Here is a 72,089-nt window from a genome sequence, read left to right as displayed (position 1 = left end):
TCGTGCGAAGCATGTAGCCACGCCCCTAGTACATATCACTACTGCAAAATGGCATAAAGATCACGGTCCAAAAATTAAGAAGATCTCAATTTTTGTAAAAGCGTAATAAAATATCATAGACTATAGTTTTAATCTCAGTTACACACAAAAATTGAGATGAAAAGATTTTTTAATCTCAGTAATTTAAAAAGTGAGATTGTAACTTAAAAAATATACCTCATTTTTAAAAAACTGAGATTGTTTATAAAAGAATATATCTCGTTTTATAAAAACTGAGATAAAAAGAACTTTTAATCTCAGTCATTAAAAACTGAGACTGTAAGAAAACAAAAAAAAAAATCTCATTCCCGTTCGTCAAAATAAAAGCGGGCGAGTCTCATGACCCCATTCTCATTTGTGTCAACCAACTAATTGAAGACGACTTCTGCGTCGAAGAAGCGGCCACTGTGCGATTTCCTCTCTCTATCTCTCTCTCTCGATCACCAGGTATTTCATCTCCCCTCTCTCTCTCTCGATCGATAGTTATACACACGCACATGCACACAGGGACATCGTTCAATTTCTACGGGTTCATTGTAAACCCTAATTGTGTATAGAAAAATGTATTGCTTGGTTTCTCTCTCTCTTCTCTCGATTCGTCACTTTTTCGATCTAAGGTTTAGGGTGAAGATTCGGCTCTTGTTGTACGTTAATTTCTCATGTGCCTTTCTCTCTGTATGGATATGTAGGGTTTTGGGGTTTGACACTAGGTTTGGATAATTTTGTGTCGCTTTATGAACCCTGAACTTCGAATTCATTGTGAGAGAAACAAGAGGTCTTGTATGTTTGGAAACTTTCTTCTAAAGCATTCAATTTGTCATGAATTTCAGCCTCACCATTCACTTTCCATAGACAAGGAGATATATGTGTTGTATAGTCATTAACATATTTATGAGGAAATAAGCCACAGCCAGGGGTACTATTGATGCAATTGGATTGATCACCGACTATGTTTCAGGTTTGTGGATCAAAAAGCTCTGTTTTATAATTGGCTTTTGGTGTGATATACTGTTAGAAGAAGATTTACAAGTATTGTAGGCTTATATTGTATAAACTACTGGATTGGCCTCCTAGATTTTCTGGTTCAGTTAGTTTATGGAGACATGGTTTGGTGTAAAAGTGGTTCTTTGGTGGTTATTGTCTGGTGGTTTTTGTAATGGATGGATGTTTAGCTAAGGATTTTGTTTAGATGAATAATGTCTGCATTTAGTACGAGACTTTTGCCTTGCCCTCTAAGTGTTTGTTTAAATAACTCACCCAAAACTTTGTATTGCTATCCAGAGATCCTCTGCTTGTTACCTGGAAAGCTTGGAAAATGTGATTAACAGTTTCGGAATGGTCTATATGGAGCTCTAACTTGTGATGGTAGTTTCTCTTGTTTGGTGAGTATTGAACTCTATTTGAGCTCTTAATGTTTTTCTAATTATGTTTTTTTTTGGTTTGTTAGCACGTTTTCTTTTCTTATATGTAATAGTAATTCCCTAGTCTTTTATGATAGTCTAGATCGTCGACGGGCCTGGAGTGTAAAGAAAATTTCTTGGTAAATGCAGAAGAATGAAAGTTCTTAAGTTTTCTTGAAAGTTCTTGAGAGCTACCACCAAACCACTTCCAAAAAATCACTCCTAGATATTTAAAGTAGTCTAGTTTAGTTAGCAAAGTTGTTTCTAGGAAGAGAAAATCCATCTCTCTTCCTTTCGAAGCAAACCGGAGCCGTTACGCCACTGATTCGCAAAACCGACGACCTATTCTCAAAACCGACCTACAGCCAAGAAGAACGGTAGATTCTCCCTATCTACTACTCCTAAGTATATGTAGAGTCCCATATATGCTATCTCTAAGTATATGTAGAATCTCTGGTTCCCTTAACTCTACGTATAGAACCGTATGTTAGAAAGTAGAATGTCTTTACTCTTTATAAACATGTGTTGTTTTGAACTTTCCACAAAGAGGAAAGAATGGATTTTTTTTGAAAGATAGAAACTTATCGCTTGTTTAGAAGTATTCGTATTATGATCTTTAAAATGGTTATGAGCCTGCTTACATGAATTGCTTGTATTACTTGTGGTATAATATTAAGTTGGATGATCTTGCTAGTTAGTTTCAAGATTTCAATGGATGATTTATGATTGTGAAAAGTCCTACTGCGGAGTCAATGCATGAAAACGAGACACGGAAAACGAGAAAGTAAAAACATGACACCTAGGGTGTGGTTAAAGAAAATGTGTGTTTTGACTTGGATAAAATATTTTTGAAACTACATAAAGGCCGGACTTAGTAGCCATTATGTGGGTGTGTTTTTTGAAAACCCAATGGGAACCCGGAGTGGCGGAACCATTGTGGGATACTCGGCAACCCGGAGCGGCGGAATTGAGGGTTTTGAATTGTGGATTGGTTATCCGTGGAGAGGAGCCAATGCCAAATTCAATGATTTTGTGTGCCAATGGGAACCCGGAGCGGCGGAACCATGGTGAGGATCCTCGGGAACCCGAAGCGGTGAAACCGGGGTATGGCTTGGTTACCCGTGGAAAGGAGCCAATGCAAATTTTGCGTGCCAATGGGAACCCGGAGCGGCGGAACCATTGTGCGGATACTCGGGAACCCAGAGCGACAGAATCGAGATTGGGTGTGTAAAGACGATTTTGAAAATGATGATTTGGAAATTGAAAAATGGAAAATGGTGACACGGTCCACGATGAGTCGCGTAGGAGAAACTCAGAAAATCATGGACACAAACGATAGTTGATTAGCGAATGTGGATGTGTCATTGTGAACTGTTTTGTTAAATATGCATGTATTATGTGGAAATCGTTAGTATTACGATCTACTGCTTGTAAGTTAAGGGTTAGTGGGTATGGATTATTCTATTGATCTCTCGTAGCTCATGGTGTTACCTTTGGTGACCCTGCCATATTATACTGGTGACGACGCTGGTACAATGTGTCAGACCTTGTAGATGATCAAGATGAACAGTGCACCTTGGAGGCTTTTGGAGCTGAGGAGCTAGCTAGGATGAAGGAGCAGGTGGAGCTGTAGTTAGGAACCCTAGAACCCCCTTCATTTGTGTAAATACTGAACTCTTGTGGGAGTTTAGACGTAATAACGAGCCAGACTCCATTTGGTTTTATCAATAAAATGTTTATTTAATGTACCCAAAATTGGGGGCGTTACAACATCGGTCATTCGCTTTTATACTTTTGGTATTTTCCTCTAACTTCTAATGCTTTCTTTATGGTCAAAGCCACCTAAGTCACATAGATGTTCTAATATGTGATAAAATTGGGTCGTTATACGCAAGGTAGGGCTTAGGATCTCTCGAAGTCTTCACATTATAGCAGTTCCAACTCTTTTGAGAGCTTTCAAATGATTGGTAAGTCTTATTAACCCTCATACTTGGAGAACTTGCCGAAAACTAGCTTTTGAATTTTTGCTAGTCTACCTGTAAATTTGTTAGCTAAAACTACTTTGATCTCTGAGTTTTAGTGCATATCTTTTTCGTGGTATATAGGTACATTTTTGTAATGCAAATAAGAGTGACTTTCAGCAACAGATTTTACCGTAGCAGACATTAGCTCGTACCAGCTACTTGAATTCGAAGATGAGGTGACCATCACAAACTGAAGATTTCTTATACTGGTGGAGGACAAAATGAAGGTCTATTACAGGTTTTGGACTTCATGCCACAATTTCAGTTTTATCCCTTGAAAAAAGCATTCGTTATGATAGTACCTTAAGGCCGTCTGGATCATATTTGTTGAGAGTGGAAAAAGGGGATAGATATATTGTTTGCCGATACATTTTCTTTTCCCTCTACAGATTCTAACATATCTGGGCAAGGGTGCAGGAAACAAACCCTGCATTTGTATAAAGAACTTCCATACATATCTTTTCCCTACACATCTAACCAAAAAATGCCTTTTAATTAATGTGCAAGTGAGATTGCATATGATTTTAGAAGTTGGATGTTACCAAACCTGTTATCTATTTTAAACTAAGCATCATAGATTCTTTCATATTTTGACTTGTTATATGTTGATAACTTTCTTTTAGTCCTCGTCGGAACAGAGACTTCGAAGTTCATTGAATAAATTGAGATCTAACCAAAAGTTCATTGAAGTTCTAACCAAAAGTTCATGGTTTTGATGAGTTTTAATCACGGTTCTACGCCGTGGTTAAAAGATATGGACTTTTGGTTACACCTTGATAGACCACGGTTTTGAAACCAAGGTTAAAAGTGAAAGATCACACCAAAAAATTGAGATCTTTAACACTTTTTCTAGTGCTTACATGAAGAAACTTCTTCAACTTGTCTTATGTGATTTCTTTCTTGAGATCATGTTGGTTTATTGTGCCAATCGTTTGCCGTTGTTCCAATTTCCCATTTAAAGATTGGAGTACACCATTTTAGGCTTTCCTTCTAGAACATAAACAAAACAAACAGACTCATAATTCATGCATGCATATATCCTCGAATTATGCTTTTGCTTTTGCATTAAAAACTTCAGCATGTTAACATAAATTCTATAATCTGCTTATTGAGGTTTCTTTTTGGTAAAAAAAAACATAAAAAGTCCTCATCACTTGTAAAACAACGGGCGTGACTTATCGTGCGAAGCACTTAGCCACGCCCCTTGTACATATACACAAAGGAAAAGGTTAAAAAATTGTCCATGAACTTGAAATCGCGAATTTGATCTTTACGGTTGGATTTTGAAGACAAAGATCTGGACTGTAATTTGGGTGGAAAGATTCTCCAAGGTTCCAAACTCTTCGTCTATGGGTGTAGAGAAGTGTTTATTGTTTATACCCGAAGAGCATTACGTTTTTCCATCCCCCAAACACGGACTAAACACTTCAGAAATTGGATTTGGTCTTGCACGCAAACGACGACGTCTAATTGGATTTGGGTTTTATTTTTTGACCTAAATGAATTATTAAAGTCAAAGTCAACAATTGGTTTGATATTTCACCTATAATATACGATCTAACTTATTAGTTTCCCGAGCCATACTTTATTTTTTTGCTGGAATCAGAGCCATATATGGTCTTATTAAGTTTTTAATCGCTGAACAATGAGGTTGTTTCGTTTAAAAAAAAAAAAAAAACTAATGAGGATGTTTTTCAAACTTTTATGAATTATTAGTTTGACTCGATGAGAGAAATTGTAAAAGTAAAAAAATTTATAACTTTTAGATTCGTAGAAACAGCAAAGTGTATTTTAAAATGACTAGTGCTAGCCCGTGCCTACGGCACTACGCATTCCAATTAGAAGGGGATGGCAGTTGTGTGATTTAGGTGAAAACTATGGGCACTTAACCGAGAAGTGAAATGATGCACTACAGCTTTTGGATCAAATGAATTTAAACCGTTCCAATAACTTGTCTCCACACACTTCTGTTTTATAATAGAGATGTGCGTAACTAACAGTATAGACGTTGGGAGCTTGAGCCTTGGGGCTATCAAAAACTCGAAAAAGAAAAATTCATACAATCGGCGCACCACGTCATTGTTCAAACCATTCAGAGTTAATGGACTCCCATACCCATAAGTTAAGAAGGGCTTCCATAATTAAGTTGCGATGGATGCAATGCAGTACTGGATTAGCTACACCCCATAGGCCTCAAATACCACATCCACACACACACTCTCTCTCTCTTCTCTGACCGATTGGACAAAATTGTCAAGGAAGATGAGGTAAAATTCAGTGCAATTAATTACTGTAATAAACTTTGTTTGCAAGGGAATTCATTAATTGAAATCTGAATATATAGCTGCCTTTTTGCACCGGATAACGTGGCGCACGCAACGGTCGGATCCAAATTAAGTTTTTCTTGAAAAAAATCACGGCGCATGTGCATGTCCAGTTCAGTGTGTCCATATTTACAGCTCGCATATTTAGTTAGAGAGAGAGTGGACTTCCACTTTCTTCTTTAGATATATGGTTATTAGAGTATCTATTCTATTAATAATAATTTCCTTGACACATGGAAGTGCGGGCAAGTCATAGAAAGAGCAATAGAAAACGTGAATGGAAGTTGCTACTAATACAATTAAAAAATACTCACCAAAATAAACTACAATTATTATTCTTGAATTCAGAAAAGGTCAGTCTCCGATATTTGGCAACAAAAATCAATCCCGCCATAGTTCCCCCGGATGACGGAATTAACTCTCTCTCTCTCTCTCTCTCTCTCTCTCTCTCTCTTCCCAATCTCCTTCTGCAAATTAGGTTTGCTCCCAATCCACAGTTTTGTGAGTGAAAATGGTACTGACTTAGATGGTATCAAGTTAAGAATATACACTACTGTTTCTAATGCATATCCCCAAAATGAAATTGATAAATTTGAATAACTCACCATTGATCTTACCATATCCGTAAGAGTTATATTCATTCTCTCTGCTAAACCATTTTGTTATGGCAAACCTAGAGCTGACAATTGGGATGTCATCCCTTCAACTGACAAGTAGTCCCTAAACTCTCTCAAGAGATATTTGTCACCACGATCAAATCGCAATGTCTTGAGACATTTACCTAGACATTTTTCCGTTTCCACCTTATACTCCTTGAATTTCTCAAAGCATTCGAACTTACAGCGCATCAAATAAATATATCCATATCTTGAGTAATCGTCAATAAAAGTGACGAAGTACTTAAAACCCTCTCTAGCTTGGACATTCATAGGGCCACACAAATCAGAATGAACCAATTTCAACGGCTCATTAGTTCTATATCCTTTTGCTAAAAAAGGCCTCTTGATCATCTTACCTTCCAAATAGGGTTCATAGACTGGAAGTTCCTTAACTTCTAATGAACCTAAAAGTTCATCTCTAACCAGTCTTGAAATCCTATTCAGATTAATATGACCAAGGTGTAAGTGCCAAAGATACGTTTGGTTCAATTTAGAAGACTCATTTCTCTTACATGACAAATTATTAGTGTTATTCAATTCATACAGTTGCACTGTAAGAAATATAGAATTAATAATATAGAGATCATTCACCAATAAGCCAGAATAGATAAAACGTTTATTTAAGAGCAAAGTCCACTTTGACCCCTTGTAGTTATCGCCATGTGCAGATACCCCCCTCATGGTTTAAAAGTAAGCACATAACCTACATGTGGTTTCAAAAATGGGGTTTTTCACTTACACCGTTAACGGAAAAAATGAAATGTCAAAAAAGCCCTTGTATATATAGCTATACACACTAGGGTTCCACCTTACATAAAATTTGAACAACTCATAGAGAGTGAGAGAAAAAGAGAGGCGACTTAGGGTTTCCCCTCCTCCATCAGTCGATCGACGAAGAAGGGGACAAGGTTGAGATTTATGCTTCACTCCGGTAGAAAGGTAAAAGCTAGGATTTTCTCCATCTCAATCTTCGAGTATTCACGTTTTGTTTGGAAAACCCCTTTTACATAAAGTATTCCTTTTTGAATATGCGATACCTTTCAAAACCCGTTGTTTTCACTTTTGAATTCGTTAAATCTGTGCTTTTCGAACATGGATACTTTATAGCATTTTTAAAATGTTAGTTGTTAGGGTTTTTATTTGTTTATTTGTTCTGTATTTGAAAAATCTGTGCTTCTTGAACATGGAGTCTCTATGGCATTTGAAAATGTTTGTTGTTAGGTTTTTTTTGTTTATTTGTTCCACATTTTTTGTGTTTCCCACATCTGAGTACATAATGACCTTCTTTTTTTTTCCTGCTTCTTTGTCTTCATTATTCACAGAATGGCAGACACATAAATTAATTTGCAAATACACCATGGGGGCCACTTTGAATGGGAGCCACATGTATCCTACAAGTGTGGAAAGGTTAGTTTTGTTCCCATTGACCCTGATATGCTATCATTTTGAGTTAAGGGACATTTATAATGAGTTGTCAAACGTTGACTTGTATTTTAGATTGCCTGGGTTCACTTTGGCTAAAGGCTTGACTAAACTTAATGATGATAAGGATGTGACAAAAATGAAAGAGACCTATGAGGGTCTGACTATAATGGTTATTTATGGACAAAAGAAAACAGAACCATTGTCTGCACTTGAGATAACTAAACTTGACATAAACTTGTCTGATATAGAGATAATCTTTGAAATTGGTGAGGGTGATGAGGAGGTCCAAAATGGGGAGGTAGTGCAAATTGGGGATGAGGAGGTGCAAAATGACAGTGATTCTGAAGATTTTGACTATGTAATGGAGTGTGAACCTACTTTAGACAGTGATTCTAATTTTGAATGTGATGATGCCAGCTGGTTGTATAAAGGCTTAAAGGGCCCAGATGATGATATATTTGACATTAACTCACATAACAGAGTTAATGAACAACCTAGGTCCAATGTACAAAAAGTAGATGAGGAGGTAAACTAGTACTTTGAACTTGAAAATGATGATGAATTGAGAAGTCTAAAAGGGTTTGATGATGAGAAATCAAATGAACAAGTGGAGTTCAATGAGAAAATACATATGAAGAACCTTGAACTAATTTGTGGCATGAAATTTCTTAATGCACAGACATTTAGGAAATATTTGAAGGAATGGAATGTGGTACATGGTTGTGACATTGAGTTTGACAAGAATAAGTCAAGTAGGATAACTGCCAAGTGTAAACTAGGTTGTACATGGAGGATTCATGCCTCTAAGGTTGGGAAAGAAGCTACCTTCGCAATTAAAACTATTAAGGGTACACATGAGTGTGGAAGGCAGTACAGTAACAAACAAGCAAACTCTGGTATTTAGGAAAGAAAATTATGGATGAGGTCAAGGACAACCCATGAATTGATATTCCTTCTTTGCAAAAGAAGATTAGGAGGAATAAAATGATATATGCTAGCAAATTTCAAGTATACAGAGCCAAGAGGAATGCTTGGAATCTGATTACAGGGGATATGCAAGAACAATACTTGAGGATATGGGACTATGCAGGGACTGTTAGAAAGCAAAATCCAGGCAGTCACATCATCATCAAAACAGATCTAGATTGTACTGAGCCCACATTTCAAAGGATGTATTATAGGCTTTCTTCAATGAAAGATGGATTTTTAGCTGGTTGTAGGCCCACCATAGGTCTAGATGGCTGTCATTTGAAAGCGATTTATGGAGGGCAAGTGCTAACTGCTATTTGGAGGGATGGGAATGAGAACTTGTTCCCAATTGCTATGGCCTTAATTGATATTGAGAGCAAGGATTCCTGGATGTGGTTCATGAGGATATTGGTAGAGGATATTGGAGATGGTCCTTGGACATTCATATTAGATAGGCAAAAGGGGTTGGTTGAGACATTTGAGGAACTCTTGCCTACAGCTGATCATTGATATTGCCTCAGACATATGTACAGCAACTTCAAGTTCCAGTTTCCTGGGACTCTGATGAAGGAATTATTTTGGAGGGCTACTTCTACATATAATGTGAATGCCTTCCATTACTAGATGAAGAAGATAGAGGAGGCAGACCCTAAACTCACACCCAACTAGAAGACAGCTGCAGATTGGTTAAGGAAAACAAATGCCAGGTTGTGGGCTAGATCTCATTTCTCCACAAACTCTAAATGTGATGTGCTGGTGAACAATTTTACTGAATCAGTCAACTCCTACATCCTCCAAGCTAGAGATTTGCCTATCATATCTATGTTTGAGTGGATTAGGAAGAAGTTGATGGAAAGGATACAAGTGAAGAAAGCTAGGATGGAAAAGTACACTGGTCAGATATGTCCAAACATTGTGGATAAGTTGGAAAATATCAAAGTTGAGAGTAGGGTTTGTGTGGCTAGGTGGTGTGGTGAGAGAGAGTTTGAGGTGGATCATTTTGATAGGTGTTACATAGTTCATCTAGGCAACAAAAGTTGTAGTTGCAGAAAGTGGACATGACTAGTATTCCTTGTTGCCATGGTGTTACAGCTATCCAGAAGGACCGTAGTAAGATTGAAGACTATGTGCACCCATATTATACTAGAGACGGATACTTGGCAGCATATTCTTACATGATTCATCCAGTCCTGATATTTATGAGTATGTGCAAACTGGTTTACAACCACTTAATCCACCACTTGTAAAGAAATTGGGGGGTAGACCTAAAAAAGCAAGGAGGAAGCAAGTAGATGAGCCCAGGAAGAAAGGAGATGAGCAGATAGCATCTAGGAAAAATTTGAATGTGACATGGGGTAAGTGATTGCAAGTTGGATACAACAAAAGGACATGCAAGAACAGGCTCCACCCCAAATCCAAGATGATGAAGGTCACTTTATGCTTTATTTTTTTGCTTTATGCTTTACTTTTTTGCCTTTATCTCCTACAAGGACTTGTGCCTTCTGAATTTGTCTAGCAAAGGTCAGGACATGCTAGTGTTGGAGCATCTTCTTCCCAACCAACCCCAAGACAAGCTACACCTGCAGCATCTTCTGGTCAAAGACCATTGACTCAGGTGAGGGCTATTTATTCACTCACATGCACCTTGTCATTTAGTTGCATATGTACAATGAATGCACCATAACAACCATCTGTAATTGCAGCCACCTAAGCTACCCACATATGGAGGAAAGGGAAAGGGTGTTGCTGCATCTGTAAGCGGCAGTGGACAAAGACGGGGTGTTGGAGTGGGCTACAAATGGGAGGGGACAAGGAAGAGGTGTTGGAGTGGCTGGAAGTGGAAGGGGACAAGGAAAAGGTGTTGGCATGGCTGTTGGAATGGCAACATATGCAAGTGGGAGGGGACAAGGAAGAGGTGTTGGAGTGGCTACAGGTGGGAGGGGAAGAGGAAAGGGTGCTATGGCTTCACTGAGTCAGGTGCTTGAGAATATCAAAGCAAGGAAGAGGGGCCAAGTTGAATGATGTGTTACTGTGTTGACAAAGACTTAGGACTCTATGTATTTAATAAGACTTAAAACTTCAACTTTATGTATTTAACTATTGGTACTTGAGCACAACTTTAGGTTGAATTGTTGGCCAATCACGTTTTGTGTCGTATTTTGTTTTGGCCAAAGTCAAGTTGAATGGTTGGCCAGCCACTTTTTGTGTTGCCAAAGTCAGTATTTTGTTGTGGCAACTTGGAGTATTATCTGCAGTGCATCGCTTGGGATATGTATTTGACTATTTTGGGGTATGTATTGACTGTTTTGGGATATGGAAAATGTATTGACTGTTTTGTGGCTTGTGTTTGTTTTGGAATATAGAATGTTATATGCATGGCATGCTGCTGATATGGACTATTACATGGATGGCATCTCTTGGGATATGTATTCTTGTGTTTGTTTTGGAATATTTGCTAATGATCAGGACAAGGATGACTTGTGTTTGTTTTGGAATATGCAATGCCAAAATACTTGTTTTCATATTCATTTAGGCACCAAAATGCATTGAAATTCATTTCTTCAAACTACAAAAGGGTGCAAACTCATTACAGACCAAACATATCACCAAACTCCTACCACTACAAATCACTACAAGAAAAATTGCATTGGGTGACGAATGAATATCGTCACAAATTGCTTGTTTTTCGTCACAAATAATATAGGTGACGAAAAAAAATTTGTCGACTAAAGGTTGTCGAGGATTCCTACCTGGTGACGAAATCTATTTTTTGTCACCTATAGTGTCTTTTGATGACGAAATATTTCGTCATCAAAAAGTGAATAATTGGTGACGAAATTTTTTTCCTCACTTATTGTGTTTTTTGACGACGAAGTTTTTTGTCATAAATTATTCCTTTTGGCAACGAAAAAATTCGTCACTGATAAGTCTCATCGGTGACGAAAATTTTCGTTGCAAAAGACATTTTCATATGGGAAAAAAATCCTTCTTTCTTGCTCTTGCTTGGTTTCGAACCCGAGTCTCTTGAGATTTTCGCGCAAGCTCTAACCAACTGCACCACACACACTTTTCAGTAAATATTTGAAATATCTAATATATAACATATATGTTTAACATAAAAATATATTTCAAATGTAATTTTGAACTTTTAAACATTAAAATTAGTAATTTTGATAAACATGAAAGTTGTAGGCAATTGAGTTATTGTTCAAACCCAATTTGAATTATCTCAATCGGAGTTTTTAGTAAAGAGTTATGTTCGAAATACATTTAGTGACAAAGCGCAATTCATAAATTTCGTCATGAAAGGTACCCATTTGATGACAAAATATATTTTTCGTCACTAAAAGCGTTAAAATGGTGACGAAATTATTTTTCGTCACCAAAGTTAAGCATTTGGTGACAAAATAAATATTTCATTACTAAATTGGACTCATTTAGCGACGAAATTTTTTTTTTGTCACCAAATGATTATCTTTGGCGACAAAAAATAATTTCGTCACCTTTTTTTAAGCTTTTAGTGACGAAAAATGTATTTCGTCTCCAAATGGGTACTTTTGGTGATGAAAATATTTTTTTCGTCGCTAAACAGGCATATTTAATGACAAAATTATTTCGTCACGGAAGTTGTCAAAACGGTGACGAATTTACTTTTTCGTCGCCAAATATACTCATTTAGTGACAAAATTAAATTTCGTCACCACTTTTTCGTCACCAATTTTCATTTTTCTTGTAGTGAATGGTGCTAATACAGAGGGGGAAAAAGCACCAAACTGATGCCAACCGTTCACTTGATCATAAGCACCAAAATGGTGCAAAACAAAGCGAACACTGTGACCCAGAAGCTCCACTTCATCATCAGCATCATGCCATCCATGTTAGCTTCAAGCTTCATCAATCGAAGCATGACCTGATCTTCTTCAAACCCAGAATGCACAACCCTAGGACTCTTCTCAACAAACCCAGAAGCTATAGACATAGGCCTCTCTTCAACAAACCTAAAAGCCACAACCCTAGGACTCTCTTCAACGGTTTGCTCTCATCCCAGAAATTTGATCCAAATTGGTTTACACCAAGCCTAGAACTAGTAGCCATGGGGCCATTTCTCACAAACCCAGTAAAGTTTTCCTTTTGATGCCTTCTCTGAGTCAACAATCTTCAAGTCCGCTTTGCGACCACAATTGCACCAACAATAAGCATACCTAACATCCATGGAGTCCCCACCACTTTTGCTGCTATGAGATGAACTTGCCATTATGGCAAAATCGTGATGGAGAGGAAGACAAGAGGGAGAGAGAGAGAGAGAGAGAGAGAGAGAGAGAGAGAGGTTGGGGGGGGATAGAATTAGGTCTGTGGGTGAAGAAGAGAGAGTGTGAGTTTTGTTAAACATTTGAGGGCAAAATGGTCATAAATATGTGCCTCACACGCTTATCAGTAGCGTGGTTCACACTTGGCGTCAAAATGGACAGAAAAGGGTCTATTTGCTCATTTTTTGAAACCATAGGCAGGTTATGTGCTCACTTTTAAACTATGAGGGGGGTATCCGCACATGACGATAACCACAGTGAGTCAAAATGGACTTTGATCTTTATTTAACTTAACGCTTAATCTACCATGAGCCCAAAGGGCTGATTATAAATGGTCCATTACCTTTTTAAATTTTGTACTTCGTTTGATTGCATGTGGCAGGTAAGTGGTCTACCTTTAAATGACGGAAATAACCCTCTCCTGCCTTTAAATAACAAAACTAGCATTGGGCCACACTTTCCCCACAAAAGTACGTAACTTTCCCTTCTTCCTTTTTTTACTTTAATTCCTTTTCTATTTTATTTCAGACGGTGAACTTTGCCTTTTTTTTTTCTTTTTAATAACTCAAGTGTCCACGTCGCTTTACGCGCACCTCGAATGATTCTGGGAACTCAATCCCACAGTTTTCGTATGGAAATTCGGGGGGCTGTGGTGCCTCAAAACTATGTCGTTTTGGGGCTGCAACGGGTAGGAGTTTGGGAGAAAGCTGAGAAAAAAAATTAAATGCTCTAATTTTCAATATATTTGAACCAGTGCGAAGATTTTATTTTTTTAATCATTTTATCCTAAACGGTCATAGTTAATTTTTGACTGTAGGACTCTCGTTAATTAGCTCTAAGAAAGTCGTAGAATTAAATATCTCTTAGGGCTAATAAACGAGAGCCCTAGAGCCAAAAATTAATTATGATCTTTTAGGATAAAATGATCAGAGAAATAAGATCTTCACATCAGTTCAAACAGATTGATAATTGGAGCACTTAATTTGTTGAGAAAATTCTAAAGTTAGCCTAAAAGGCTGATTATAGTGTGCTACACACGTGGATTTTCGACTATTTTGGGGCTAGTTCATATGGAGCAATCTATTCCGATTTTTATTGGGCTTCCCGCAAGTGAACGCTAGAATCGGAATCTCAAAATTAGTTGAGATGCACGTAAACTAGTTTGGACATATAATCTAAGTTATTAAAAAAAAGACAAAAAGTAGCTGGAATTTTTTTTCATCAGAAACTAGCCGTGAATTTGTAAGAGCAAAAAATAGAGATGAGTTGCTAAGGGCAAATAAGGTATTTAGACAAAATACTAAAGGAGTACATCTAACAAAGTAAAAAGTAGAAAACTCAAGTGCGGTTCTGGAAGAAACAACAATGTGACACGTAGATTTAAATTATAAAATAATAGATAGTGGTATTTTCATTGTCCGCCCACAGGGCTGACTATAGAAGAACCCTTAACTTAATAACCACTGAGTCACTAAAATAAATCAAATATCCATCATTAATCAACTTAGAAACTGAAACAAAATTTTTTGTAATAGAGGGAACATAAAAACAATCTCTTAAATTAAACTCCTATTACTATCAAAATTTAAAAAAACATTTCCTACTGCAACTGCTGTCACTCTTATAGCATTTTCCATATGTAGATAAATCTCTCCATCATTGAATCTTCTGGTTTCCTGGAATCTCTGCAATGAATTGCAAATATATTTATTGGCTCCCATATCTACACACCAGGTACTGATAGATAACACCGCTAAACATGATTCAATAACTAGTGAAAAAGATTTATCTTGTTTGTTCACTTTGTTGAGAAAAACTGGATAATCCTTCTTCTAGTGTCCTTTCTGCTTATAGTGAAAACATTTGCCCGAAGGCTTTTTCACTCCATCTGAGGCGCATGAATTGCCTCCATAACCTTTTTCATAGACTTGTTCTTCTTCTTCTTGCCCTTTGGCTTAGAAGTAGAAGCATTCTCTACCACTAACACAGATGGTGGTTTCTTTACAACCAAAAGTCCCTCAGCTGCTTGGAGTTCCTTAAGAAGTTTTGCCAAACATAAATGTATTTTGTTCATAGAATAGTTTAGACGAAATTACTTAAAACTGTCAGACTAGCTATAGTGAGTTAAGAACGAAATTGATCGAGGTTTCCCCATCGATTTGAACTCTAAGGATCTCTAGTTCATTTAGAAGAGCTATAATCTTCATAACATGATCCCTTATCGGGGTCCCTTCAACATGGGTGATACTCACCAATTCTTTCATTGCAACTAGCCTTGCTACATGATTCTAATCCCTAAACATTTCTCTGAGGTTCAGCATCATATCGTAAGTAGTTTTCATAAACTGATGCTGATGTTGCAATATATTTGACATAGAAGCCAGAATATAACACTGCACCATCTCATTAGCCTTAATCCAATCTTTATAAGGCTTTACTTCTTGCTCTGTGGCATTCTCATCAAGTATAGGAGGGCACACCGTGGATAGTACATATTTGTGACCATCGCCAGTTTTTTTTTTTTGCTAAGCATGGCTCTCAACAGTTAACACAATATCCAAGTTCCTTTTCCAGTCAAAATAATTTGCTCCAGTAAGTTTGTTTTCTTTGAAAACAATAGCAAGTGGATTGAAAGAACCCATTTTTTAATTTGAGAATCAAATAACATAACAACAAGTATGAAGGGCAATAGAAACTTTGAATTTTATTTTAATATTAGTTCCCTCAACCACATATTAAAAGATAAAAAATTGGCAACCCTACATATCGTGAAGAGCATGCCTCGATGGGAAATTCTCTACTCTTCATCATTCGTGTAGATAGGCACAATCTTTTAATTTTACTACATATACACTAAACCGTGCCAAGCAAAATTAAATAGCCAATATAACTTCAGTCCTATAAATAATAGTAGTGACTTAGATGGAGAGGATACAACTATTATTTACAGCTAAGTTCAATTAGTTTATTTACAACTTGTAACGACCCTGATTTTCGGTAAATAAAAATTTCGTTAAATATTTGAATTTTATTTTAATTACTTGGTATTATTTTTAAAAATTCCTTTTTAATTTCTAATAATCCGTCATAATTAGAATTAAGTCCTTAAAACTTTTATTTCTTGGCTAGAAGTCCTACATGGCAAGTAGAGTTAGTTTCCAACCGATTAATTGGAGGAACCGAACTACCAAATTACCTAGTTACAATCTCCTAACCCTAGATGGACCTTTTTGACCATCTTTGAGCCTTTTGAACCCCTCCCAACCCTAATTGAACCCTTAGGCCATTAGAGGTAATCATTATACCCCATGACTAGTCATGCAAGCCCATACCTATCTTCTTTATTTCTTTACCCATTGGTTAATAATTGTTAGGAAAATTTTTATCCCTTGGATAATAGCAATTAGACTTGCCAATGAATATATAGTTTTGACAAGACAAGTCATTAGAACCCTTCAATCATTTTGCTTCCAAAAAAAGCAAACTAGCCTTGTCATGTATGTCAACCCAAGACTTATAGCCTTAACCTCTCTTCATTACTTTTTCCTTAGCCTTAGTAAGTCTACTTGGTACTTTAGTGTACTTATGTATATACTTAGGCATATATATACATAGTGCAAAAGAGAGAGAGAGAGAGAGAAAGAGAGAGGGCCGAAAAGAGAGAGAAAGAGAGAGGGAGAGATAGAGAGAGGGCTGAATGGGAGAGAGGGGAGGAGTGAAGTGTGTGCTTTTGTTTTGGGCACTTTTACAAGCTACCTATTGTACCAACTTCACACTCAACCTAAGTACTATTTGACAACCCATTACTAGACTTTCTTTTGTTCTTCTTGCAAGCAACTCTCGTAGGACAAGACTAGACTAAAAACCCTTTATGATTACCTAAGTTATGGCCTAAAATGGAAAAGACAAGTCATGGAAGGCTTGGCATGCTTGAAATGACAAGACAATGGAGCAAAATCCATGGTATAAAGAGAGGGAGAGGGAGCCGGCCATGAGGGAGAGGGAGAGGCCAATGCTCAGCTATAAATAGCACCCCATCTTTGCCATTCAACTCACACCTTCACCCATTCAACTTCTCTCTCTAGAATCCTTACAATTGTTCTTTGTTCTTCTTGTTTTTTAGTTGTTCTTGAGTTCTTCTTGTGTTCTTCAAGAAACTCATCCTAGGCCGCAACCAAACTGCCACTCAACCACCTTTTCGATCCATAAAGTTTAAGTAGTTTAGTCAAGATCTAGTTTCGAGAGAAACCTTTCTCTTTCGAAACTACCGTAAGCTCACCGTAGGAAGTTACTCCGTCCGACATACTTACTTTTTCCATAGCCGTACCTACCGCCAAGAAGAATGGTAGATTTCTCCGTCATCATTATCTCTAAGTATATGTAGCATGTCTTTACTCTCTAGTTCAAAGTATAATGTAGAATATCCCTAACTACTCTCTCTAAGTATATATAAAGTTTGTTTAATTGCTTATAATGTTTGAAATGCATGAAAGATAGCTAGTAAATTTATTTTGCTAATGGTGGCATGAACATGTTGAACAAATGACTTTTACTTCAATAAACATATGTTGTTTTGAACTTCCCACAAAGGAGGAAAGAACGGATTTTTGAAATATTAACTTGATCGGGAGTATACGTATTTTGAACTTAAGATGGTTATGAGCATATATCCATAATTGTTAGAATTACTTGTCTGTTGTGTGCTAAAGCATAAGTGATTTTCACTCCAAAGGCGTCCGTACATGTGGCATTATGCTTTAAGTTATGGTTTGAGCATGATGATTAATATAGAGTTGGATGATCTTACTAGTTTAGTTTCAAGATTACAATGAATGATTTATGATTACGTATGTGAAAAGTCCTACCGCGGAGTCGTTGCATAAAAATGAGACATATAAATCGAGAAAGTAGAAACATGGCACCTCGGGTGTGTGGTTAATGATGAGATGTGTTTTGAAAAAAGAAATATTTTGAAATCACAAATGAGGCCGGACGTGGTAGCCCATTGTGTGGTGTGTATGTGTGTGTGCATGTGCCAATGGAAACCCGGAGCGACCGAACAATTGTGCGGATACCCGGAAACCCGGAGCGGTAGAACCGAGGTAGAGTGTGTGGCTTGGTTACCACGGAGAGGTGCCAATGCCAATTGTGTGCCAATGGAAACCCGAAACGGCGGAACCATTGTGCGGATACTCGGAAACCCGGAGCGGCGGAACCGAGGTTGGGTGTGTAAAAACGATTTTGGAAATGGTGATTTAGAAAATGAAAAGTGGAAAATGGAGACACGGTTTACGAGATATCACGTAGGAGAAACTCAGAAATTACGGACACCAACGTTAGTTGAATAGTGAATGTGGATATGTCATTGTTAATTGTTTTGTTAAATACGCATGTACTATGTGGATCTCACTGATTCTATGACCTATTATGTGTAAGTTATTGGTTAGCGGGTATGGGATTGTTCTGCTGAGCTTTCATAGCTCATGATGTTACCTTTGTGACCCTAACATATTATACTGGTGGCGACGCTGGTATAATGTGTCAGACTTTGTAGATGAATAGGGAGAACTCTACACCTTGGTGACTTTCGGAGCCGAGGAGCTGGCTAGGATGGAGGAGCAGGCGGAGCAGTAGATAGGAACCCTAGTTTCCCCTCCTTTAGTTGAATAAAAGTACTCTTGTGAGAATTATGATGTAATATTGAGCCAGACTCTATTTAGATTTTCCATGAAAATGTCTATTTAACGTATCCTAAATTCGGGGCGTTACACAACTATTGTTCCATTATGAATTACCTCAGATGAAAAAAGTAATTCACACAACAATTATTATAGATCTATCCATTTAAGGAAGTTTGTGCCGATGAAGCCACAACTAATTTTGCCCGATGGGGGGAAGATTCTAAAACCATCACACAAAATTAATTACATCATCTACGTACTAGTAATGGAGACCGTGAGATTTATAAAAAATAAACTACCTCTCCCACTTAGTTATTTAAAAATTTTGTGATGGTTATCAAAATTTTTGAGTTTGCAAAATGGCTATTTAGGTCAAGGCCAAATATCACTGTGTTGTCGGAATATGGTAAAACTATCACATATGCAAACACTCATAGTAACATACATAAACATAAATAAGGAAACATAATAAAATATGCATCCCAATTATTATGGTCAATCTCATTGTTTTCAAAAATAGTCAAGTTTGCAGCCGTTTCTTGCCCACCAAGTCTGAGGTTCATGCTGGCACATGGGGTCGAAGGTTAATAGCCGCCAGAGCTGTTTCTTCATTAAAAAACGCATCTGCTCCATCAAAAAATAGATTTCCAACCTCCAAACAGCAACTTTGGCAACCATACAGAAACTGTGATTTTATACGGTAATCCTATGCCTCTATTACAGAGTTCACATAATCTGGATCTAAAGCACATACTACATGACTTGTAATCTTACAATAGTTTTATATACCTATTACTGATACAGCTGATGAACAAAGATTACACAAAAAATTTGTGCATCCCATATACCAGAGTTCATATACTACTTTTAATATTACAACCATAAAAAATAATCGTGGCACCCAAATATAAAAGCAGTAACCACATATACAAAAATGTGGGATCCAATCACACAAATATACATCTATGACCATAATAGTGGGATAAGATTTTTCGCAAAACAAACATTAGTAAAATTGAACCCTGCAAAATAGTGATTACCACAGTTTCATACTATACGATCTACGGACAACATGCCTATATTATCCATGCGTATGATCACAGACTACTCTGATGCCACTGTTGGGAAACCAAATCCCCAAGACTCAGTGATGATATGCACAGATTATACAACGAAAAAAATGCAGAAACCCTACAAGGCGGAACTAGGGTTTTACTACAACTCTCGCGTCACATACGAACGCTGGTTGAACTTGTTACAGCACACCTTGCTATATGTAACGAATTCTTCTGTTGTATTCCTTGCACGTTTGACCACAAATTGAGTGTGGACTCCTTCATGATCTGCTCTCTCTAGGTCTCTCTTTATTTCGTGAATAATAGAAAACGAGTGTATCTAACCTAAAGAGCATAATGTGTATATATAAAGCTATAATGGGGACCTAAGGAGTAATAAGTCTGATCTTCTAGTGTAAATAAGAAAACTTAATCCCACCAAGATTCTATTTTTTATTTCACTAATTATATAATTCACTCCACTACAAAATTATAATTGCACTTTCGTCCTTATCTCAATTAAATTACAAGTTCTACGATATTAAATACTTAAATATCTTCTCATATTAAGATTACAAATACCCATTGATTAAAATAAATTGATGACAATTGCATCCAAAGTTTTCTTGAAAAAAATAACGGCGCATGTGTCCAATTCAGTGTGTCCATATTTACAGCTCGTATATATTTAGTTACAAGAGAGAGTGGACTTCCACTTTCTTTTATATATATATATATATATATATATATATATATATATATATATATATATATATTCAGAGGGCTTCTATTGCGGACGTCCTTACAATTCTAAGATGCGGACTTTTTATGCTAGCCGTTGGATCTCATCCAACGGCTGTGATAAAAGGGGAGACACGCGGGTAAAATAAGGGGGTGGGTCGGGTAAAAGTTCCCTCGCGGATCCACTCCGGGTCAAAACAACACCCCACGACTTCCACTGTACGCGTCATTTGAAACAAACGAGAGAGAGAGAGAGGAGAGAGAGAGAGAGAGAGAGAGAAGCTGATGAATGAAGAAGAAGATGGACGATCGAAGAAGAGGAAGAAGGTCTCTCTCTCTCTCTCTCGATTAACCGATCTCTGTGTTTTCTGCGAGTTAGGGCTTGATCCAGATTTAGGGCTCGAACTAACGAACAGAGGTCACTCTCGATTTTCCCCTAACCCACTCGACTACAGAAGATTAGGGCTCAATTTTTCCCTAACCAACATACATGTTTTGAAAATCTTCATTCTTAGGGCTCGATTACGGCTCGATTTGAAGGTCTCTCTCTCTCTCTTCGAATCTTTTTTTTTTTTCAAGTTAGGGGTTTTCGAGAGAATAGGTATTGGAGAAGTATGTTTACAAAAAAAAAAACTAGTTTCGAATACTTGCTGCGTTTTTCGAGAAAATGGGTATTTTACAGTTCAATGCGACAAACCCTAGTTTCTTCGTTCATCGAACACATGCCAAATTACAAAAAAAATACAGATTTCAACCCAAAAATATAGATTTTGTAATCTGTGGTTCGATTTTTTTTTTTTGTTGGTAATCTCCGGTTGGATTCAGAAATTAGGTGCTAATCATTTTCTGGTTCTTTTTTCTCTTTACTGTTTCCATGGACAAGGCATGCGTGTTTTTTTTCAGTTGTACTGAACAAAATTTATGGAGTTGCTATGGAGGAATTCAAATCTTTTCTGAAGAGTGGTTCTATCCTCTTTTTTGAATCCTCTGCTGGACACATGCTCACAGGTAGGGTTGTCGATTGGCATTCATGATACTTTCGGTCATTTTCTGAATCTTTTCCATTAACAACTCGTAATTGGCTTCATATGCAGCGGGGTCTGATATGCGGACAAGATGTGTACTTGCAGAATTATTTCTCTCTGGGGAGCTACTTACACTCATTGAGGATTTCCTTATAAACAGAAGAATTCTGGTGTATAGTGATGTTTCTTCTCATTCATTAACCCTTCGTGGTTCAATAGTTGACACTTTTCTGCACCAAAAAGAAGTGCAGCTGTCATATGAAACGGCTCTAACGCATCAACTACTGGCAGGGAGCATTTTATTAGCAGCATTATGTGCAACGATTGACTGTTTTGGGTTCTTATGTAGGAGATGTATTGGTGCCTTTCACATGGATTTGATGTATTGTGCTTGTACTCTGGTTTATTTTTTTCTATTGTTGAAAGTTGGTGGAAATTTTGTAAAGAAGGTACAATCTGGAATTTGGAAAACAATGGAGTAGAATCTGGTTTATTTTGTATTTCTTGAACGTTAGTGAATTGTGTGGTTGAATGTCCAGGATTACTAATTAATCTGGAAATCTGGCTTAATGGTCGTAATCTGGATTGGTACGTGGTTTAATCTGGCAACTATATTGAGTGTTCTTGGGAAGGCCAAACAATAGGCCTTAGCTGGGTAACACTGTCCATGTTTACAATGCACTGATGGGTGTTTATGCTAGGACCGGTTGGTTCACTAATTAATCTGGTAAATTAGTTGTAGCCGACAAGGGAAAATCTGGAAAATAGGGGATAAGGTGTTATCTAGAAAACAGGGGAAATAGAAATAGGTTTTTAGCACTCTGAATCTGCACTTTGAAACTTTCTAATGGCGTATTTTTTTGCCAAAACCATGGCCAACATAATAGAAGCTAGTTTCATCAACTTATAACAACAAACGGAAATACGAAACAAATTTTGCAAACCCAAAACGCTAGAATCCGCTCTGTTGCTTTTTTTTTTTGAGGAAATGGATACTTGATTATATATATAAGAACCGCTAACGCATTACAGACTTAGCAAGATTATGGGTAATTCTTACAACATTCCTAGGAACGTTAGTGATTGCCACATAATCAAATTCCTGCACCAAATCTAGAATATCCCTAATTACAGGTTTAACAAAAACATCAGCATGCTCCATACTCTGCAAAGCCTAAACTAGCATTAAGCAGTCCGTTAGCACTTCCAATTTGCTGAATCCTTTCCCATGAGCCCAGCGCAAAGCATCAAGAAAAGCCACAGCTTCCACCATCGATATCGTCCAAACACTACAAGGTAAGGTATTTGAGAAGAATTAGCAAATGTTCACATGGTTGAGATGATTCACATGGTTGATATGGTAATTGTGAGACTACGTCGATATCTTCCAAACACTGCATTCTAAAAACCAAGAGACAAAACACACTCAAATTCAGAAAAACCTCAAAAACCCCCATTCAGCAATCACTCAAGACTATGTATAGGTTGAAATCGAACAAGAGATTACAAAAATCTATATTTTTGGGTTAATATCTGTATTTTTTTTTTTTGAAATCTACATGTGTTCGATGAACGAAGAAACTAGGGTTTGTCACACTGAACTGTAAAATACCCATTTTCTCAAAAAATGCAGCAAGTATTCGAAACTAAAAAGTAAAAAACGCAGCAAGTATTCGAATCTAGGGCTTTTTTTTTGTTTGTTTGTTTGTAAACATACTGCTCCAATACCTATTCTCTCGAAAACCCCCAACTTGAAAAAAAAAAAAAAAAACAGATTCAAAGAGAGAGAGAGAGAGACCCCTTCAAATCGAGCCCCAATCTTCTGTAATCGAGCCCTAAGAATGAAGATTATCAAAACATGTATGTTGGTTAGGGGGAAATTGAGCCCTAATCTTCTGTAGTCGAGTGGGTTAGGGGAAATCGAGAGAGAGAGAGAGAGAGACCTCTGTTCGTTGGTTCGAGACCTAAATCTGGTTCGAAGCCCTAACTCACAGAAAACACAGAGATCGGTTAATCGAGAGAGAGAGAGAGAGAGAGAGAAAGAGAGAGAGAGACCTTCTTCCTCTTTTTCGTTCGTCCATCTTCTTCTTCTTCGTTCATTATTTTGTTCACTCTTCTTCATCTTCGTGGCTGCAGCTTCTCTCTCTCTCTCTCTCTCTCTCTCTCTCTTGTTTGTTTCAAATGACGCGTACAGTGGAAGTCGTGGGGTGGTGTTTTGACCCGGAGTGGATCCGCGAGGGAGCTTTTACCCGACCCACCCCCTTATTTTACCCGCGTGTCTCCCCTTTTATCACAGCCGTTGGATGAGATCCAACGGCTAGCATAAAAAGTCGGCATCTTAGAATTGTAAGGACGTCCGCAATAGAAGCTCTCTGTATATATATTTGTACATATATATATATATATATATGTATAAATCGGGACGGTTCAAGGGATATCCAAAAAAACACCTAAAAAAGCACCCCAAATCTCAATCTCATAGTTTCCGATCAAATTTTTATGATCCGAACCGTTCAATGTGTGCAGAATGTGATTTTAATGATGTACGTGAGAAATTAGCAAAAAAATAACCAGCAAATGCTTGATTTGAACAGTTTTTATTTGAACCGTTCAATAAAAAATTGTTTGAAATTGTTCGGATCAAGCCCTTCCCGGTCATTTTTTTTGCTGATTTCACGCAAGTATTCTTAAAATCACGTTCTAATCACATTGAGCGGCTCGGATCATCAAAATTTAATCGGGAACTATGAGGTGTTTTTTTAGGTATTTTTTTGGGTGACTCCGGAACTGTCCCATATGTGTGTGTGTGTGTGTGGTTATTAAAGCATCCATAGTGGAATAATCAAAAGTGGATAGTCAAAAGTTGCTAGATCATCTTTTGGTTATCCATTTAAGAGGTTGCTAAGATTAGCAATGTAGAGGTCTATAATGATACAATCAAAATTGAATAACCAAAACTTACTACATCACTTTTTTAACTTATAAAAATCTAGAAATTGTGACATAGAAAATAATTTTTTTTTAAATAGTTTTCAAACTTTGATTAAAAAAAATAATTTTTCGGAAAAAGTTAAAAAAAAATTAGTTTTTGAATAGAAAAAGTTTTTTCTTTCAAAAGAACAATTTTTGAAAACATGTTTTAGTAAAAAAAAAATTGTTTTGAAATAAAACTATTTAAAAAAAGTTGGGAAAAACAATTTTAATAAAAAAACACATAAAAAACTGTTTTTAAAATTATTTTTGTTATAAACATGTTGAAAATTGAAGAAAGAATGTTTTTATGTAATAATGGTATACTTGATTGAGAAAATGTAAAGACAATTAAATTTGATTATTGGCAAAAGGTTGGTAGTTTTGATTATCCAAAGGCTAAAATTTAATGAGTTGCTAAGACGTTTATAAGTTTGGTTATTCCAATGTGAGATCTTTTTGAGTAAATGTTGCTAACCTTATAAACATTTGGGAAATGACATTGGCACTCTAAAAATTTGATACAGGCACTCTAAAATCAATGTAATTCTAAAGCCATTTTCTTTTACTTTTTGAGTGTTTGCATCAATTTTTGGAATGCCAATATCATTTTCCAAACCTTTTTGTTTTGATTATACCACTGTGAATGCTCTTAGGGACAGTATCGATCTATTCTATTAATAATTTCCTTGACACATGGGAGTGCGGGCAAGTCATAGAAAGAGCAATTAGATCGAAAACGTGAATGGAAGTTACTAGCTACTAATACAATTATATACTTACCAAAATAAACTACAATTATTATTCTTGAATCCAGAAAAGGTCAGTCCTCGATATTTGGCAACAAAAATCAATCCCCCCAAAGTTCCCTCATATGACGGAATTCTCTCTCTCTCATCCCAATCTCCTTCCTCTTCTCATGGATCATCAACCCTCTCATCAATCCCCCATAACACAAAAGCCACACATTCTCTCTCTCCCAAACTTGATCACCAAGAGAGAACTAATCGGTGCTCTCTGTTTTCTCTCCCTTCTCATGGTCACCGTCACCTTCTTCACAACCACAAGCCCATTCCTGCCACGGTCTCTTCTTGGTATTGGTTTTCTACGACAAGATTTTCCCAAAAGCCAAAATCCTACGTCAGGAGTTTGTGATTACTCAACTGGTAAATGGGTTCCAGACGAAAATTGCCCGCTCGGGGCTTACTCCGAGGATTGCCCGTTTCTTGATCCTGGTTTTAGATGCCGGAGAAACGGGCGTAGGGACGGGGATTACTTGAAATGGCGGTGGCAGCCGGAGGGCTGTAATCTTCCTAGGTATGGTTTTCAGGGTTGAGATTCCATGTCCGCTACGTACCCTGCATATACTTATTCATGCATGCCATTATTGTCATATACTGTTAACTAGATTGTGCTGCGCAAACCCTATTTATTTATTAATTTATTTTGCGTAGTTCGGAAATTCATAAACTTCACCAACAGAGTTGGCACACATCCTAAACAGACAGAAGCGAAACATAACAACACAAGGACAAGGCTATCCAAGCCAACAAAACTTAGGCTTGATGTCTACCAGCTCCTAAAATATCCTCTCGAATGAGAGGCCTTGTAGCTGCAGGATTATCATAGGTTATCACTAAATTATCATCTTTTTCTGTTCCAATGCGGGATAAGGTATCAGCACTTTGAACAAAACCAATTTATTTGTATTTGTGCTTAATATGCTTTATGTTGTGTCATGCCGTTCCATATTTAACATATATCAGGGCACAGTCAATTAGCTTGGCATAATATGTGTCGTGTTTTTCCATGCGCAATTTGGCCATTAAAGTAAAAAAGAAATGCTTGTACTTCAATGGACCTCGTTTAATTTACTTGTACTTCTTCTAACAATTTGTACTTTGACTTTGTGCCTTTACGAAATATTCATATTGAATGATGCACATGTTGTAAAAAAACTGGTAAATGAACCACTTGACCACTCTCTTAGACAATTGCTGATTAGGGAGTGCCAAGATGGACCCTTAAAAAAAAAATGGATTATCACCAACTAAGATTTAATGGATTGTTAACAAGTAGATGTTACGGTTGAATAGTTAAACTTCGCGTTTGAATAACATCTACACATACATACCAACAATATAAACTGCATGATACAGTTTATGCCACGCTCATGTTGTATTGGTTCCAGTTAGACTTGATTGACGCCTCTATCTACTAGTCCTTCATCCGATATAGAAAATTTAGGCAAGTTATTGAAAGAATTTTTGAATGAAATTATGCCTATTTAAATGGTTCAGATTTCTCGATGAAACTATTTTGCAAAATTATGTGCTGTAATATACATCGGATTTGCGATAACAAGACTCCCAACAAAAGTTCACACTCCATCCAATTGAGTGGAAGGCCCAGGGCTTACAAATGCAACTTAACAATATTCAAAGGGCATAGCAATTAGTAAACTGAGCGTTATTTTTTAAAACATCTATCCCGGGTACGTAGAGTGATCATTATTCTTTAGGTTTGGATTTGGATATAGAAAATGTTAGGTGTTCATTCTAATAGCATATAAATAGATACATTAAAAAATAATGATCAAGACTCATTATATTAAAAGATAATGTTAGGTGTTCATTATCCTTACTTTTTTCATTTAAGTTCCCCTACCAGCCCTTTTCCTGATATATAATGTTAGCTGTCTATGGATAAAAATTGTGGGGGAATTTATATGGTAGAACATAGTGAAAAATGTACAGGCATACAAACAAGAGCACATCCCCAACCGTTCAATCATAATTTTATGTTAAAGTTATCGTCTTCTTGTTGGTCAATTCCTTTTACAAGAGAATATTTCTTAACAAAAACCTACCTTTCCTACATATTGCTAATTTGCTAGAGAACATTGTTAAGGTAGACATACGATTTCCTGCCTTTCTTTTTACGAAGATACAATAGAATATTTCCTAATAAAATCCTACCTTTCCTACATATTGCCGATTTGCTAGAGAATATTGTTATGGTAAACATACGATTTCCGGATCTGGATCCGGATCCAAATCCTCTATGAGAATTTCCCTGTGAAGATCTTGTGAGAATTTTGATATGAAGGTGCCAACACATTAATGAGAGATCCAAGGGCTCATAACAGCTCCTTCTCCTTGTTTAACCAAATGGCACAATTTCAAATAGTACATAAATAATTGTCTAACAGAAAGTCTACACACACATACAATCTGTGCACAGATTGTGCACAGATTTCATTATGGGGCCCACCAAGGGTCCCACACAAATCATCCAAACCGTTCATTAAATGTAAAACATTTTTTCAAGGGTTCCCGTAAAAAATAATCTCAATCCGATACTTATAAGTGCTCAATCCAATCATACAACTATTCATTATCCGAAAATCTGAAAGAAAAGTTAGATTGTTGGATGAAGCACCTATAGATATTGGATTGAGCTTATTTTTTACGGAGACCATTGAAAAAATGTTTTACATTTAATGAACGGCTCGAATGATTTGTATGAGACCCGTGGTGGGCCCCATAACAAAATCTGTGCACAGATTGCTGTGTGTGTAGCATCTCTCATTGTCTAACGGAGGGAACCTCCATCCATCTTCTCCGTTACCCTCAATTGGGAATCTTCTTCTCCATTCCTATTCTACAGCTCTGTTGTCCCCCACCAGAGAGAAATCCCCACAACTGTTTTTTCATCTTCTTCTTGTACATTTTCTTCTCCTCGGCCAACACCCCAGTCAAAACCCTCCAATTTTCCAGTTTCTTTTCAAATTAAAATTAGAGCTGTTGTTGTTGTTCATTTTTCAATCTACGAAGAAAAAATTTCAAATCAATAGTGAATCAAGTGAAGTACTGAAGTTCAAGAAGCAATGGGACAGCGCAATCTTATTCCTGATGTCTCCACCATCACCAGACAAAATTAACATATAAACAAATGTTGAAAACTGCAAGAGCACGCATGGGAAAGCATGAAAGTGCAACAAATTTTCGGCTGAGGGGAAATGATTTTTTAGGGAGACTTAGCCAAATATTCCTCATATTTACATTTTTTGGCTCAAGGATAAGCACATTTTGCAATCAAACATAAGGGCAAATGTGCCTATGAAAGTATCTAAAATCCTAGGGTACCATATGAAAGTGCCTAAAACCCTAGGGTACCATATAAAAATGCTTAAAACCCTAGGGTACCCTATATATGAAAGTACCTAAAACCCTAAGGTACTCTATGAAAGTACCTAAACCACTAAAATCCTATAATAGGAAAGTGCAACCTAAAACCTCATGAAAGTGCCTAAACATGTTTTGTTCTTATGGCTAAAAAACTCAAAAAGTTGAAGGACCTCCACAAAAACTATTTTGTCGACGTCTTTCCCCTAAATGAAAACTATTTTACCGTCCTTATGACTAATTTTTTTGATTTTTTATACTGAGAGGGAACAAGTTTATCGCAATGGAACGGGCTGGCAATGGGAACTGTAAGACGTGGAATGGAAAAGAAGATGTCGGATTGTGGGTGTCTCCCGTTTTTTCTATGTTATCTTTTTAGCCTCTGTATTACGTCGTTTGGCTAGACAAGGAGGAAGAGCTGATGTGAGCCCTTGAATCTTTTCATTAATGTGTTGGCACTTTCACATCAAAACCCTCACAAGATCCTCAAAAATTCTCATAGAGAAGTCGGATCCGATTTCCAGATCCTACCTTTTAAGTTGATGTTTGGTCACGAAATGGCTCAAGGACTGAGCGCGGGCGAGCCAAGACTTATTGCGTCTAACGTAAAGGTCTGGATGCCCTCTTCTGACTTTGTAACCTTGGAGGCGAGTGTGTTGTGAACCTAAGGGTTGGATCACAATGGAGGTTCGTGGTTTTGCCACAACGAAGTGGACTCAGCAATTTCCTAACCGTGTAGGAAAGAAGTAATAACGTAGAAAAAAAAACTTTATTAACCGAGTAATAAAGTTTTGCGTAATGGGAAAGATAAAAAAACCTGAATTACTTGAAGAAATAATTGAGTTGGTACAGGAAAAGTAAAATAGGTGCTTTGCTAGGAAGATTTTGGTTTAAGCGCTGAGCTTTGAAGTATTGAACCCTTTTTCTTCTTGTGAACTTGTATTTACAGGCAAATAGCATTTATGGTTTTGCATGAGATGAATTTTCCGCCTTGCTTCTTGTCACGCCAAGTGTCTCATGTTTGAACTATCATGCATGAGTGGGTAGTTATCACAGGTTGAGAAAGGCTAATGAGCCTCTCCTATTTTCCCTTTTCGTGGGATGACAGAAACTATTGGCTATTTGACTTAGACTAAGTCAAATAGCTCTTTGCAAAGTAATAAATACTTAACCCACTCTCCACTTTTTATGGGATGGTTCCAGAAGATCTTCAATAACTAATGCAATTATGGGCCTTTCTATTTCCACCGAAATAATTGAGCCCACAAAGCCTTTATCCCACGACCCAATTGAATTAAAATTAATCGGGCCCATATAATATTATCCTGGCCCATTAATTTTAAACTCAAACATCTTTATTCATAGCCCAATTTAATTGAATTTCAATTAAATGGTCCTCCGGCAATAGTCTAGGACTGGGTGCCAAAAACGAGTGTAAACAATTGATTACATTTATACGTTTTTCTTTTGAGTTGATTACAATTTCCCTTTAAATTGATTTCATTTAAATGAGTTGAATTCATTAAATGTGATGGATATATAGTAGTGTTTTTTTACACACACACCTCACTTATATCCCTTGTACTTTGGCCAAGTTGCAACTACATCCCTTGCCCTTCATTTTTCAACATATACACCTGTTCAACTTTGGACTAAATTGAGACAGTTCACAATTCTGTAAAACAAACGGAAAAGCTTGAAATGGGAGGTTGGAAGGAATTTTTCCTAAAACACATTGAGTAAGACCATTTTACCCCTATACCACTTTCTTGTAGACATTTTTTGTACCAAAAATTGTTTCTTTTGTTGGAATTTTTCTGTTTCCACCGACTTTCTTGCACTGTTCAATTCCTTCGAGGCAAACATGTTCTTGTATTCAAACTCGCTATTTGTGAGAATATTAGTCATGTTTGGGAGCAAAAGGATTAGTTCTACTTTTGTTTCACACCAAATATCTACTCTCTATGTCTCTTTATTACAGTCCAGTACTATTCCATCTCGGATTGTCCCTTAAAAAAAATGTCCATTTTGTCAAGTTAGTGAAAAAAAATAGATACTTTTTCTATTTTGCATCTAAAAGTAGATTCATTTTGAAAAGCTAGTGGATAAAATTATAATAATATTGCCACCATAGAGGGTAGTTGTGGGGCTCCAAAGAATCTGGTCCTCTACCTCTGAACCTCTGGTTAGGATTGAGTGAATCACCTAGCCTTCGCCTAACCTGCACACAAGTAAGCACGACTAAAGAACCACACCGGACGAGCCCAGAATGGCCCTCCGGCACGAGAATGAGAAAAGTGTAGAGCCAGCGAAAGGATCTAGGGTTTTAAGAGTAGGAGATCATCTACCTTTTAGGGCTACTATCCCTTGGTATTTATAGAGGCTCCTTGGCTTGCTCTCCAAGTTCGTCTATGCATTTGACACGCATCGGCTGACATCACCTATGATGTAGCGGATAAGGCAGTTAGTGTGAGCTGTCATGGGAGACATGACCGAGCCTAGTTGCCTAGCTCCGGGCCGAGCCGAGCCTCGAGGGAGCTATCATGGGAGACATGGCTGAACCTAGACGCCTAGCTCCGGGCTGAGCCGAGCCTCGAGGGAACTGTCATGGGAGACTTGGCTGAGCCTAGTTGCCTAGATCCGGGCTGAGCCGAGCCTCGAGGGAGCATTGTGACCTAGCTTCGGGCCAAAGCGCAGAGGGTAGCATCATGGCCTTCCACCGAACGTAGCGACTATGGCCGAACCAGATTATTCAAACCAATATAATAGCCCCTCAACTTCTTCTGGTACAAATAGAGTACAGGAGAACTTGACAATGAGTCTGGCTGAATATCAGTGGCTGAACCGTAACAAGAGCCTTTGATGGTGTAAGGGCCGAATGCCATGCGGATTCTAGAAAGCCCCCCGGTGTGAGAAAATTGGTCGACCGATATGATGGTCTTCGATGGCGCAAGCACCGAATGTCGTGTGGACTCTAAAAAGCCCTAACGGTTTTTAGAGTTGGCTGACTTGATACAGAGTTGGCTGACTTGATACGAAGGTCATTGATGGCATAAGCCTCTAAAAAGCCCCGACGCTTGAGGGTTGGCCAAAGGCCGTTGATGGCGCAAACATCGAATAGTTGATTGGACTTTAAAAAGCCCCGACGGTTGAGGATTGGTTGAAGGCCATTGATGGCACAAACGCCGAACAGTCGATTGGACTTTAAGAAGCCCCGACGGATTGGGTGAAGGCCATTGATGGCACAAACGCCGAACAGTCGATTGGACTCTAAGAAGCCGCGACGGTTGAGGGTTGGCCGAAGGCTGTTGATGGCGCAGGTACTGAACTATCAATTGGACTCTAAAAAGCCTCGACGGTTGAGTGTTGGCCAAAGGGAGTTGATGTCGCAAGCGCCAAATTGTCGATTAGACTCTAAAAAGCCCTAAGGGTTAATGGTTGGCCGAAGGCGGTTGATGGCGCAAGTGTCCAACAGTCGATTGGACTTTGTCCTTGGACTTTTTATAATGATAGCTTCGTCCCTCTCCCGCCGACCTTGAGCTTTATGTGGCTCGATTGTGTATCAACCACGTCATGGTCATTGTAGTCGTTGTATTGGACGGTCTCCTAACTAGGACATCCATCGGAGTGTCTTCTTCGTGTCTCTGAACCTTGCCAACCCCACCTTGAGGGGGGCCTTCTTCGTGTCACGTTCGTCCAATTGCTTCTCCAGCGACTGAACATAAGCTATTATTGCATCTTAAGGCGGGAGAGAACCCCACTATAGGGGGCATAGAGACATAGATATGGCTGCCGATTGAAGGAGGAGTGATGGTGGTGTTCTCTGGGGAGAGAGTGTGTTTGGTTGTCCTCCACTCATTTTGGCTGAGAAACGATGGTTTAATTCAAAGGGACAGGAGGCTGAGAAAAGAGAGGGAGGTGGAGCCGCCGCAGATCCAAGAAGAAGTTTCATGTTGGGTTCACCAATTATGGGGCTCCAAAGAATCTGGTCCTTTACCTCTAAACCTCTGGTTAGGATTGAGTTAAATGCCTAGCCTTCACCTAACCTGCACACAACTAAGCACGACTGAAGAATCACACCGGAGGAGCCCCGGAATGGCCCTCTGGCGTGAGGATGCGAAAACTGCGGAGCCAGCAAAAGGAACTAGGGTTTTAAGACTAAGAGATCATCTACCTTTTAGGGCTGCTATCCCTTGGTATTTATAGAGGGTCCTTGGCTTGCTCTCCAAGTACTTTTATACGTTTCACACGCGTCGGCTGACGTCACCTGTGACGTAACAGATAAGGCAGTTAGTGTGAGCTATCATGAGAGACATGGCTGAGCCTAGTTGCCTATCTCTGAGCTGAGTTGAGCCTCGAGGGAGCTGTCATGGGAGACATGGACGAGCCTAGTCGCCTAGCTTCAGGCCAAGCAGAGCCTCGAGGGAGCTATCATGGGAGACATGGTCGAGCCTAGTTGCCAAGCTCCGGACCCAGCCGAGCCTCGAGGGAGTATCGTGGCCTAGCTTAGGGCGAAACCACAGAGGGTAGCATCATGGCGTTCTGCCAAACGTAGTGACTGTGGCCGAACCAGAATATTCGGACCATTACAATAGCCTTTCAACATCTTCTGGTACAAATAGAGTACATGAGAAGTTGACAATGAGTCTAGCCGAATAACAGTGGCCGAACCGTAACGAGAGCCTTTGTTGGTGCAAGGGCCGAATGCCATGAGGATTCTAGATTGCCCCCCATCGTGAGAAAATTGGCCGACCAATATGAAGGTCTTCGATGGCGCAAGCGCCAATTGTCGTGTGGACTCTAAAAAGCCCCGACGGTTTTGAGAGTTGGCCGACTTAATACGAAGGTCGTTGATGGCATAAGCCTCTAAAAAGCCCCGACGATTGAGGGTTGGCCGAAGGTCGTTGATGGTGAAAATGTCGAACAGTCGATTGGACTCTAAAAAGCCCCAACGATTGAGGGTTGGCCAAAGGCCGTTGACGGCACAAACGCCGAACAGTCGATTAGACTCTAAAAAGCCCCAACGGTTGAGGGTTGGCTGAAGGCCGTTGATGGCGCAAGCGCCGAACTGTCAATTGGACTCAAAAAGCCTCGACGGTTGAGGGTTGGCAGAAGGCCGTTGATGGCGCAAGCGCCGAACTGTCGATTAGACTCTAAAAAGCTCTTACGATTGATGGTTGGTCGAAGGCCGTTGATGGCGCAAGCGCCGAACAGTCGACTGGACTTTGTCCTTGGACTTTTTACAATGATAGCTTCGTCCCTCTCCCGCTGACCTTGAGCTTTATGTGGCTCGTTGTGTATCAATCACTTCATGGTCTTTGTAGTCATATTGGACGGTCTCCTAACTAGGAGATCCGTCGGAGTGTCTTCTTCGTGTCGCTGAACCTTGCAAACCCCACCATGATGGGGGCTTTCTTCCTGTCGCGTCTGTCCAATTGCTTCTCCAACGATTGAACGTAAGCTATTATTGCATCTTGAGGCAGGCGAGAACCCCGCGATAGGAGGCATAGAGACATAGATATGGCTACCGATCGGAGGAGTGATGGTGGTGTTCTCTGAGGAGGGAGTGTGTTTGGTTGTCCTCCACTCATTTTGGCTGAGAAACAATGGTTTGATTCAAAGCGAGAGGAGGTTGAGAAGAGAGAGGGAGGTGGAGCCGCCGCGGATCCAAGAAGAAGTTTCACGTCAGGTTCACCAATTGTGGGGCTCCAAAGAATCTGGTCCTTTACCTCTGAACCTCTGGTAAGGATTGAGTTAATCGTCTAGCCTTCTCCTAACCTGTACACAAGTAAGCACGACTAAATAACCACACCGGAGGAGCTTCGGAATGGCCCTCTGGCATGAGAATGAGAAAAGTGTAGAGCCAGCAAAAGGATATAAGGTTTTAAGAGTAGGAGATCATCTACCTTTTAGGGCTACTATCCCTTGGTATTTATAGAGGGTCCTTGGCTTGCTCTCCAAGTTTGTCTATGCGTCTGACACGCGTCGACTGTCGTCACCCGTGACGTAGCGGATAAGGTGGTTATTGTGAGCTGTCATGGGAGACATGGCCGAGCCTAGTTGCCTAGCTTCGGGTTGAGCCGAGCCTCGAGGGAGCTGTCATGGAAGATATGGCCAAGCCTAGCTAGTTGCCTAGCTCCGGGCCAAGCCGAGTCTCAAGGGAGCTATCATTGGTGACATGGCTGAACCTAGTTGCCTAGCTCCGAGCCCAGCCGAGCCTCGAGGGAGCATTGTGGCCTAGCTTTGGTCCGAACCGCAGAGGGTTGCATTGTGGCCTTCTGACGAACTCAGTGACTGTGGCCGTACCAGAATATACGGACCACTACAATAGTTATGAAAAGTGGATGTGAAAGGTAATGTCTCCAAAATGAGTTGCAGTACAAAGCTGGACACTTAAAAATGGGACAGAGGAAGTATCCTTTTTCTTCCTTTCTAGATATATATACATGGTGCTGGCTACTTTAGGCCCCCAAAAAATTACAAAATTATGGGCCCTTTTTATTTTGGTACCATCGTGAGCAGTCGGGAATTTTTTTTACATCACATCAATCCCTGATGTATCGCAAGCACGGCTTGAGCGCCTTAGGCCTTTTACTTTTAAACTATGGACCCCACATTTAATCTACCTTCTTATATGCATTTTTTGTCATTTTTAGGTTGAATTAATTTTTATTTTGTTTGCTCATAAATATAATTAAGGGCCCAACCTTGAAATTCGCCTCGAACCCCCAAAATGTAAGGGATGGCCCTGTACATAATCGACTATTTTCGTTGTAGCTAATTTCAGACAAAGAAGTTTTCTGAAGTTGAAATAGATTAAGTCTTATAATTAAACAGGGTGTTTCGACTTATTAATCCTTTTGAATTAGTTTTTGGCCTTTATTCAAAAAAAAATCTTCTCTGTTAGATTTGCCTTAATTTTTTGTGAATTATTGTTTTTTCTAGACGAGAGGAATATAAATTGTAAAAAACTTATGATCAAAACTAGCAATTAAAGGAGAAAAATATGTATAAAGAGAAGAAATTAATCCAAAAGGATTATTGAATATGAAGATATCAAGACATAACTTTTTTACCTTTCCTTTAATTTTCTGGTTCTTTATCTTTTGGTTGGTTTGGAAAAATAAGAACGGACCCTAACTATTTGGTCACCTTTTATCTTTTTCCAAAAACAATTTTCTGGTTTTCCCTCCTCTAGACCAATGATATAGGATGCAAACTCCCAGGGAAAAAATGATCTCATTCAACGTGTTTTAGAGGAATATTCCCGCAGTCCCAATTTAGTCCAAAGTGTCCAAAGTTTAGGGGGTGTATGAGTTAAAGTATAGGGGGGGTAGTTGCATTTCAGTCTAAGTACAGGGAGTGTAGTGTAATTTTTCCTCTCTATTTTTCCCTTCCCCTCGAGAGGGATTGGGTTGATTAGAGAAATGGCAAGTTCATTTCCTATATGATGATTTCAACTCAACAGGGAGATTTTCTTAAGCCTCCTGCCTCCCTAAGAAAAGGGAGGGTGGGAACTTGGAAAATAGGTATACTTCTTCCATTTATTTCCTCTATAACCCACTATCTAACTGCCAACCTCTCCATCAATCCCCTTACATCTTACAGTGGCAGTTCCAAATGCTTTGGAAGTCCACGAAGTTTCAATTTTTGGATTTGCACAGAGAAGCAACAAGTCGATCAACTCTCATTTTTAATCCTTGAGATTCTTGGTAGAGAAAAGAAAATGTCGAGAGGGTGAGTTATCAAAGTCGAAAGCAACAAAAGCCACCATTCAGACCACCTTTTTTTCACACAAATTTTGGTGCCAAATCTTCCTTTTTCTTCCTGCTTGGTTAGAAGCAATCCTCATGCCGTAGTGCGTGTATGAAGTTTCTAAGGGAAGCAATTGAAGCTTCCCTTGAATTTGAGTTCTTTCTTTCTGCGCTGGATGCCTTGATCTTTCAATTCTTAATTGGTTGCTGTTTTGCATCATTCTTTTTGCCATCATTTTATTCGTATTTTATTTATAAGGCTAGTTTATTTCACTCCACTTGCACAAGCATTGCATATGCAAGTGCCTCTATGTAAAATTATTCTCCTTTCTTCAAGCTCTGATTTGGAGAAATTAAGAGAGGACGTTCATTACCTTTGCTTTCTTCGGAACAGTAAAAGGTGATCACCTTGCTGATCAAAAAAAAAAAAAGGTGATCACCTTATATGAATTTTTTTTATTTCAAAGTGTTTGTGTGTGAATAAGCTTAATTGAGACTACAAACATTAAAAAAAGAAAAGAAAAGATTAGCGACAGTGACAAAAAAATTGTCACTAAAAGTGCTAGTGGTGAAAAACTGTCATTGCATACTATTTTAGTGACAACTATTTTGGAGTCTGTGACAATTTTATTGTTACTATAGCTCATTTTTTTCTAGTGAGACATGAGCAAATAGTGGGTTGTGCAAATTTTTAGATGTGATGTGTAAATACTGGGCTGTGAAAAAATTTCACTATTTAAAAATGGGTTTTGTTAACATGTGCCTTGAGGGCAAATGTCAAGAGACTATTAAATGTCAATGACTATGACTGAACCCACTACCATAGAAAATCGTAGAAGAAGTTCATGCAAGAAAAACTTATTCTAGTGAAACTATAATACCCTTTTAAGTCTTATATAATAACCTCACTTTTCATTTGCTTCCCTCTATTTTTCAAGCCCTCTCAAATCTCACGCAAGTTTTTTTTTTTTTTTTTTTTTCCAATGACCAACTTGGTACTCTACCCATAAGGGAAGAATGAAGAAAAAGAGTGGGTTTAAAGGTTGATGAATTAAGTGCAGCAGAATTTTTTCAAAAGGTACTTGTAGTATTTTTCTTTCTTAAATAATAACTTTAAAATATTCTGGAAGGTATTTTTCTTTCGAAATGTTATTTGTAGTAATATGTATTCTAATATATAAAGGGAGAGCACCACTTTGGCGTCCCCCTTTTTTGAAGTCATGTCATGTATTTTCATTTTTCATAAATGCCCCCCAAAAGAATTGTGTAAAAGTAGTCTCACCCAACTGCCATACCCACGTTCCGCTCAAATTTACAGTTAAGTCGGAATTTTCTTTCATAGTGGAACCAAACACCTTTCTTCTCTCTTTCTCTGAAAACCTAAAGTGAACGAATCTGTCTTCTATAAGGTTTCCTTTTTCACTCTGCCTTTAGTTGTTTTTTTATTACTTTTTGTTTTCTGTATACTTCACAAGTAGGAGTAGTTAGACGTTTTAAGTATTTTTTAAAATAGCGACAAATCAAAGAAATTAAGAGGCTATACTGCCACACAGTCTCCTACGGCAAGGTATCTCATCTTCTCTCTTTGCCTTTTGTTTTCAATTGCTATTTCGGAAATACTGTAGCACAGGGTGCATACATGGCGTGTAGTGCAGATCACAGTCATCCAAGAGTATTTTAGACGATCCAAATTTAAATGAAATTTTTATGGGGAAGTTTCATTTTAAATTCAGACCGTTGAAAGCACGTTTGGACGGTTGTGATCTTCCCTACAGGGATCCACCCGGCTTCTCCTTTTTTTACTTGGCTTCTCCTTTTTTACTTTCCTTTACACTGTACTTATCTTTCTGGCCACAAAACAAGAGGAATTAAACTCTACGTGAGGTGTGTTTATTTAATTAGTTGTTTTGTAGAAAAACCCCCACAATTGATGAAATGATATAAAAACCGGAAATTGAATTCGATGTATTGTTTGATTGAATTTTTATAAATTTTTTCAAAATTTGACTTGTACACGCATCGCCCCAGCCTTGAGTTATTCAATTAAGACACAACCACACCACCATTTTGACACGTCATTAATATAAGAAATAAAAAACAGGGCAGGAAATTAAAATTTTGTAAATACACCAAACTAAGTCTCTCATCTTGGATTTGCATGAAATATGTGTCTATTTCCGTCTCTGATTATAGAATGAATCAAATAGTCATGCAATGGGACACCAAAAGGATGACCTCATTAGCTATGTTTTCAGTTTTGTTATACAATTAGAGGCCGAGCACACACAATGCGTGTGCAAATCAAATTACGTTTATTGTTTGATTGATTGAACGTTACAAAAAATAATAAGAGAGATTTGACTTGCACACGCAATGCGTGTGCCCGGCCTCTAGTTGTAGTTATCGTCAGAGAGCCGAATGTGATGTGTTTGCATGGAAACATTGTGTTTGCTAACTTTTCTAGTCTGATTTTCTTTCGGTGCATTTTGTTAATAGTTTTTAGTTTATTGTATGAATGTGAGGGCATTTGTGTCCCATGTTTAAAAACTTAATGTTTTGAGAAAAAAGAAGGATTTTGATATTCGCGTTTTACTTTTTATTGATGGCGCTCCACTTTGTTTATAAAGTTACTAGCGCCATCAGTAAAAAATGGAGCGCAAAAATCAATTTCCAAAAAGAATTGATTACATCACTACTATATGTATAGTCCCCATGAAAGTGGAGTAAAGGGAAAGAATTAATGCTATCTTAACATGTGCCTTCAGGGCCCATAGTAACAAATTGGTGCTGCATCCAGGTCACAACCAAACCAAACTAAATCAAGTCTTGTGTCCTAATTAATTGGGGTCGGCTAAATAAATTCTGTTTTCTATTGAGCTTTGTTTAGGGCTACATGTTCACTTAGAGTTAGTAAACCTAATTCCTTCTGTACATGACATCCAATATCAGTTTAGGTCATCCTCTTTTTCTAACCCGACTATTCACTACTATCATGTCACTCTTCTTGACTATTGTGTCACTGCACATCTACGGTGCTTCCAGGTCATAGTTTTTGTCATTGTTATCATTTAGGTAAATCGATTAATTTGAAACCATATCATTTAGGCCAAGCTAGCACGGGTTTCCCACAGAACTATTCATTCAAAATCTATGATGATAAATTCGAATGATCACGGTTGGTTTCTTGAGTGTTCATGTCTTCATAAGGTGGGCCTTTATGTGAAATTATTGTTGAGCAAGGGAAATTTTTTATTTGCATTTTTGTAAAGATGGAATAGTTGATGTGAATTTGGAGATAAATGTGTTCATGCACGCACATTAATAGAGCTAAATTTTTTTGGTTAGAGGTGCTTTTAGGAACGGGCAATCTTCTCGTAAATATATATATAAAAACAAACAGTGCAAAACCTACTCTTCTTTTTTTCTTTTTGGAAAGTTTTATAACCACCCAAAAGAAACCAAGGGGACAGCCTTGAAAAATCCCAACAATACAAACAAATTCCAGCCAGAGGCTGAGAATTAATACAAGAAATCAAAGAACAACACTTCTAAGAAATTAGAAGGGAGTTCTAAACATCACGTATCCCGAATAAAACTTGAAGGAAGATTCCAAGTAGCCTCAATACTAAGAGCTTCAGAAGAGGCCTTGGCAGCCTTCCACGAACAAAAATAGGCTCAAATATTCTCGAAAATTTTCTTAGCTATTGCATCCGAATTAGAGCCTAGATTAGTAAAGACCATAGAATTTCTCTCTCCACAAGTGGTAGATGGGCACAAAAGTGAAGCATCTGTACACTTCGTCCCCAAAGCTCTAGAACCTCCACGCTTTCTCAAAATCTGAGTCCAAATGAACACCGAAAATTGGCACTCAAAGAACAGATGTTTATGAGATTCTACACAAGATACAACAATCATTAGCAACAATTCCCCATTTCAAAAATCTGTCCATAGTAGAGAGCCTTCCATGGCATACTAAACCACTCTATAAAGGCCCATCTGGAAAAACCTACTTGACTTTTCGTCATTACTGACCTTGATCAAGACTTGAAAATCACATATACTCCTTCTACATATCTACAGATGTTCACTCTGTATTGATTTTGACAACTTTATCCGCACTGGTTGTTACAGATTCAACGCTAGCGATTTTCTCGATCGAACCCGCAATGGCCGAATAGTTTTTGCCGGCGATTCTATTGGCAGAAATCAGTGGGAGTCCCTTCTATGTATGCTTTCACAAGGTGTTTCAAACCACTCCACAATACAGGAAGAATATGGAAACCCGATAACCAAACACAATGGCTTCCTCTCAATGCGGTTTGACGAACACAACCTCACCGTCGAATACTACAGAACACCTTACTTGGTAACAGTGAGCCGGCCGCCAAAAAATACATTGAAGGACGTCCGGGGAACAATTAGGGTTGATATGCTCCATTGGTATAGTGAAAAGTGGGCTGCAGCAGATGTTCTTGTGTTCAATGCCGGACATTGGTGGAACCATTACAAAACCCTAGACATGTATGTTCAATCATCTGGGACTATCATGTTAATTTTTGTTTTATTGTTCATGGTTCGCCAAGGCAATGTAGTCCTTAATACCGCAATTGACTTTTTCTAGATCTAATATTTATTTGCAGTCTGCGACCAAACTAATTGTTTTTTTTTTTTTTTTTTCTTCTTTATTTCGGCCAAAATCAGCATTGTTAGTTGTGATTAGTGAGATTTGAACTCCTCTCAAATACATGAGATTACATAGTGCCTATTACTTTATTACAAAACACACAAGTTGCAACATGTTAACATCATGTACAAAAATCCTGACTCAATAGTGTTGCGTTACCTTGATATATTTGTTAAGCTTGAGCTTTCTATTGGATGTTCATATTTGTAGGGGCATATACTTCCAGGAAGGAGGGACAGTGAACATGAGCATGGGTGTCATGGAAGCATTTCGGAGGTCCCTGGAAACTTGGAAATTATGGGCGACGCTAAATTTAGACCCTGCAACAAGTTTTACTTTCTTCCGAAGCTACTCCCCGGTGCATTACAGGCAAGTTTTTGACAGAGACGCCATTAGTTTTCTATGGCAACACTGGCAGTAAATATCTATATATATATATATATATATATATATATATATAGATACAGATATAGATATACATGTAGACACACATGCACATAATTATGCGTACCACCAACGTATTCTTTTACCCTTCCCTTTTGCAATTACTTTATAGCAACAAGAATAGCTAATAATGTTGTTGGTTCAAATAGCAACCCAAGAGAGAGGGTGAATTGGGTATCTCAAATATAATGTGGAATTTCAAAACATTGCTGCAGTAGAATTGAGCTGACTCAAAATAGAAATTCACACAGTAACGGAGCAAGCTCAAAACATAAAAGACAACAAATGCAGAGAATTAAAGAATAGATTTATGGACTTAAATGTGAAACTAATTAGCTAATTATGCATGATATACCACAATATTGTTTTCAAACAAATCCCAGTTCATACATGCAATATAGATATGCAAAGTGGAAAGTAAAGAGAGTAGGGAAGAGAGAAATCGAACACAAGGATTTATAGTGGTTCGGTCCGCAACTTCACAGCCTAGTCTACTCCCCAAGTGTCCAACTTGGAATTCGCTACACTATCTCCAATAGTTACAATCCTTCTAGCTTCGTGGGTGCTAGACAACCTTTACAACGAGCAATCTATCCCCAATCGCTCCAACTATTTTTGACTCTGGTGTTAATCACATCTAACCCAACTAGTTTTGACTCATGTGCTAGTAACACCTAACTCTATGTGATTTTCTCTCCAAAATCACTCACAAAAAGATCTCTCAGAAAGTATGAACAGGGGTGTACAATTCCCTCTTACAATGAAGATCAAAATAAGAACTCTCACACGAGTGTACAGATATCAAGATGAAGAGTATAGTTGCATGACTGATAGATTTTCAAGTAATGGCTCATAGCAATTTTCTTCAAGAGTTCTCACTGTATAGCTTCCTCTTGCTTCTCTTTTTATTCTGCAAAGAATATGACTGTTGGAGAAATTATACCGTTAGACACAAAAGGCTCCTCCCTTTCCATTCATGATTCCTGCAATCTTCCTTCATAATTGACTTCAAATCAGCGATATAATATTCCATTAGCTCTTTGAACCATAAAGGAAAGATTTGTCCTTAATCTTTCCTTTTCTTCTTTTAACTCTTGACTATTTGAATCCTTGGCTAGGATGCTAGAGAAACAGCCGTACAGTCTAGGTTTAGGAAAATAATCTTGTGCAACAAGTACATAGCTTAGCTATAAGATATTTCACCAAAGCAACCTTGAATTTTAGAGGGACAATTAAGTAAACACTCCAAGATTAATATATTATAAGAACCCAATAATTAAAGTGCTATATGATTTAATCAAATTAAAGTTAATTGAAATGTGTTTGTTATCATCAAACTCAATAAGGTATCATAAGAAAACCTTTGGGCTAACAAATGTTATTCTAAAAAGATTTCAAGGGTAAGAAGACAAAATAAAAATATGACACGTGCAATGATCATCATGTTTCCTTAATAAGTTAAAATTTTTAAAAATAACCAATAAATAGGGGCATAGGGAGTATAATAAAATAAATAAATTTTTGTCCGACAAGGACATGCGAGAGAGATTAACATGTCCGTATTTCTTAAATTATGGAAATGGCCCTTAACCAAAACTCCAAAATGGAGTTAGAGTTTTCATGTTTCCAAAAAGCAAACGACAGGAAACATATACTCATAGATCTAATGTGAGTTTTGGTTACGGGTCACTTTATTCGATGATCTAATAGGAGTATGAGTTTTTTGAGACTGCAGGAACGGAACATGGAATGAAGGGGGAAGCTGCGACACTAACACAACACCAGAGACTGAATACAAAAAGATGGAAGCCGAGCCACCAAGCAATCTGATCATTTCCGACATACTAAAACAGATGGGAACTAATGACAGAAAAGTGCAGCTCTTGAACATATCATATCTTACAGAGTTTAGAAAAGATGGTCACCCGTCAAGCCACCGTGAGCCAGGGACTCCACCCGATGCTCCACAAGACTGTAGCCATTGGTGCCTACCTGGAGTTCCAGACACATGGAACCACTTTCTCTATGCCCACCTAGTGTCAAAGGGATTCAGGACTAAGTTAAAATGAAAAGCAGTAAGAATTTGAGATGGCTTTTATCCAAGGTTGTTTCCAATCTTTCACCTTCTAAATTTGATTTGGGGCCTGGGGCAACTAACTTTTCCGGCCTTATGTGGAGCGCGCGTACTACGATGACCAGGCTTAATTAAGTATATGATGACCAGGAATCAGTAGACTATCAATATTCTTAGCAAGTGGTTTGGTTCTTCCCTAAGTAGATGCAGAATTAGATCATGACTAGACACTTTCTTGATTGTGAAGTTGTTTTTTCCTGTAAATCCATCTGCATATATATCTTGGTGGGAAAATTCTCTCTTTCGTACTTCAACAACCAATACGCTTGGCTGATGAAGAAAAAGGAAGTTTTTGCCAACAACTTGAGCCTGAGAAAAGCCACGACCAATAAAAAGATAATTCCTTCGCATAAGAACCTTTTTTCCCCCTCTTACTTTGTTTTTTGCAGTTGGATTCTTAGCAAGTGGTTTGGTGTACTGCTGCTGGTGGCCAGTAATGGCGGCTGAGATACAACGTTCGGTGTGTTTGGACTGATTGAGGGAGAGAGGGTTTTCGGGGGTAAAAGCTTTGGGTTTGGGTGTGATTTGGGGGAATATCTCCTCCAGATTTACCGGAATTTGGGCTTGATTTCTAAGTAGGAGTGGGCCCACTTTTACTTCTCACCTCGCATTTTTTATTCCCTTAAGTTTGGCCTGCAGATAGTTTAGGACTGGATAGTACCCAATAACTATTAACGGTCAAGTCCAAAAAACGAATTATCAGCTTCTAATGGGTGTTTGTTTTAGCAGAACTTACAGGGAAAAAAGAAGTCATAAGCTACAACTGTTAAGCCACAATCAACACCACCATTGTAGATAGGATTTTCGAGAGTAAATTTGCTTGGACTACCCAATGAACCTACCAACACCACCAACTCAAAAACAATGTTGACAAACTATTGTGTACATTTGTATGTCTATTATTTAGACTCAAATAACATCGAGCAAACTCGATTTTATTTGACGAGTTAGACAACTTTAAGCAGACCCAAGTAAGAAAGCTCCGTTACACATGCATTATCTCATACAGTTCCTTGGGAATTTTCTTTGTTGAACGTGTTAATGGAGTGAGTTAAATCTGATTATTCAGCACGCAATTCCACATAACATATGAAAACCAAGCCGAAAAGAAGCAGCACAAGTTAATTTGGGTGAAAGTAGGGCTGCAAAAAAGGACTAGTTTGAGCTCGATTAGGCTCGTTTATGCAGACTCAAGCTAGCAGAGGCTCGTCTCAAGTACGCTCGGGAACAAGAAAATATCTTTATCATATTTTACGTTAGTAATATATGCAGAGATTTAGACTATTTTATTAAATATTTCTTAGAGAGCTTGAGTTTGAGCTCGAGCTTATTTTTGTTCAACTCAAGCCGAGCTCATGCTAACCTAGTTTCGAATAAGCCGAGCTCAAACACTTCAAAGCTCGGCCTTGCTCGGCTCGTTTGTAGCCTTGTGGAAGGGGATACAGCCCACAATTGTAACCCCATTAAGGCTGCAATGTCCATCCATGCTCAACAAGTGCTTCGACCACATGGCAAGCTGCCTCAGCTGTGTCATTCAGTGAAGGATAGCTCCAGCTTTCAGATATCTGGACAACCAAACCGCACATTAGTAGAGGGATGAATCTTTTTACCATAAGCACAAGTTGTGAAGCAGATATCATAATTGCAGTACGCATAAGACTTGATTTTTGACAGCATACAGATGGGTCAGGGAGTGCATCTATTGTCACTTCACACATTTTATATAATTCATAATCGTAAGTGTAATTGCAGAAATATGAGAACTTTGGAAGCAAAGCAATTAACAAACATTTCCTTCATGCCTCTTGGCAACTATTTTTCGAGATCTATATCTTTGGTGACATGACGAATCAAAGCAATTAACAGAATTTCCATATAGGTCCCCTGTGCTCCAAGATGAATAGTGAATTTGGCCCCATGCTTGGACACGAGGGCATAAAGCAGAGTTTATAACAGTCCTCTTCCGTGTTGCTAAAATGTGGTACTGGGTAGGCTAGTAGGAGCAGTGAACCTCATAGCCAATTCCTTGGCTAGCCCTTTTGGGCAAGTTGACGTGGTTGTAAGATATGGTATCAGAGCCAACATTTGCACCTGACCATGTGGCTCATTCGGCTTACCAAGACTTTGACTCGACCCATTCGGTCTGTTAAGGCCCACAGAAAAGTTTGAATAGGGGATTGAGTTTTTGTCAGAGAATGATCCCATCGTCACCTCCTTGGCTAGCCCTTTGCAACATCACTCCTCACCTTAGCAAAAAAAAAAAAAAAATCACTCTTCACTTTTCCATTATTATTCTACTCGACCACCATATTTTGGAACCTATGTTTCACAACATAAAGCTAGATTAGAATATGGTAGTTTCTTGATCAAGTCACGAATAAGCCAGAAACAGAATAAGACTAAAAAGGTTTCTTCCTGCAAGACAAAAAGGTGTGATATTCAACAGCCACTATTGGTCAAGATGTAGTCAAAACAAGAAGCTCAGGCAAGTTATAGACAACGCTTTTTATCCATAATATAACCTCAGAAAGCCAATAACTCACATCTTCTTCACCAGTGAATGGTCGCACTGCTCCTCGTTCCTGCAGAGATTTGTGGAAGTCTGCTAACTTCCATGTACATCGCTCTGCTCCAATGACATAAACCGGCTTCCTGCATCATACTCCCTCCGTCCCAATTTACTTGTCTCAGTTCTATTCTAACCGGATAAAAAAACTAGTTATATCTTTAAATTGGTAATGAATTTTATATCCAATATGGATCTTGTTTGATAGATCTCGATTTGTTCTATAATACAATGTTTTCAAAATCACCTAAAACATTATAAATTACAAGATATAATCAATTGAAAAGTGGCACGAACTCCAAAAAGTGACAACTAAATTAGGACAGAGGGAGTAATATTGTTACAAATACGTTGAAAAACATGATTAAAATGAAAACAAACAAAACCAATTATATACAGTTCTACCATACCCGGTACTACAAGCCTCACTCAGCATACTAACTGAATCAGGTGTAATTACGAAAGCAGCTGCCCAAGCTAGATGCCCCATGTGAGGGTTTGGACCTAAGGAGTATTAAGCAAGGTTGTCAAACCATGAGTAGAGTCGAGAATTGGATTGGCCCTTATCGGAATCATGAATTTGATGGAATTGACAATCATAACGATTCAGCCAAAACTTCAAAAGTACAATGAAAAATATATCAATGCATTTACATAATAAAGTTACATTACATAATTGAGAACTTTAAGCTTATATCAATATAGATGTTTGTTTTCAACCATTAATTGATTATCATGCGGTCTAATAGGTAAGAAAATTGCTTCTACTGCTACCGGCGTGATCTATGATTCTTTATTGCCTTATTGGTTTTACAAGGACAAAGAGATGAATTAACAAAACCTTCATATTATTACGAAACAAACACAAGTTCAAACTTTTAATAAGCGTAATAGGTAATATCAAAGTAGACCAACTTCATATAGAAGTATAAATCCATACTTAAGTCAAAGGAGACCATTCAAAAATTAAATAAAGCATTCAAAAAATCGAGAATGCCCAAACACCCACAAGATCGAGAATAACAGTTGAAGCATACCAGAAGATGTCAAACAAGAAGAACAGTTGATAAGCTCTCAATAGTGTAAATAAAGAGGCTTATCTCTCACTTTTGTCACACACACGCGCGTAATTTGCTTGTTTTGAATGATATTGCATGGAAGTTGTGTTTTTGGCAATTATAGGTTGAACGAAGGAATAAGGTGTTTTGGACTCCAAGGATGGCTACCAAGAGCATCCGAGGCCACGTGGTACCCCTGCGGCCAAGCCCAAAAAGTCATTGGAAGAAGCCTCGGACAGTGCACGGGACGCCAAAGGGTGAATTGAAGAAGTTGGAAAGTGGCAGATTTCCAGATCAGTACGGGTACTGGCCAAAACCTCAGTACCGGTACCCTTTGTCTAGTGGCCAGCATGTTTCTGAGAGTCGAGTTGAGTACCGGTACCCCCTAAAACCTCAGTACCGGTACCCAGCTGGAAAATATGTCTACTTTTGTGCCCAATCAAGCAACAACTTAGGGGCATTTTGGTCATTTGTAACACGTTTTCTAATGGCTATAAATAGAACATTTGTCCATTTTAGTAGGTTATCTCCTTTATTGCACTTTGTCCCTCTACCTCCTTCTCCTCCTCTATTCTCTAGCTCTCCTCTCTTCAAAAGAGCAAGGAAGTTTAGAGGCTTTTGTCTTCATTAAAGTTGTAAGTACTCATCTTATTAATCAAGATCTTGCTTTTATTTAAGTTTTCATCCATGTTGTGTTTACACCCACTATGGGTGAGTAGTTTATAAGGCTTGGTCATGGGGTGATTTCTACCCATATTTGGGTACTTTAATGGCTTCTCTCTATTTTGTGCTTAATCTAGGTTTGTGAATGGATTAAAACCCTAACTTTTGGTCTAAACACAAAGATGTTAACTTTTTGATTGTGTGTAAACAAGTCTCTTGGCACACACAATGCTTGGAACCATGGCTCTCCTTGTGTTTGATAAAATGCCTAAATGAATTTTCTTCCATTTCCAAACCCCATTTTAAAAATACACTTGGTTTTAATAGCTTAATCTTCCAAGTGAGAGCAACTGACTTTGACTCTCACTTGAGTTAGCAATGAGAAGCGTTAAATGGCCCGAGTCATGAATAGTTTAATCCCATAGACCTTGCCGCTTTTAATCTTAGTTCAAACTACGTTTTCAAGTACTTAGGAGGTAGAGAGAATTCCACAATCAAAGTAAAACCAAAAGTTGGCCATCTAAACACCAAAATCCCTACATAGAGCAAACCTCCGGCCAAGCTACACCGTGCTCCCTGTGGATTTGACCCCGGACTTCCAGGTATTATTTTGTCAACAACCTAGCCCTACACTTTGGGCATATTACTACTACAACGGCTAGGTTCCGCTAAAGCAACAGTCAATCAAGATGTGAATTCAAGCTTTCTTCTTGTTCGATCAAAACCCATGTAGGCGAGAACTGATCTCTACTATCAACCTGAGATATAGATATATGCCAACACATAGATATAGAGTTTTGCAATGGGGCTTTTAAATAGCCCCATTAAATCTATTTCAACCTTATGATCAAACACACCTTATAACTACACAACCCCTTCATAAATGTTCGAAAAATAAGAATGCAAACCTTATTTGGTTGAAAAATCGGAAAGAACAAAATTCAAAATTTTTTGAGTTCACGGTCCGAAAGATCTGATTCAACCCGGACCTGGTAGGAAGTTGCTTGAAACGAATCGATGCTGAATCCTATGATTCACCCGATTCAGTGATTTGTTTATCGATTCATGCGATTTACCTTCGAGTCTTCTATATTTCCAATTCAAACCTAACATTCGAATTGCTAGCATATTGGTATCAAGTAAACAAACATTGTATGAACTTTCAAATTCTGAAACATACACTGGCAAATTCATTCCAATGAAAATAAGAATGGAAAGTACCTTTGCAGTCCCAAATGTGAACTTTATGATGATTTCTAAATTCCTTCACTAAGATATTGGATACCTGTTGACCACAGCATTGACAAACAATGAACACCTTTTCTATATCTATAAAGATAAAAGAATCTAAAAGCATTCACACCTTGTCTGGAGTTCTTCGGGAGAAAGATATTCTGACACTTCCGCAACTCCAAAGCACATTCTGCAGGGAGGCTGTCAACTGCTTTGCAAGGTCCACATCATATTGACAATGGCCTACAACAAAGACGTGAATATGGAATCACATACAAAGGGAGGTATAATTAATGATACAAAACAAATAACAGCAAGAAAAAGTGAATAAATAGATACTTAAATGTGATCTTCTCATAAAGAAAGAACTGTTGCATGTAAACACAATGTTTGCATCAAGAGCATGAATTAACATAGAAACCAGTTCTAGCAACAAAAGACCATGTATTATAACGTTTACAGGCAAGAATCCAGAGGGAGAATAGGAATCTAGCAATGTAATAAGGTAATCTACCAACTGGGATAAGTACATTTCTCTAGTATATTAAGCGCCTATTTTTTAACAGCAGGAAGCACAGAATTCCAACATAATCTCTCTCTCTGACATTTTATGCGAAGCAACCATTGAAGTTCTGAATATCATGAATTACTTGTAGGACCTCCAATGTTAACCACAAGAAGGGGCTCCATCAAATGAGCCAACTCGGCATGCCAGGCACGAGAGGCAAGCTGTAGAGCGGTAGAGTCAGCCTGATGGAGAGCTCCCAATGTCAATACCTGATTTTCAATTTCCAAGAGCAGCAAGTTAGTTACATACTTGCAGCACCTAAATGTAAACAGCAGCTGACTCCTTCTCACAACCAAAGCTTTTTTAAAGTAGTGAACACAATATGGCAAGTATATGTTCCACCTGAGACACATACCACATGTCTATCAGGAGGTTCATGTGGAGTAATCCATCTTCTAAGAAACCAAGGAATCTGCGCCTGCCCTTGAGGAGTTAATGGGTAATAATCATGGCGAGGAGTTATCACCAGATCAAAACGATTTAGCTGTGATCTAGGGTGTTGTATCTGAAGCAAAGGACATAGCTATGGGAATCAATAATATATGGCATGCTACAAAAAATCGTCAGCAAATAATATTAAAAATATTGCTAAACCAAATAGAGTAGTTAATAAATTCGAATAAAGTAGTGAATAAATTATAACATGCAAAACATAAGCGTGTAAAATTACAAAGGGAATAATTTATGTACTTGACCAAGACAAGTAAATAATTCGTGGTGAACAAAATGTAAATTAAGTTTAGGCAACTCTATCTTCAACACTACTGTTAGCGCATAACCAAATCAGGATACATACTTCTCTCAAAAGCAAACAGAAGCAAGTAAATATGAGGGCAAAGTTTGCCCTTGCCCTTTGTTAATGGACTATGAAGTACCGACATGCCTAGGAGTTGGCATATACGTGTTGGACACGAGGTGGACACGTGACACACAGGAAACACCCCAAAAGACGTATGGGACTTGCCACATTGCGTCAACACAACATTTTACTATTTTATGGTGGGAAGCGGCAGCGACACGCCCGAGATACAGGGGCATGGCGTGGTGCCTGTTGTAAGTTTTAAAAGCTTTTCTGGGATTAAATATTTATAACTTCAAGAATATTAGGCCAAAAGCATAATAAAACATGTGTCGGTATATAGATTACACCATCATTGGATAACGCATTCAATAAGAGTCCTAACGTAAATATTTGGTGATTATGATGTATAGTATACGCATAAAATTTTTTTTCTCAAGGATCAAAAGTTGTTGTGTCCCGTATGTGTCTTGTGACCGTGTCCATGCTACATAGGTATAGACCTACATAGGTATAGACCATGTGCAAATTTACCGCCTCACGTTTATTTATCACCATATAATTCATGTGGCTTGTGGACAAAAGTGCAACATCTCATTTTTTATCCAAACTAATGAAAAGTGCACCTCACTCACCTTTATGGAGAATGGACCATTTTTGAAGAAAAGAATTACCTCATAAAAAAATTTATATTCCAAAAGGATACCATTATGTTCTCTCCTTTGACTCTCCAATAATTTCAAAAATAAACAATGGAAGATGAATTGCATCCAAAAACAATGGAAGACAAACATGATTGCCCATGCAAAATCCTAAAATGGCAACTCTTATTTGCACTACTTACGCATGTAAATAGCTACTAAAGCATGAACTCTCTTGATGTAAAGGTCTATATTGTGTCAACTATGAGGAACGATAGTTATCAAAAAAAAACATGACAAATGATAAATAGCAGCCCACTTTGAAGTACCGACACCTCTAAAGGTCGAACTATCGCAGTGTCCGGACATGGGGGAAGGCGTGAGACACGGGGACACGCGTGGGACACATGTCCGACACGCCAATAATGTAATTTAAATTTTTGAGGGGGGCACGGCAGGGGTCAAACTGTAATTTTTTTTTTAAAATGGGGTCAAATTGTAATTTTTTATAAAATTGCAGGGGTCAAGCTAAAATTTTTTACAAATTTTTAGGGTCAAACTGTTATTACTTAAATATATAAATAAATATACACGTGGCGTGTCCCCCGCCGTGTCCGTGTCGCCAATTATTTAGAATTCCCGTGTCCCTGTGTTCGTATCTGTGTCTGTGTCCGTGCATATGCAACCCATTTCTAATCATCTCAAATCATAGTATTCCGTGCCTTCATTGCTTGGATATTAAATTCTTAAAAGATCTCTTTGCCTCCCCCTCTCTCTAAACTCCACCTTTTAGGGTTTCTCCGCTGCCGGGGGTAGGCGTCGCCTCCTTCCCTCCTCCCCTCGGGCTTCTCCTCCCCCCTCCCGTTTTCTCTTCTGCCTCCTTCCTCTTTGTTCTCTCTCTCTCTTCCCTTCCTCCTTCCTTTTCCTTCTCTCCCGCTTTGCAGGTCTCATTTTGCGTTTTCTGAACCGTTGATCTACATTCCCCGGTCGTCTTCCCTCTGGTTTGGCCGTTCACCGGCCGGTTGTCGCTCTTGGGTATAACCAATTTGCTTAACGGCAAGGTGTGAACTTGGTGTTTTGAGGCGGCAAGGCCAGCATGGTACCAGCGTCTACTACTCCTGAGGGTTTTCGTTTTGCCTAACAACAGGTGGGCCATGGAGCAGGTTTTTGTGCATGGGGTTCGTCGGCGGTGCCGGGTGTGTTGCAGATCTAGTGGTGGCCAGTAGCAACATTGGTGGTTTTGTAATCGCTCAAAGTGCTTCATCGTTTTTGGCTACAGTACGGCGACGGACGGCGTCGGCTTGGTACCTCGTTTTCGGATTCGTAGGCCGTTTGTGAGGACAAGCGGTTTCTTGGCAAATTTCGCTAGGGTTCGGACACGTTTGGGGCTTGGCGGCGGCGTTTGGTGGTCGGTTATTGTGGCCGGTTTGGTTTTGCTATTTTGATGGGTATAAGTGGTGGTGTTGTCTGCTGGGTTGGTGGCCAGCGGCTTGGGAGATGTGGTTAGGTTGCCTGTTAAGGCCTAGGGCTGGTTTTGGGCTTTTGGTTTGGGCATGGCCTATGTTGTCTATGGGCTTTGCTTTTTGGGGTTTAGGCTGATTTTCTCATCTAAGCTTTTTAGGCCTTTAAGGTTTTCTGGTTGTTTAAGTTGTATTGTTTATGATCTGGGCATTTTGAGGCCTTTAGGTGTTCAGACTTTGCCTTTAAGGTGTTTGGACCTCGGTCGTCTAGTTTTTTCATCCAACCCTTGGTTGGATTCCCCTCCCCTACCCCCAACTTGATGTACCCTTTGTCAAGTTTTCTTAATAAAACTTTTATTGCCAATAAAAAAAATATTAAATTCTTATTTTCGTACCTCCATTGCATAAGTTGCAAAAAGGTCATCATCACAGTTTCAAATTAACACGTGAGAAAGAATAAAAGAATAAGATGTTCCAGAGAGAGAGAGAGAGAGTCTGAAACATGTATTTTCATAAAAGTAAGATTCACTTTTCAATCTGATTGTTTAAAGTGTAGACCTTTCAAAATGCAATGGCTTGTAGTTATATGTTTGACAGTGTGATGGCCTAATGGGTTTGTGCTAAAATGGGGAAACTACTTTTTGCGAGCGAGAGAGAAGAGGGGGAGGGGAGGGGAGGGGAGGGGAGGGGAGGGGCGGGGGGGGAGAAAGAGAGAGTTTGTTTGGTATGGTTTTGTTTGCATATTTTCGCTATAAGTACGTACCTACATGTGCATTTGGTTTTTTTTGGGTGGGATGAAAGAGATGAGGTGTCAATAAACATGAATGGGATCATCCAGACAGAGCCTATACTTAGCGGGGCAAAGTGAAGGTTACCCTGAATATAACATGAAAATTCTTCATTGCAAAATCACCAAATGTAAGTAGGTTTACCTAATATAAGTCCTTCATGAGATTGACGCCTCAAATGCTCATGAAGGAAGTAAAAAGCAACAAGTATCTAAAAAAAAACAAAATAAGATAAAATAAAATAAACCAATTATCTGATCTATATAACAAGAACATCTAAGAAATAAAATAGCACATAAAACCATATTTAACATTAGGTAGTTTTATCATACAGTAATACCAACAGTCATATTTCCAAATTATAACGGGTCCTCTCAAACCTGAATAGCAAAAACTTTTTCTGGAGCTAACCGTTTAATTGAACTTGTAGCAGATATGGTATCCCAGCCAGATGCGACCACTAACAATGGTCCATCCCTAATTCCAAAAGATAAGAGTCATTAATCATGTAAAACCAGGTATATACCATAGGCTGGAAGACGAAAATCGAGAAGCTTAACATAAAAGGATATGCGCACAATTTAGGGATCTGGTATATAGCATACAAAATTGCTTATCAAAAAAAAAAAAACATCCAAAATTCCGAAGAAAATCTATGAAGAAATGAGCTGTTCCACATAACATGAAAAAAAGTTTGTCATTTGTGCAAAAGGTTTCTTCAAATAGGATAACGCCATAATGGAGCCTGGAGTGGGCCAGATCGAATTAGCCAGCTGGGCTAGGACCGAGCATGTTCCAGATGGACTGTGCCCGGTTGTGGCGGGGCGCCTCAATGGGGCCGGAGCAGAACCGAACACCTTACAGAATATCCTGAAATATGTTTTAAGTTTAAGGGTGGTGGAAGATACCTAACCGAGTAAGGCAACCATGTCAGATATCTAGGATTGGGGAAAACCCCAGACAGCCTAGGTATCTTGGAACCAAGTAAAGACAGACTATGAAAGGGGAACCATTCAAAGGTACAGAATCTCTTACGCACTCATAATCTGGGAAACCATATATCTCTTGTCCTCTTTCTCTCAGTTACTTACTTAACTTGTTAAGCATGGTAGGGGTATGTCAGCAACCACTGGCCGGATACTTGAAACATTTCTTGGAGTCTTACAGTTTCATAATGCTACTAAGCATGACCACCAGAGGTTTGCTTTCCAAGGTGAAAACCTACCCACCACAAAGTCTATCTAGATTACTTCTACGAGGTCATGTTCAGCTGTCAACTGTATTTATGTGTTTGCTGACAGCGAACAGACATGAATAAATACTCAGTGACTGGTCAATCCTTACTCTTTTTTATTTTATTTGCTAAGCCTTACTCGTATATGATACACTTGATATTCACTATGTATATGCAATGAAGTTTATCTGATCAGGAAATAGAACTATGTATTGCAGAGCCAAATTATACTAGTACTCAATCAACTGATACTTGTACATAGATTGTCATTTAAGGTCATGAATTTGCATGTAATATACCTTCAAAATTAATAGGGGCTACGGCCACCCCGTTGTTGATATCATCTGGGTTTACCCCATGAAACCATCTGTGCTTGTTCAAGTTCTTCAAGATCACACACACACACATCTAATTATCTATAGACGCAGAGAGAGAGAGAGAGAGAGAGAGAGAGAAAAAAAAAATATTTTTTGTTGTCCATATTCATTAAAAATCACACAATAAATGTAGTAGTGAATATTTATCATGAGAACCAAAAGAGAAAGAGAAAAATAGAAAACCAAAAGTGAAAGAATAGGAAGAGAGATGACCATATGTCAAATGAATAAAAGCACATTCTACCACATAAAAGTTGGCACATTCCAACACATATGATAACACAAAAAATCAACAAAAAAAAAAGAAAATTGAAAAGATAGGCTTGACTAATATTGGGAAGAAAGAGTGTAAAGTGAAAACATAAGCCCATAGTGACACCTATCATCCTATTTTAAGCTAGTTGGTCAGTGGTTGGTGGTCCCGGACACTAACCAATCACGTGAGTGCTCTCATCCATGGAAATGGCATGGAAAATTTTGGGGGATGTGATTGTTTTCTATTGCTGAAATTACACCTTCTCATTTTACAGTAGTGTAAAATCAGCACAGAGATAATCCAGTAAAGGCAAACATGCCCTGGAGTTGAACAATTCACCTCAAGCATTTAAGCAAAAAGAATTCCCGAAAAGCAATATAGTCCACAATCACCTTGACTCAAGGCATTTTCGTGGAGGTACAGGAAGACGAAACCCTAACCACAGATACGGTAATCTTTTATATAACAAGATCATTTTTATATATAACTATCTTAGAGCAGCCACTTTGTACATATATTGAAAAAGGTTAGGTCTGTCTCCGGTCCTCCCATGCCCATACCCCAATCACTTGGGGATTGCATGTGTACTGTTATTATTGTATGGTGGGTAACAAAATTTTAAGTTGTGCCAAATTTTCTTTTCTTACCTTTTTGGTTAACTGAGAGTTTTATGGAAAGAACAAACCATACAAAGCACAAGCAAGACACACCTTCCAAAGACAAAGACTTAACAAGCACAAGGAACAAAGCATAAGATAAGAAGAAACAAGAAAGGAACAAGGTATACCCAAAAATAAAGGGGAAAACTAAGATCTACCATGGCTACAAACGCTCAAAGGATAGTCCAGTAGTTACTGCACAGTAGGACATTCGGCCCACATTTCTTCGTCGATCTGAGGAGAAGAGGCTTAGTACAGGCAGAGAATGTGATTTGATCTAGAGTTCAGAGAGGGAGCCTAGAGATGCCCTTGAAAACCCTACTATGTTTCATTCCATTGGGAATAGATAGTAGGAGCCAAAGCTAAATTGCTGATAATATTGACAACAACTATTCCTTTGAGTTAACTGCATACCCAAGCAACAAAGCGAGGCTAAGGAAGAGGATACCCAGAAAGAAAGCAAAGATGGGCTACTTGAGACTGGACGGTTGCAGAGAAAGGCCAGTAGAAATAGTGGCGTTCAATGGTTTCATTGTCATGATCACATAGAGATGCAGGACAGGTTTACAAAACTTTGGGTATTGCTGCCTACAACAGAAAATCGTGGTGGTCTTGTGTTGGAAGCAAGAACAGTACTTGGGTTTTTTCTTCCTTTTTTTGGATAAAAATGAAAAGAGAGAAGAATGAGAAGAAGAGACAGAAAGTGGTGCTTCAACCTTGTGAGAGTTAAGCGATTTGTGCACGGACAGTAACCCCAATCATGAAGACTGTGGCCTCGTTAACTTAAATTCAATAATCAGCTCTATTCTATATTCTATACCAGGAAAGACAACATCCATATTTCTAATCCTTAGTAGCACGAAGTGGGGGCGGGGGTGGCAGCGGGAGCGGGTGCGGGGGAGCAGAGGCACCTAGAAGCTCCTAAGGTTGGGAGCGCCTAAGGAGCATATATAGATTATATAAAAATATGTATATAAAATATCTTTAAATACTTAACCATTAAAGAAAAAGTGATAGTGAAAAAATTTCTGATCTTAAAGTGTATATCACAAAAAACAGGTACAACCTTCATAACTGATATAGAAAGTTATATATTCTCAATTTGCAAAACTTCTTGACTAATATGATTCTCATATTCTTATTTCCACACTGGCATAACTCCCTTAAAAGTAAGAGTAAGAGAATAACTGCCTTAACGGCCCGATAAGCTCCCATCTTAGTTAGGAGCGAGCTCCCGTCAAGCTCCCATCTTGGGAGCACTGATTCGAGCTCCCGTCTAGAGAGCGCACCCATTGTAGAAGGATCCTGCTACTAAGTTCTAAGCCATACAAAAGGCTATTCTAATTCCTAAAAGTCTAGATAAAATGATCCTACATGCGTTCGCATGAACCTAATAATAATAGAAGAATACTTAGATTAAGACTTGTTAATAAACCTAGTTATATATGTACAATGAATAAGTCATATGGATGAACTTGGTTATGAATGCACATTGAATAAGAGTTGCGAATGAACCTAGTTATAAATGCAAATATTGAACCTAACAATGTATTAATGGACCTAACAATAACAACATATGATCAATGAATATGTGATTAATGTATCTAAATGCATCTTCCTGCAACTAGTAGATTCATTCAACAGCTATGTTGCCCATGATTCAGATCTTCCGAAATTATCAAAAACACCCTCCACTGCCAAACTACCACGGACACTTGTTTGAACCAAAAAAGCCTCTTGATGCTCATGCTACCCATAGCCTTTGATTTAGGCTTCCAAAGCCTGCTTGTTTAACTATTCAACAGCTACTTCATCCCTTAGAGAGCAAGGTGCAGATTTGATGACACCGCAACCCTTGATATATCCATAGTTCTAAGCTTACCTTCTAAACTCATCCATAAGATGATTTTAAACTCATACATAAGATGATAGAATGCTTGGGAACAGTGTTTTAAATGGCGAAAGGCGCACCGAGGCGCAACGGTCCCCTGGGGCTTTAGCGCAAGGCGCGAGGCGCGGCGCGCGCTTTATTGACTCGAAGCACAAAATTTTTTTTTTTCTTCGCAACGAGGCAAATTTTATTAGAATAAGTTTTCAACACAAACACTTGTAAAACTTTCAAATGTCATAAAACATAACATGTCAATGGTTAAACGAAAGTACCAAACACTAAACATAACATATCACCCATGAAAAGCTTACATAATAATGTTTAGCCCTAGTGACATAACATAAGGATTAAAGGCTATAAAATCTAGAGGCATACAGAGACGTGGAAGAGACAAAAACTTTGATTTTCTACAGTCTAACTAATTTGAAATTTTGATTTTCTGTTATGGAAGGAATAAAAAAATAAAAAAAACAAAAAAAACAGAGATGTGGGAGAAGAAGAAGAAGACGAAGAGAAAGGAGAAGAAAAAAAAACCAGAGACACGAGAAGAAGAAGAAGAAGCAAAAAAAAAAAAAAAAAACAGAGACGTGATGAGAAGAAGAAGAAGAAAAAAAAGAAGAAAAGAACAGGGACGTGAGAAGAAGAAGAAGAAGGAGGAGGAGGTGGAGGAGGAGGAGCTTACCTAGAGCTGCTATCTCTCGATCGAACAGGAGGAGAAGAAAAGGAGCAAAAGCAGCTGTCGTTAAAGCTGCTCTGCTGGGTATGATCGATTAGGGTTGAAATCGACTTAAAAGAAAGAATTATTCAGTGCATTGCGAACATGTTATGTATGGATGAGAGCCGTCAGATCTGATTTTTGGCTCACAGACGAAAAGCGCGCGCCTCAGCGCTTTGCGCCATGGCGGAGCGCCTTTCGCTCGCCTTAGGGTTCCGCGCTATAGCCCACATCTTCGAAGCGCATGCCTCGCGCTTCGCTGCGCTTTGCGCTATAGCGCGCGCTATGCGCGCTTTTTAAAACACTGCTTGGGAATATATGGATAAAACCAAGCAACATTATGCCCATTAACAGTAGGATGGTGGAGTCTAATGGCCTCCCAAGCAGGGCAATTTCGTAAGTAGAAAACAGGGAGGCAGTCCAAGCAACAATGTCAGCCAGTAGCGGACACAGGATCTGTACTCAACGGGGGCCCGAATCACTTGTATTTTTACGCTAATAACAAAAAATATAGTCTATAATATAAATATTGTTATTTACTAGTTCTAAGAAGAAGACGAGATTGTGTACATATATATTCATATTCGGATTTAGTTTTATAACTACGACCAAAAAGTGATTAATAACTTGAAATATTATCAAAATAAAAAATTAAAAAATCACTCAAGAGACTTGCAGAGGTCAATCCTATAGAACACTTTCCAAATTTACCTGAAATATAGTATAGTTAGTGGGATAATTCGAAAGTGTGCAGGGCCCCGGTCCCCCGCTTGCACCCCCATCGGTCTGCCTCTAGTGCTAGCTACATTAATATTTGGGGGAGGACAAGCCATAATTTAGATATAAGGTCATAGCCATCGCCCATCACTTATGATAACAGAAACATTAATTTTAAGATGAATTTCGTAGGCTTGACAAACTTAACATCAAGATGGTCTATATGAGCACAACAAAAAACAATAAATTGCTAGATGACGGTATTTTGGTAGTTGCAGACATTCAAATCAAGAGCGGCATGGTTCGCTGATGGAAAAGGGTCTCTAAGCGATCAAGAGCGACGTACAAGGATGGGTAGATCACGGGTCATTCATGGTAGTTTGGTAGTTCAAGAGTCATCATGAATCTTGTACTTGCATTAATATCACCTAGATGCATTAAACACATGTTAGAAGTTTCAATGTATGCATTAAACACATTTTAGTTCTTTGCATCTAATTGTTAGTAGGTTCAATGTATTAATTTATATCTAGGTTCATTCAATATCTTATTAAATGTGTTCATTGATTAGGTTCATTTCATTTAGACTTCTACGAATTAGAAGAGTCTTTTCCATGGATTATAAATTGGGATGTAATCTTTCATTTGCAATAGAATTGATTAATTAAGTGAGTTTTACAAGGATGAGGCCATTGTGATTGGGGGTTGGGCGGTGAAACTTCCTTGCAGAAACCGCCTAACCCTTGCGAGGGTTAAGCACTCCGTCTCTCTTTCTCTCTCTTCTTCTTCTCATTCTTTCCTTTCTTCTTCTTTGCACACTTATCCAAGTAATATTTCTATTTCCCCACCCAAAACCACCACAATTCTTATTGTAGGCGGCAATACTCGGAGTGTCCTACAACCGTCCTACATCAATGGGATGCCAGTTATCCTACAAAAAAAGGTGGAAGCACCATTACCTGTAATACTTGTAATCAAAGTCCTATCCATTAGCCAATGCCCTGAGATTAAAGAGTTTTCTCCATGTCCAATAGCAGTTTGATGGGGGATTCGTTGACCATAAGGATATGCTTTTAAGTACATAATGTTGACTCCACTTAACCTGAGCCAAATTTTGATTTGAGCAGATAGCATGTATGTGCCACGTCATCGCAGCAGAATTCCACTCAACCAATTTTTGCTACCAACCCCCCTTCATTCTTAGGTCTACTGATTAACTCCCAAGAGACATTATGAGAGATTGTGTAAGATTCAGTCCATGACCATAAGAATTTTCTGAAAGTTGCTCATTCTAGAAACATTGGATAGAGAATGAACAAAATGTATGCTCCGATATACTTGGATACTAAACAAGAACCCCTTAATAGTCTGCACTCTACCAGCATATGACAAGGTTTTTTCCCCCTATACCAGAATTTACAAATCATTTTGTCAATGAGAAGGGAACTGTACACACACAAGAGCTTTGTAGAAATTATAGGAATGCCCACGAATTTGACAGGGAGGGTACCTAAAAGCCCAAAATACTGCAAAGGACTGGGATTTCTGATGCAGGGATCCAGGCCATATAGAATTCTAGCTAATAATGGCTTCAGTCATGTTCTCTTTAAGGAAGGACATGTGGTGTCTTGGGAAGAAGTAAATTCTATCAGAGGCCCATATCATTAGGAAGTTCTTCAGAAAATTACATAGAGATATCCAAACGAATTCAAAAATTTAAATACAAGAAGACAAATAAAACATACTTCTCAAATGTTTCACAAGCCATTGTTGCAATTTGCTTTGCATCCGCCTCTAAAATATCTGATACGCCTTTGTTATCTGCATTTGAAGCAAGAAAATATATCAGTTTCTCTTCTTTTATGAGCAAATGTAAGATCAGCACATTATTTTCAGTAAGACAGCGTTCAAATTATTGTTGACAAATGCTGGGAATACATAACTTCAAATGAGACTAGCTACCTGGGCTACCTTTTTTTTCAGCTGGAAGGGAAATGACTCTAGTTGATTTGATACTAGGCAATCTTAGGTTACCATGTATTCGCTTTATGACATAGTCTACCTTTTTGTGAAGAGAAATCGGCAACCAATGGAGCCATTTATTGATTCCTTCTCGTGGCCTAATTACACGCTGTGCAACAATGAGTAACAAAGATATAAACACTCAGGTAAAATAAAACCAAAGATTAGGGACATAATCATCATAAACAGAGATACTTCGAAAATCAATATGCTTATTAAACCATCTGTCAAATTTTTCCACAACCCAATGAAACTAGGTCCCCTAATGCTTGTCATATCCTAAAGGGAATAGAAGAGTCCATCTAACACCAATTATCTACCACTATTTAGCAAAACAATCTTTCCAAACACATCCTATGTCCGCTACTTCTAACCTGATGTCTGTAATACGTTAACCAATGAAAAGTGATCCTCAAACTCTTATTTATAGAAGTCGCACCCCATTTGAAGTGAATTTAGAGTTACGTAGTAGTTGACTATAGAATGTCAAATGCACCTAATTTTAGATTCACCTTTCCTTGAGTCTAAGCTGCAGAAACAGTGGGACAAAGAGGGTATGGGCCTGAAGCATGAAACCAATCTTCCAAAGATTAATGAATACTTGATTCAGGTTTTTGCACCTTCAGCCAAGACAGCATGCATTTGATGCTTGTTCTGTACATACTACACATGAAATCTGTAATTAGAGTTGAAAGCTTGTTCTGTGCAAGTAAAGACGTGGACACCTAATATAGTCATTTATCATTGCAAGTCTCACTCTTCAAGGGTCCAAACAAGTTAGACTTTATCACTATCTTCAATGCTTATCATACATTACAGCTGGTGTAGTTAAACAGCACCTTAATCCCACAAAAAACCATTCACTAGGCATCAAATATGATTACCAGTATGCCTTCCTTGGACAAGGCAACAATCAATCATAGTTTTTCCACAAAAGAAAATCAATTGAAATACGTGTCCACAATATGAAAACAAGAACACTAGATACTTAACTGCATTAGTGCATTACCAAAACTACCATAAGATGTGTAAGAGAGGTTCAAATCTAGGACCAAATATTCCTAAGAAGTGAGAATATATGTGCCGGAGAGGTGAGGGTGATTAATGATTAGAGATGAGGGATGGAGTGATCTACAGTGGCGAAGAAGAAAATAGGAAATACAGAAGAACCAAGGCAGTAAAATCCCTCGGAGGAAAGGTGTGACTTGTGAGGTCACATGAGAAAGAATATTCTCTCTCTAGGAGTCTGTGCCAAAAGAGTTTCTCCCTCTAAGAATTTATCGCTGAGAAATCTGAAAGGAATATCTCATATTTATAGGCACCCTAGGCAGCATTCAGGCGCTTGGTGGTCCAATAAAATGTTGACACGTGTCCCTTCCATACCTCTTGGCTGCAAGTTGACATCACCCTCCCGCGATGGTCTCGCAGGGGGGTGCCTCTCTTCCCCTCACAACGAACCCTTCTCCTTCATTACCACCAAGCCACTAGATCCCCCTCCATTCCCTTATGGGCAAGGTCATAACTAGTTCAGTCATGCTAATACTGCAACCAAGCCTCAGGGACCCCTCAAATCCTCCCTCATGACAGGAGCAGACACGATTGTCTCGGTAAAAGATTCATTTAGGGGCCACTTGCATCACGCCTTTTCTCTAGGCCATGCTATCCCATTTCTTTCTAGGCCATCTAGATCATTCTCCTCCCATGGACATATTAGAATTCTTGGCCTTCGTCCCCTACGTCTCACAGGAGGGAGGCATGAGGGCCACACCCCCTTGCGAGTCTGCCACGTGTCACGCCTATGGTGTTGCCACATGTTGTCTTCTAGTAGGTCGGTCCAACTTCTCAACCAAGTCAAACGTTGACCACTTACCTTCCTTACAAGATGCTAACCCCTACAAATTCTCAGGCAACACTGACAAAACCAGCTCTTTAGATATCAACCTCTACTTCTTTGAGTAAGTTTTCAGAAATGAATAGATGATAGGATAACAACTGCCCTGGGCGGAAAAAAAATATTCTAGGGTCCTCATACATCAAAGCTCATAGATGTATGCAAAAAAATACTCCCATAAAATCTAAGCTTCATAGAATCATAACAACTCAAGTTCACAGACATTTGCAAATTAGAGCTAGCATGAATTACCGAAGTGATAATGCAATGTGGTAAAGTATACAGTTTACGTCCTTCCACAGCAAAATGATTGGTGTCGGCAAGATATATATTCGTATGTTTACACACACACACACTCACTCACTCACTCACGTATATTATCCATCCTTGTCGGAAAATTGATCTTTGACATCAGGTAGAACTTCTACCGTAGAAGTTAGTACAACATCGTTGTAAGCTCAAATTGACAAATCATTTGCATTGCTTTTCTGTGGTTTATAGGAAACAAAACGAGTTAAAGAAACGCTGCTCACGTATATTGTTAGCCGGTGAGAGAGCCCGAGAGCTCGGACCAAACCAATGCACTGATTCTCTGCGCCCGCAACGCCGTTTCCGATCACAACGGCTCTCCGGACAGCAGTGCAGGCCCCGACCGGCCCCATCGCAGGGCGAGTGTATTACGACGATCGAACTAGTTTCCCAATATCACCTCAACTCTCCCTCCTCTATCTTGTCAATGGCCAGTTTGGAACATAGGTTTGTTTGGAGAGAAACTAGGGAAAAGAAAGAAAAGTTCAAAATAAAAAGAGAAACTAGGGAAAAGAAAGAAAAGTTCAAAATAAAAAAGGAGACAGCTTTACGGGATGTTTGGGAGACAACTTTTTGGCTTTTCATTTTTTACTTTTTGACTTTTTGGCTTTTGGAATTATGACCAAAATGTATTTTGTATTTGGTAGAGTGTTTGAACGATATGTGCAGAATGCATTTTGCAGTAGGAGTAGTATTTGGAAGATATGGAATGAAAATGAATTATGGATTGATTTTTTACTATGTTGCCCCCGATTATTAATAATGGTATATAATGTATATAAATAATGTTTGGGGTCAATTTAAGTAATACTAACTGCGTTCTTATAAACTTATTTGTCCACAACTTATTTCAGTATTTTTTACTTTTTGTTTAGCTTTTCATTATGATTTTTAAAATTAATCATTAATCAAAAAAGTATAAAAAAATAGACCGATGTTATTATTATTATTTTTTATATAAGACGACGCTTTAAAAAAAAACATAAGAGTTGAATACTTTTTTTGCCTCTCTGTGGACTTTTTTTTTTTGTTCATATGTGTCAAACTCTTCTCGTCGAGACAAATAATTAATTCAAAAAATATAATACAAATATGACAAAAATTCAAAAAAGACAACAAAAAAGAAAGAATAAAAATTAAGTTAACAAGAATCCACCCTAAGCAAGGATACAGAACAATCCTTGATTTTGGTTCTCAAAATGGATCTAAGAAGAGCATCTTAAACTTTGCAGCGACTTTCAATAACCAAAATTATGAGTACTCTCTTTAAGAGAGATGAGAATGATAGGAGTAATTAATCTTGCATCTGTTATCACACTAGAAAGAAAACAAGGACCAGGAATTTCCATCCCCATCAAGCTGTTACCATCTCCGCCAAGAGGGCAAGAACCCGGGCTCTAAAGTGGTAAATGATCAGCAAGAAAACATCGCTGCAAGCCTGCAACAATTTGCAGCCTGTTCATTCCTCATCTGCACCACTAATCGTGAAACTTGAGAATTAAAAACCAAACCACTCATCAATTTAAGTTCAGAGCATTCAATTACCACTCTAGTTCTAGTACTATCATTTGAAACGCATCAAACTCAATCAACATTATGGAAAAATGGAAATTATCTGAAAAGAGAAAGGGTAGCCTTGTCTTTTTGGCATGGCTAAATTCAAAAATGGAAAAATTGGAATTGAAAAAGCTCATTTTTGCAGATTATCTGTTTTGTTTTAGAAACAAGAAATTGGAAAATGGATTTTACCCAAAATCTATTTTCCCTCTTCCTACCAAACACCCAAAATCCAAAAATGGGAATTAGAAAATGCAAAACCAAGCCATCCAAACACCCCCTACTGCAGTTTTGGAGCAAACTACATTTAAGTGCCCTTTTCAGTTTTTGGGTCTCGCTTGATGATCAGAATTGTTCATATGATAGAGCTCGACAAGTACTTCGACCATAAGAAAAATCATGTTTATCGAATTCCGATCGATATCCAATTGAAGCACGTTTCTCTTTGATTGGATATTGATCATAATCCGATTAACATGGTTATTGCATGGTCAAAGTACTCGTCGAGTTCTATCATATGAACGATTCCGATCATCAAACGAGATCCGAAAAGGGCACTAAAAATGCAGAACTGCACGCTGTGCAATTTGCTCCAAAACTGCAGTAAGGCCATCTCCAATTAAAAGTTCCCTCCCCTTGTTTAGTTTGAGAGAGAAACTATGAAATTTTCATCTCATTTTTTCGGGGGGCGGACTATTTATAACTGTGAATTTACTGTACGTAGCCTATTTTAAAATAAATTACTTTCGAATAAAAATATCCTTGCAAAAATGGAAAAAAATACCCTTAAGATTACTAAACACAACCCACTCATCTTCGTCCCTCCCTCCCTCCCACGTTTCCACCATAACCACCACTGTTTCCTCCCTCCCTCCCACCCAGTTTCCACCATAACCATCAGTTCCGAACTCCACATCCCATCTAAACTTGGCCACATTGTATCAAACCCAATTTGAGAGAGGAAGACGGAGGAAGAAGGGGTTGTTCGACGTCATCCGTGTTTATTTGGAACTGCAACAAGAAGGGGTTGTTCGACGTCCACCTTCGACAGCTTCGGTCGCCACCAACTTGGAACTGAAACGAAGATCAATTTCCCCCAAATTTTTTAATAGCTCCTATGTTCGATTGAACCAACAAGTTACAAATTCAACAAAACTGAAACAAAGAATAATGAAATATTTTTGAACATCAATTTCTGATATTGATTATAGTTTCCAATTCAAAAATCTGAAACCCATAAGCTTTTTTAGGTTTTAAAACTCGAATGTGACATATATTTTTTGGATTTTCAAGTATGAATTGTCCATCACACACTATCAAAATGCGTGATGTCAATCACGCATGCAAGAAATGCTTTTTTACCAAAAAAAAAACTTGACACATCTTGGAGATTCGTTATAAAGGTTTTAGGTTTTAGAACTCGAAAGTGTCATATATTCTCAGATTTTAAAGTATGAATTCGTTTCTGAAACCATTCAGATATCAAAACTCGAATATGCCTAAGATTTTCAGGTATTAGAATCCGAATTTTGTAAACATTTTCAAGTTTTAAAACCTGAAGTTTTCTAAATTTTTTAGCTTTCTATATCCGAACATGTCGGGAATTTTTTTGAAGGAGGTGGTGTTGGTGATGGTGGGATGCAACTGATGGTGGTGGTGCGGCAATTATGGAGGTGGTGGTGGTGGTAACGTAGTGTAGTGGTGGCGAGTGTGGTGTTGGGCCGTTGGTGGTGTGGTTGTACTAGTGGTAGTGAACATAGAAGAAGGGGGAAGAAGAAAGTTAGGAATAATTATTAGGTTTTGGTGTTGTGTGGTGTGGTGGTGGTGGTGGTGGAGAAGAGAGAACGGTGAGACAGAGAAGGGGGAAGGGGAGGAGATGGCCAGTGGGGAGGGAAGGGTGATTTGGAGAGTTCATAGATATTTGTTAGGTTATATATAGTAAATTGTTAAAAGGTATATGGGTTTGGTTTAGCATAAGCTACATATAGTAAATTCGCAATTGCAAATAGTCGGACCCTTTTTATTTTGTTTCTCCTATACTTTTCACTAGTTCCATACACGTCATTGGGGGAGACCGGATGGAAAGTTTGAGCAAAGTGTTAAAAAAAATCTTAATTCCAAATTTTGTTATTTTCTTCTTTGAGATTAAATTATAAATGGACCCTCCGAAAATACTCATGTGCACGGACATCAATTGCAGTCATGCCATCTCATTAAAATGGTGGGTCGCATAAAGACTTTAAGAGCCACACAAATACACATTGACTCAACCATTTTTCATCCCTTCCCATTCACAACCACTGTCAAACCCCTTCGCAACCACCATCCGCCATCCCACCCGACCACAACTCTGCCTTCTTGTCTCGCATTCTATGACCGCCGATCATCATTTCCGCCTTCCGAAATCCCAATTCTCATGATGCTCACTCGTCCAGCTCGCCTCATTCCGTTCCTTTCTCCATAACACCCAGCATCAGTGGCCCGTGTCATTAATTTTCTTTCAATCGGATGAAATCATGCCCTTCGTCTAATAGAGTCATCCATTTGATGGCATAACTTTGAAACCACTGATCAAGAGCGTGCGATTGTCGGTATCATGTGAATCTAGGGCTTTAATTATTTTATATAAGCTGTATATATTCGCCTACGAGAAGAGAAGGGAGGGGTGAGAGGTGAGTTTTGGTTGTCGGTCGCCGATTCGAGAAAGGAAGGCAATGAGGAATAGTTGAGGATGAAGAAAGGGGAGGTGAGGATTAGATGACGACGCGTCCACGTGAAAGATAAATAATTGCTGAGGTGGCTTTTATTGAGTGGATCTCCACGTAACACAAAGTACACAGCTTGACTGTGCAGAACTTATTCCCTTATTCTTTTCCTTTTTAAACCTAACGAGGAAAATGAAAAACCTCTCTTTTTTTTATTTCCCTTCCATACGGGAAAAGAAAAGAGGAGAATGGAGAGTTTAAAATTTCTTCTTTTAAACCAAACAAGGGGGATAGGTGTTTTTAAGAGAAAAAAAAATGTCGGAACGAATTAGTTTAGGGGCAATTTTAGTACTTTTGAGACTGTCGGATGCTTAGCCAATAACCTTGCCTCTTAAATAGGTTGAATACCCCAAGCGTAGGGCTAGATCGTTGAGAGCATAATAAACCGGTAAGTCCGGGATCGTACCACAAGGAATCAATAATAGCTTGTTCGGATTGTAGGTTTTATGTGATGGATTTCGGCGTTTAAGACGACCAACTTTTGGTTTTGCTATGAAAGTGGAATGACTTGCCAAAAGACTAGAAAAGAGTTTGATAAACTTAAGAAGGGTAAGTCTAGGGATCATCCATCCCTTAAACAAAAGGGCATTATCGATTCTCGACTATAACTCAAGCGAGAGTCACGACTGCGTGCTCACACTCGAAAGATTTAGCTTTAAAGACTACATTTATCAAAACATGTGATTTTTCGGAATTAAACCAACTTGTTTTACTAATGAATCAAACACGTAAGAGGCCACGAGCTCTGGGCATACCACGTGCCAAGACCGCTTGACTGAACGGCATGCCAAGAAGTTAACACCCCTAGTAGACCAAAAATAGTTAGGTTAATCCAATTCCAAAAATCATGCTTTAAGCCCGAGGGTTCGATAACCAAATAACAACCTAAGTCCTTGGGAAAGATTGACCCAAGACTTAGCCAAAATACTACTCACTCATAGTAAAAGAACAAAGCATAGCATAAAAATGAGACATGTTTCTTAACCGATAAAAACTGAAATAAAATTGATATTAACGAAGATCCAAACCGTAGCTACAACTTTAATACTTGAGAAATTAACAAACAACTAATATCTTGAGTAGTTCTTGAAGGAAATGTCTAGAAAAGCTTGAAATATGGAGTTCTAAAACCAAGTAAAAGACTTAAAGCTTCAAGAGTGCATAATGGCCAAATGTGGCATAAAGAGCTATTTATATGGCTTACAAATCAGCCCTACAAAGGACCAAAAGGCCCCCAAAATTTCCCAAAAACTAGCCTTAAGTAGAAACCTTCCATAAATGGAAGGTTGAACAATTCAGCATAAAGTTCTAGTCGTAGAGTAGAGGTACCGATACCTATGTTTTGAGGTATCAGTACCCTGCCAATTGTGAAGCACTGGAGGAGAAAGGTACCGATACCTTGCTCTGCAATCTGCAGATCAGGTACAGCTTGGTTCTTAAGGCCTTGTGGTGCCCCGACGGCCTTCCAATGCTTCATTCCTTGATCAACGGGACTTAACGGAGGAGTGTCATGTGGCCTTGGTCCCTCGGATACCCTCAAAGGCTATCCTCAATGTATTTGCCTTGCTTCCTAAGCTTTGGCACGCTCCTCGTCATTCTTGACCACCTGAAGTCCTCTGAGGCTACTTGTAGTGCCGTTAGGTTTCAATTGCAATGAAATGCGTGCCGTCGGGCACTTGGACACTTGGCTGCACCCCAGAGCGGCATTCAAAACCATCTTATTAGCACGTTTTAGCTGAAACACTTACAAAAATACGTTACATGCAATATGGAATAAAAACGACAACTTAAATGCATAAAAGCTACAAACTAGAGGATTTAAGCACCAAGATTATACAATCTTGGGTGCTTATCACACCCCCCAACTTGAATTTTGCTAGTCCGATCCCTAGCAAACATAATATAAAATAAAACAAACTAAAAAACTTAACAATTTAGAAACTTTACAATCCTTCCAATAACACAACTAAGGAACATGCTCACATCGTATCCAAACTAGCAAGAGTTCAAAAACCACGATCCATCTATACCATAACTCGCTGCTAGATACAAAATGAAAGACTAAGCACAAAGCACGTTCTAAGACTAAGTACAAAGTACATTCTAAGCAAGTAACAAGAAACTTGTATTTACATCCAAAAAGAGGGTACGCCATTATCACAAACACACGCACCCAATGGCAGCCATATCCCACAAAAAGTGCTCAAAAAATAGGCGATAGTGAACAAAAATACCACGCCTCATATGTGGAGAGCACTAATAAATAGAATTAATAAATAAACAACTAACAACTTAATTACCGAAAGGAAAACATGCCACAAACTAACTATGTCAAACATCAAAATGGAATCAAGGCATACCAAAGATCAACTAAGGGCTTTATAGCTTATAATGACCTTGGTTTAGAAAAAAGGTTAGCAAAATGGGTGGCGACCATATACTTGCTCGATTAACTACCCTTGATCGCCACCGACACAAAAGCTACCAAGTCAAACGCCACATGCCGGCCTTACAAAAACTTGCATAATTTACTAGTTTAAAGTTCAACTAAACTAAAGACAATAAAAAAATAAGATAATAGGTGGGATGTCAACCACCATACACCCTGACCAAGTAAAGGAATTTTCTAACTCTAGAACCACCGACTCTAGTCCTCCTTCTCATCCTCATCATTGTCCTCCTCACTACCCTAATCATTCTCATCTTCCTCTTCTTCAGCCAAATCACTACTATCAACCACCTCCTCTTCCAGAGGTGCCTCATATCTCACCTCACCCTATTCCTCAATGTTTCGTGTATGCCAGTTTAGCTCGCTCCTAAGCTTCCCAACCTCTCTGGCTAGCTGCCTCCTAACCTTTTTCTCCTTATTTTTCCTCTCCCCAGCCTTCCACAGACACTTTAGAATGGCCACATTTTGACAAAAGATTTTATTCCAAATACTATCTTTCTTCTCCTTTGGGTTGGGCTTGGTAGTCAAATAAGCTCTCAAACTCTCATTGGGGGTGTTAGAATGAGGCTTTCTCTTCTTCAAGAAGGCACCAGTGATAGCTCCAGGGTCAAGTCGTTCCTTCTTATCGTAAACCAAGCTTTTCACACCCTGCTTCTTGTACGATACAGTGATCATACAAGGAAATGGAATCCGAGCCGATGAAATCGTATTGTTCTTAAAATCCACCAATTGATTAAAAATGAACTTTGCTCAATCCACCACTAACTTCGTATTCATGAAGGCATACATCAACTCCCCACTCTTTCGACTCAGCTTGTGCTCCTACCCCCTAGGATAAAGATTATGATGAAAGGCCTTGTTTAGCACCCAAATATCATCCCTAAACGCCCCCGGAACATGTGGAATCATTGCTGTCTTTGGATCCATGTCAAACACAATGTTAATCAACCCATTATTAATTTGTTCACTCCAAGGGTAATTCACCATCTTCAGAGGAGGTCACTCATACCCCAAATACTCAGCAATCACGTTAGGGTCAATCATGATATCCTTGTTCCCAACCTTCAAGGTAATCTTAGCGGTGCTGCTAGTTTCAAAGCCAGCAGAAGGGGTCTTCATGTTTTGGTAAAACTCGGAAACACACTTAGCATTATACCCTTCCAATCTATAGGTCCAAAAATTCATACCTTTGCTCTGAATGCACTATATAACCAATCGATTGGTCCCAATTGACTTTGCTTTGACCTACCTCTTATTCTTGAAATTATGCTTCATGACTCCCACCTTCCACCCCTTCCGTTTATCAGCCTTGACTTGCCTCTCCGTCCTACGGAGGCGCTTCGCTGGTCTTCGACTCAGCTTTGCGGATGTCTAAGCCACATACTCATTGGAGCTCGAATCCGCAAATTCATCCGCAATCTCCTGAGCGGGAGCACTAGAACTTGCCCCCGTTTTACCTTTGCCCTTATCTTGAACCATTGTTGGAGTATGGGCTGGTGAATGGAGAAGAGAGAGAAAGTTCAGATTTAGGGTAAGGGTATGGTAAAATTTGGATTTTTGAGAGGTGGGAGTGATTATGGGCTTGTATAGGTGGGTTTTGGGTAGGAATATGTGAGAGATTTAGGGGGAATTCGAGATTATTGAGAGAG

The 72,089-nt window shown here is 38.5% G+C and overlaps 2 protein-coding genes and 1 long non-coding RNA gene across 6 annotated transcripts; 2 read left to right on the top strand and 1 right to left on the bottom strand.

The window, feature by feature from the left end:
- The first annotated feature begins 492 nt into the window (after positions 1 to 492).
- On the top strand, positions 493 to 1,605 carry LOC131322505 (uncharacterized). Of its 2 annotated transcripts, none has more exons than XR_009198856.1 (3): positions 493 to 997; positions 1,321 to 1,421; positions 1,543 to 1,605. It is a non-coding gene; the product is annotated as an uncharacterized LOC131322505 (long non-coding RNA). The 2 variants fall into 2 exon arrangements; XR_009198857.1 differs by having other exon boundaries at positions 1,538 to 1,597.
- A 23,871-nt stretch (positions 1,606 to 25,476) lies between these two features.
- On the top strand, positions 25,477 to 44,178 carry LOC131322497 (protein trichome birefringence-like 8). The gene is made up of 4 exons (XM_058353844.1): positions 25,477 to 25,936; positions 40,692 to 41,081; positions 41,455 to 41,613; positions 43,424 to 44,178. The coding sequence occupies exons 1-4, from the start codon at positions 25,494 to 25,496 to the stop codon at positions 43,755 to 43,757; spliced, it is 1,326 nt and encodes a 441-aa protein (XP_058209827.1). The 5' UTR covers positions 25,477 to 25,493; the 3' UTR covers positions 43,758 to 44,178.
- A 664-nt stretch (positions 44,179 to 44,842) lies between these two features.
- On the bottom strand, positions 44,843 to 64,152 carry LOC131322500 (mitochondrial fission protein ELM1-like). 3 transcript variants are annotated; one of them, XM_058353849.1, is made up of 11 exons: positions 63,894 to 64,152; positions 61,410 to 61,578; positions 61,193 to 61,268; positions 53,979 to 54,075; positions 50,266 to 50,415; positions 50,002 to 50,119; positions 49,473 to 49,585; positions 49,331 to 49,394; positions 46,799 to 46,892; positions 46,366 to 46,474; positions 44,843 to 45,387 (listed from the first exon to the last, which is right to left on the bottom strand). In XM_058353849.1, exons 1-11 carry the CDS (start codon positions 64,020 to 64,022, stop codon positions 45,286 to 45,288), a joined length of 1,221 nt encoding a protein of 406 aa, XP_058209832.1. In that variant the 5' UTR covers positions 64,023 to 64,152; the 3' UTR covers positions 44,843 to 45,285. The 3 variants fall into 3 exon arrangements, with proteins under 3 accessions (XP_058209832.1, XP_058209833.1, XP_058209830.1); XM_058353850.1 differs by having other exon boundaries at positions 49,993 to 50,119; positions 61,419 to 61,578; XM_058353847.1 differs by having other exon boundaries at positions 49,993 to 50,119; positions 63,894 to 64,151.
- Between the last annotated feature and the right edge of the window lie 7,937 nt (positions 64,153 to 72,089).

The sequence above is a fragment of the Rhododendron vialii genome, chromosome 4a (genome assembly GCF_030253575.1).
Source record: "Rhododendron vialii isolate Sample 1 chromosome 4a, ASM3025357v1".
NCBI classification, from domain to species: Eukaryota; Viridiplantae; Streptophyta; class Magnoliopsida; order Ericales; family Ericaceae; genus Rhododendron; species Rhododendron vialii.
This window is presented reverse-complemented; position numbering and strand designations above follow the sequence as displayed.

What these genes read in the sequence shown, in the direction of transcription:
- LOC131322497 (XM_058353844.1), top strand. Translation starts at nt 25,494, where the DNA reads ATGACGGAATTCTCTCTCTCTCATCCCAATCTCCTTCCTCTTCTCATG. An exon ending in GAGGGCTGTAATCTTCCTAG is followed by an intron (nt 25,937 to 40,691) that starts GTATGGTTTTCA and finishes TGGTTGTTACAG; the next exon opens with ATTCAACGCTAGCGATTTTC. An exon ending in CATTACAAAACCCTAGACAT is followed by an intron (nt 41,082 to 41,454) that starts GTATGTTCAATC and finishes TCATATTTGTAG; the next exon opens with GGGCATATACTTCCAGGAAG.
- LOC131322500 (XM_058353847.1), bottom strand. Translation starts at nt 64,022, where the DNA reads ATGGGGCCGGTCGGGGCCTGCACTGCTGTCCGGAGAGCCGTTGTGATC. An exon ending in CCCGAAGAACTCCAGACAAG is followed by an intron (nt 49,395 to 49,472) that starts GTGTGAATGCTT and finishes TGTGGTCAACAG; the next exon opens with GTATCCAATATCTTAGTGAA. An exon ending in CATTCACTGGTGAAGAAGAT is followed by an intron (nt 45,388 to 46,365) that starts GTGAGTTATTGG and finishes TTGGTTGTCCAG; the next exon opens with ATATCTGAAAGCTGGAGCTA.